Source organism: Pipistrellus hanaki, assembly GCF_964339955.1.
Source record: "Pipistrellus hanaki genome assembly, chromosome: 3".
Classification (NCBI taxonomy): Eukaryota; Metazoa; Chordata; class Mammalia; order Chiroptera; family Vespertilionidae; genus Pipistrellus; species Pipistrellus hanaki.
Window position 1 is genome coordinate 141,888,896 of NC_140505.1, and position 70,305 is coordinate 141,959,200.

At 50.5% G+C, this 70,305-nt stretch overlaps 5 protein-coding genes across 5 annotated transcripts in view; 3 read left to right on the forward strand and 2 right to left on the reverse strand.

Moving 5' to 3' along the window:
• Positions 1-3,703: 3,703 nt before the first annotated feature.
• Positions 3,704-10,125, forward strand: LOC311619277 (keratin, type II cuticular Hb5; the record flags this gene model as incomplete). Its single annotated transcript, XM_084877477.1, has 9 exons — positions 3,704-4,126; positions 5,821-6,029; positions 6,596-6,656; positions 6,801-6,896; positions 7,612-7,776; positions 8,041-8,166; positions 8,553-8,773; positions 9,505-9,536; positions 9,932-10,125. The coding sequence occupies 9 exons, from the start codon at positions 3,704-3,706 to the stop codon at positions 10,123-10,125; spliced, it is 1,527 nt and encodes a 508-aa protein (XP_084733603.1).
• A 6,451-nt stretch (positions 10,126-16,576) lies between these two features.
• LOC311619283 (keratin, type II cuticular Hb5-like) lies at positions 16,577-28,958 on the reverse strand (the record flags this gene model as incomplete). Its single annotated transcript, XM_084877483.1, has 9 exons — positions 16,577-16,728; positions 17,439-17,470; positions 18,627-18,847; positions 21,345-21,470; positions 21,710-21,874; positions 22,512-22,607; positions 23,555-23,615; positions 25,021-25,229; positions 28,536-28,958. The coding sequence occupies 9 exons, from the start codon at positions 28,956-28,958 to the stop codon at positions 16,577-16,579; spliced, it is 1,485 nt and encodes a 494-aa protein (XP_084733609.1).
• Positions 28,959-37,286: 8,328 nt separating this feature from the next.
• Positions 37,287-43,941, forward strand: LOC311619299 (keratin, type II cuticular Hb1-like; the record flags this gene model as incomplete). The annotated part of the gene is made up of 9 exons (XM_084877515.1): positions 37,287-37,685; positions 39,466-39,674; positions 40,688-40,748; positions 40,878-40,973; positions 41,591-41,755; positions 41,991-42,116; positions 42,394-42,614; positions 43,263-43,294; positions 43,772-43,941. The coding sequence occupies exons 1-9, from the start codon at positions 37,302-37,304 to the stop codon at positions 43,939-43,941; spliced, it is 1,464 nt and encodes a 487-aa protein (XP_084733641.1). The 5' UTR covers positions 37,287-37,301.
• Positions 43,942-49,110: 5,169 nt separating this feature from the next.
• On the reverse strand, positions 49,111-56,636 carry LOC311619284 (keratin, type II cuticular Hb6; the record flags this gene model as incomplete). Its single annotated transcript, XM_084877484.1, has 9 exons — positions 49,111-49,265; positions 49,403-49,434; positions 51,863-52,083; positions 52,341-52,466; positions 53,226-53,390; positions 53,601-53,696; positions 54,458-54,518; positions 55,261-55,469; positions 56,268-56,636. 9 exons carry the CDS (start codon positions 56,634-56,636, stop codon positions 49,111-49,113), a joined length of 1,434 nt encoding a protein of 477 aa, XP_084733610.1.
• Positions 56,637-66,571: 9,935 nt separating this feature from the next.
• The window catches only part of LOC311619272 (keratin, type II cuticular Hb1), a gene marked incomplete at both ends in the record, with an annotated part of 4,937 nt that continues 1,203 nt past the window's right edge, over positions 66,572-70,305 (forward strand). The window contains 6 exons of the mRNA XM_084877469.1: positions 66,572-66,940; positions 67,648-67,856; positions 68,593-68,653; positions 69,416-69,511; positions 69,724-69,888; positions 70,149-70,274. Of these exons, the coding sequence (XP_084733595.1) occupies positions 66,572-66,940; positions 67,648-67,856; positions 68,593-68,653; positions 69,416-69,511; positions 69,724-69,888; positions 70,149-70,274 (1,026 nt within the window). The remainder of the gene's footprint in view (positions 66,941-67,647; positions 67,857-68,592; positions 68,654-69,415; positions 69,512-69,723; positions 69,889-70,148; positions 70,275-70,305) is intronic.

Here is a 70,305-nt window from a genome sequence, read left to right on the forward strand (position 1 = left end):
AGAGGCAGCAAAAGGGAAGGGAAGATAGTGAGCCCCTAGAATGGGGAAGAGAAGCATTCCCCCAACAAGCATAGGTAACACGCAGGAGCAGGATGACTCACCTGAGGTGGGTCCAATGGGGATGGTAAGGCCTCTGGGGAAACCCCGGGAGATGGACCAGAGGAAGGAAGCAGCTTCAGAGGGAGTGGGGGAAGTTGCCTGGGGCTCCAGGGTGGGGTAAACAAGCTCTCTCATCCAATTAACTCTTGGAGGCTTCCTGGAAGAGGTAACTGCTTGGGAGCGTTTTAAATTACAGGAAGGACATTGGTTCTTGAGTGGGCATTCTCGACACTGGGTGTGACTTTCAAAGGTTTGGGGACGGGAGAGTACGAGACCAAAAGAGTGATGAAGGACAACACGCAGGACGAAAGGGCGTGGAAGGGCAGGATGATTGGAGTCACCCAGGAAGGGCAGGAAATGAGAAGGAGGCCAGAGAAGGGAGGTCCAGCTCTCCTCCCAGCATAGGACTGGGATCTGGTCCTCCTGAGCAGAGAGTGGGTGATGGCAGAGAGAGGCATGGAGCTGTGGGTTTTATATACTTCCCTTGGGTAGAACCATGAGGTAAAGGCCTATCTGCCATGGGTCCAGGGCAGCTGGGTCAGACTAGTCTGACCTGTGAGTTTCTCACTTGCCCTGAATGACCTGGCAACAGCCCAGCCCCTCCAATCCAAAGTGCCATCCAGACAGCCATCCTGGGAAGCCCTACCCCGGCCTGGCCTCAGCTGCCACCTGCAGTGACACGAACTTTACCTAGTGCCCATGAGCGCATCCCTGTGCCAGACTGGCCTGCCCTCACCCCAGACCTACCCAGGTGCCCATTGTTCTGAATAGTTCTGCTGGTCCTAGATGGGCAAACCTATTTCTGAAAGCAGTGGGGCTTCCCTGCTCTCCTGGATCCCCTAGCTCCCCTTTCCCATCCTCAGTATCCATGTCCAATTCAGGGTGGAGGTTTAGGAGGGATGTCTTTGGGGGGGGGGGGCGCGAAAAGGGGGCATAGGGAAGCAGCTGATACGTGAGCCACCCTATAGGAAAAAACCTTCACTCCCCCCCACCCCCAGGAAGCAGCAGAAATGGATCTGCTTCCGTCCTCTTCAATAAGCTGAAGGAAGCAGAGGCTCACAAGTGAGAGAAGATGGGGAGGTTTTATGGGCTCTTGAGGCTGCTGAGCAGAGGACTCACCCTTCCTCTCCCTCCCACACTCAGCCACCACCCTCCTCCCCACTTTCAAAGAGCCGAATCCCTCTTGGCCCACACTTCAGTTCCAGGTCCACACAACTGTCAGTCCATGAGCTCACTGTGCAAGGCACCAAAATACACCCTTGGACCCCGGACAGCTCAGCCCCCACTGAGGGGTGGAGGTGGGAAACCATCCCCTGTGCTCCTCAATATAGCTTCCTGTCTCCGCCCCCAGACTCCACCCCAAATGTTTATACTAATGAAATCAGGTTAAAGAAAACATGAAAGGAGCCTTGGAACCGTAAAGAAGTCATAAACACACAGAGGAGGTGAAGGCTATGGGTAGGGCAAGGAACAGGCCCAGTCTCTGCTGAGAGAGGGGTGCAGGAGGTTGGGGGTGGGGGGCTTCTGATAGGAAGCAAGAGTCCCTTTCATTTATGCAGAATATTCTGGTCCCCAAAGCACATTCGTGTGTTATTATCTACTTAAATCTTCCAACACCCTGAGAGGTAAGGAGGAATTCCACATTACAGCCAAAACACATGGAAGCTCAGAGAGCTTAAGAATTTCCTCAAAGCCACACAACTAGAAAGAGTCCAAATGTGAACCAGGTGGATGAGTCCAAGCAGCTTTCCCAGGGGTGACTCTGCTTTGAACATCACCTGGGACTGTCATGAGGCCACCTGCTCCCGCACCCGCTGCCCAAGGCTCTTCTGTCCTACTCAGAAGAACAGGTGTGGAATGTGGAGACAGAAACCAATCAGCCTGATCCCCATGAAGACCTGCGAAGGATCCAGCCGTACAGACGAGGGCAGACCTGGTACAGGACGCTGTGCATTGGAGGGAAGATTCGGGGAAAGGTGGCAGAGTGGCAGTGTCTGGTTCTGGGAGCTGTCGCCCTCAAAGGATTTTCATCAGCTTTCACATTAACTGCGGCTCCTAACACCTCGGATGTCTAGCTAACCTCCCTAGGAGCAGGGACCACATCCCCCAGGTCTGTGCTCACTAAACTTGAAAAGAATAGTAACCATGTTTCCAATAAGGGTCCCCCACACATACGGGAAGGCAGGGGAGTTAGAAGGAGACAGGATCCCAGAGCCCCCAGGAGCCAGAAATCAGTGCTTAGATAAGAAGAGCCACCGTCCCACCCAGCAGTCTCTAAATGTTCCTCTAGGGGGGTAACAGTTTTGAGTAACCTCCTCTGGCTGGTGGTCTTGGGAGAGACTCAAAGGGCCTGTTTCTTCTTAAATAGTCAAGGGAAGGTGCCCAGAGCACGTTCATAGCAGTCAGGTTACCCCGGGTTAGGGTTCTCCATCCCTAGCCAGGCAGGAGAAAGTGGCCAAAGGGGAGGCTCCCCATTACCCACAAGTGGCTGTTATTGAGGCCACTGAAAGTTACCTGGTTTGCAGGTTTGAAAGCTTTGAAGCAGAGTCTTCTGGGCTGGAATCCAGAAGGCTCTAAGAGACTGTGCTCCCCATCTTCAGGGAGCATGGTCAGAATGGCTCCTCTGTTCTGACCCACCTCCCAGGCAATGCTGCCGGGTGGGTTTAGGTTCACCTAACCCTGTGGTCGGCAAACGGCGGCTCACAGCCACATGCAGTTCTTTGGCCCCTTGAGTGTGGCTCTTCCACAAAATACCACGGCTTGGATGAGTCTATTTTGAAGAAGGGGCGTTAGAAGAAGTTTACGTTTAAAAAATTTGGCTCTCAAAAGAAATTTCAGAGATCAATCAAAGGACTTGTGTGCATACATATGAACCTAACCAGTGGTCGAGGACAATAGAGGGGTGGGGGTATAAGTGGGGTGGGGGGGGGGGGGGTTTGGAATGGGAGGTTGAGGACAAATATGTGATACTTTAATCAATAAAGAAATTTAAAAAAAAAGAAATTTCAATCATTGTACTGTTCATATTTGGCTCGGTTGACTAATGAGTTTGCCTAACCTATCAGCCCTCTGAAACTCAATGATTTTTGTGACAAGGGACACTTCGTGAGCCAGGAGGAAAGAGGTGATAGCATCTCGTGGTGTCACCCAATCTGGGCCCCTAGCACTCCCCCCTGAGACAGGGCCCCTGCCTATACCCCAAACAGCCACGGATACTGTTGTGGAGTTCACATCCGTCTCCGGGTGTGGGTTGAGGCCATCTCCCAGGGAGAGTATGAGAAAATTAATTGCTTAATGCATGTGAGCGAGCTTTGAAGATGAAAAGTGCAAACACACAGTGTTCCTAATAACATCTTCAACACTTTTACGCCGTCCCAGAGTCGCCGCTGAGCTCACCTTTAAGACGAGTCTTTGGGGAGTTGCTGGCAAACTCCCCAAGCCCATAAACAACATAAATGCCTTTTCACTACTTTTATGCCGCCAACCCTCGCTCTCCCCTCCAATAAAAGGACCAGGAAGGACCAGGGAGACCAGAGGAACCTGAGCAGCACACCCACAGCCCTGGAAGAGGCCCGCTGGCTCAGGCTCAGCTCAGACCCACACCATGTCCTGCCGCTCCTACCGGATCACACCGGGATGTGGGGTCACCAGGACCTTCAGCTCCTGCTCGGCTGTGGCGCCCAAAACCGGCAATCGCTGCTGCATCACCGCCATGCCTTATAAGGGGGTGTCCTGCTACCGGGGGCTGACCGGGGGCTTCGGTAGCCGCAGCCTCTCTCACCTGGGTGCCTGCGGGCCCCGCATGGCGGTAGGCGGCTTCCGCTCCGGCTCCTGCGGACGCAGCTTCGGATACCGCTCAGGCGGCGTGTGCGGGCCCAGCCCGCCCTGCATCACCACCGTGTCCGTCAATGAGAGCCTCCTCACGCCCCTCAACCTGGAGATCGACCCCGACGCGCAGTGCATCAAGCATGAGGAGAAGGAGCAGATCAAGTGTCTCAACAACAGGTTCGCTGCCTTCATCGACAAGGTCAGTGAGGCCCAGGATGGTCCAGAGGAGGCTCCAGCCCTGCCCTCCCATGGGAAGGTCCTGGTCTGTTGGGGATGCAGCATGGGAGCCAGGCATGAGACAGCCGAGGGAGGGAAATGCAACCGTTGTAGGCGGGGGGGGGGGGGGGGGGGGGGGGGGGGGGTTGATTTTCACTGTTTAATTCCAGCAGAGTGTATTGAGGGCCCAGAGCGGTCCAGAAATCAAGTCTGCGGTCTAATGTGCTTGTGTGCTTCCTGAGATAACACGGGAGTATCAGAGCTGCCCCTGACAAACTGGACTGGGTACTGGGTGTTCGGTGCTGAAAGAATGGGCACGAGTGGGGAGAACAAAAGGCATGTGGCTCACGGCCCAGGCAGCACAGGAAGCGGCTGGGCTATGGCAGGAAGCCCCGTGCCTCTCCCATCTTTGCTTTGCCTGTCTGCAGTCTGAGACCTCAGACAAATGGTAGTTGTGGGGATTTATGGGTTCAGGCATGAAAAATGTGGGCACATAGTGTTAGCTGTTAGGATCATTTTGCAAGGATGGTGGTGAGCAAGGAGGTGCGACCGCTATCCAAGCAGGCTCAGCAGCCTCTTTCACGGATGCCAGGCTGGGCCTATGGAAGGGAAGGAAGCAGGCTGATGAGAGGCAGCCCACTGGCACCATGTGATAAAGGCCACCCATAAAGGCCACCTCTGGGCCTCCCTTCGCACTGGCTCCTCCGGTGTCCATGATGCCTCACTCTGGTGGCGTACATAGACCCAGGCTCTGAGGTCTGGGATCCGGGGCTCTGGGGGTGACAGGGTGACCTCTGTTAACACTTTCTCTGTAGTGATCTAAGTTAATCCTCAAACTGACCCAATAGAGTATATTATCTTTACTTTTTCAATAACAAATTGAAGCTAAGAGAGTTTAGATGAGTTATTTAGATGCACTGTGGTGGGCAGGTGAAGTGGACTCAAAGGATGGCAGATCCTGGCTCCATCAATCAGTGTGTGGCAATAAGCTGGTGATTTCACACTAAGTACAGTTTCCCCATCTGTATGTGGATGGCAATAACATCTCCCCACCCCAAGGATTGTAAGGATTAAATTAAATAGATAGAGAAAGAGTAGATATAGATATAGATATAGATATAGATATAGATATAGATATGTAGATATAGATGATATAGATATAGATGCTATAGATATAGATGGATGTGTGTGTGAGTGTGTGCGTATCCTAGCACAGGCCCTGGTACTCATAGTAAATATTCAGTAAGTGTCTCATAAATTAATAAATGAATTATAATAATTGTTAATTATAGTGAATTTGGTAATAGTTAAGCTAGTGAAGCACTTACTATGTGTCAGGGATTAACTTGTTCAATTTTCACTACTTTAAGGAAAGTACTATCATCATATCTGTCTTAGAGATGAGAAAACCAAGCACCAAGAGGTTAGACAACTTTCCCACGTAGAGTGGCACACCTGGGGCTTGAACCAGACTTTTAGTGTCTAGCTTGAGTGCTTTCCCTCACACCCACTCAGCCTCCCTCGGAGGGAGCCAGGGCCCTGGAGTTGCAGACACTCAACCCCATGGCTCAGCACTTGGCTGGACCTGGCTGTTCAAGGAACATAGGGGCAGAGGGAGCTCTGTGGACCATGCACCCCCCAGACTCCCCACCATCTCTCTTTCCACACCCTGAACAGGTGCGCTTCCTGGAGCAGCAGAACAAGCTGCTGGAGACCAAGTGGCAGTACTACCAGAACCAGCGCTGCTGCGAGAGCAACCTGGAGCCGCTGTTCAATGGCTACATCGAGACGCTGAGGCGGGAGGCCGAGTGTGTGGAGGCCGACAGCGGGAGGCTGGCCTCAGAGCTCAACCACGTGCAGGAGGTGCTGGAGGGCTACAAGAAGAAGTGAGTCTAGCACAACCAGAGGGGACATAGGGGGAAGTTGAAGGCTTCGCCCACAACCTTCTAGAAGCCGCTTCTCTAAGATTCCTGCCATCAACAGGAGCTACCTAGATCCCCAGGGAATATCCAGGAGAGACCTAGATTTCTTTGGATTCTTTGGTTTCACCCTCACCGCTGGGAGGTCCTGTGGGTCTCAGAGCTGGTTTCAGAGGAGTGAGGGGAGGAATCCCAGTGGGATCTGCAGCTATCTTTGTTTCTGCCCCTCCCAGCTCACCTGTATGATGTGGGCTCTGTGCTCGCCCAGCCCAGGGCATTAACTCTCTCTGGATCTAGACTTGGGGAGTAGAGAGGGATTCCCTAATCTCATCCCACAAGCAGACCTGGGGTGGAACAAGCTAGGCTGGCACAGCGCTAGTTCCTGAGTAACACACACAAGAGACCATGAGGAGAACAAGATAACATTTGCGGGGAGTTCATCCCTTTTGACCCCCGGAAGAGCTCGCCTGGGAACTGGGCTGGTATCTTAAGCACCAACCCCTCAGCTCTGCCCCTCTGTCGCCCACACTCAGGTATGAAGAGGAGGTGGCTCTGAGAGCCACGGCAGAGAACGAGTTCGTGGTTCTAAAGAAGGTGAGGGGAACGGTAACCGGGCAGGCAGGGAGGGGCACCCAGCTGTGAAACCTCCACCGGGTGCGCGGTCACCACACTGAACTCAGAGGCACCTTCCTCCATTGGGCCTCCCACACACACCCTTCCTCCCCTCTCCACCGCCAGGACGTGGATTGCGCATACCTGCGGAAATCGGACCTGGAGGCGAATGTGGAGGCCCTGGTGGAGGAGTCCAGCTTCCTGAAGCGCCTCTATGACGAGGTGAGGGGGCCCCTGCCAACCAGCCAGGGCAGTGGAGGGAGATGTGGAGACTGGGGCGGGGATGGGGGGGAAGACAAAGGTATGTTGTGTGCATGTGTTTGCATGTGTGTGTGTGTGTGTGTTATATAAGCATGAAAAGAGCATGTACACACAAGCAAAAAGGGCATGTGTGTGGCTGTCACAGATATATGTATGTATGTGGAGTTGAGAGTCTGGCATACATGTTTGAGGACTGTGGATTGTGTGTAGCCAGGCCTCTCTATGTCTGAGCACTTCCGCATGTTGCAGTGTGTATTGTGTGCCTGTGTGGTCTGTGCCCATGTTAGTCTACACAAGGATATGAAAGCACATATGTGGGGGCAGGGATCAGGGTGGGTTTCTAGTTAGACAGGCATCTTAATTAATGGGAAAATCACTAGTCCTGGCATTAAAACCCCAATTCCCCTGGCGGTTGACTTTGAGTTAGGCCTTTTTCATATGCTGGGCCTCAGTTTTCCCACCCTTTAAATCACAGGCTGTCCCCAGCTGGCCTCTAGGGCCCCTTCCAGCTTTGCTGCTTTATGGCGTGACTGTGTGTGAATGAAAGCAGGTGGGAACATGGGGAGCAGCAGTCAGGTAGCTGTGTCCTTCCGGAGAGTGGGCAGTGCCCCCAGGGGCGGAGCACATGGCACAGACCAGGCAACAGAACCAAATGCATTGGCTGTTGATCCCCTAGGAGCTCCAGATTCTCCATGCCCACATCTCAGACACCTCGGTCATCGTGAAGATGGACAACAGCCGGGACCTGAACATGGACTGCGTCGTGGCTGAGATCAAGGCCCAGTACGATGACGTCGCCAGCCGCAGCCGAGCTGAGGCCGAGTCCTGGTACCGCAGCAAGGTGAGTGGCACAGGACACTTGCCTCCTAGACATGGCCGCGGGAGGATGTGAGGTATGTATTAGAAAAGGCTGCTTTTGTCTGGGGATTCTAATCCTAGGGATGATAACAGAGGCCAGACAGCTCTCAGGGTGAGGGGGCAGAGCAGGGCTGCCATGGGTGGTTGCACAGGCTCATCACTGAACAGCCTGCACTGACATCCACGGTGTCCTGAGTGGGGGGGATGTCTCATCCTGAGCCTCAGGGGCATCTCTGCTTTCCCTCAGTGCGAGGAGATGAAGGCCACGGTGATCCGTCACGGAGAGACCCTGCGCCGCACCAAGGAGGAGATCAACGAGCTGAACCGCATGATCCAGAGGCTGACCGCTGAGATTGAGAACGCCAAGTGCCAGGTACGGGTGTGGGGAGCACTCAAGTACCGAGCACAGGCAGACGGCAGCACCAAGCCCTTTGCCCTCTGGCCCCTGTGAAGCAGGCTTCACAGTGTGCACGTGACCCAGAGAGTGGGCAGGGGCTCTACCACATCACACACTTTAGCTGGGATGAGCTGTATCTCTGATGACCCTCTTCTTGGCCACCCTGTGACCACCCCCAAAGAGAGATGGTGAAAAGCTTACCCATCTCCTCCTTCATGTGTACATCCCATTAACTACCTGGTCGTAGGGAGTTAACCTGCCTTTTCTCTGGGACCTTCCACTCCCTACCCTAATCTATTAGCCTGGGAAAACTAAGCTGTGCCTTCTCTCTCATCCTTGTCTTCACTTCTCCTTCCCCGCAGCGGGCCAAGCTGGAGGCTGCCGTGGCAGAAGCAGAGCAACAGGGCGAAGCAGCCATCAGCGATGCCCGCTGCAAGCTGGCCGAGCTGGAGGCCGCCCTGCAGAAGGCCAAGCAGGACATGGCCTGCCTGCTCAAGGAGTACCAGGAGGTGATGAACTCCAAGCTGGGCCTGGACATCGAGATCGCCACCTACAGGCGCCTGCTGGAGGGCGAGGAGCACAGGTGGGGCTAAGAAAGACCTGTGGAGTATAAGGAGTTTCTGGGGGATTAAATTTCCTTAAGCCAAAGTGTGAGCTGCATTGCCACCCACCACTAGTACAGGTCAAGCTTCAGTAACAATTATCAAATGCCTATTATGTGCTCAGCATGTGCTAAGTGCTCACCATCTGATGAGGTAGGAATCGTTTTTCCCATCCAAAGATGAGGAGTAAGATTCAGTGTTTGGTGACTTTCTCTGGCCACACAGTTAATAAGTGCAGTAGCCAGGACCTGCACCCAAGTCATGTGCTTCTCAAATCCATGGTCCTTGAGCAGCTGCCCACAAGAGGCTGCAGGCAGGCTTGCCCATTTTAAGGACAATGCGTTCTATACGTATGCACACATACATGTGCGTAGTAGCTCTTCATTGACTACAAAGCCCTTTCCCATACACAGGTGCATGTGATTTGACTGCTTTCTGTTAGCCCAGTCATACTACCCAGCGTGGCTCTGGTCTCCCAAATAGAAAGCAATGGTAGAGTTCATAATCTCACCTACCTCTGCTGAAAATCAGACCTTGTCTCCGTGGTCAGAGAACAGTTAAAGAAAGTGAACCTTCAATACACTCTTGGGGGAGCACTTCCTGCTTCTGGGGGTAGGATTTGTACTCAGGATGGCCTTCTCTGTGCCCAAGCAAATGTCATCTCAATGAATCCAGCTCAGTGTCCAAAGTTAACCATTTTCTTTCTCTACAGGCTGTGTGAAGGTGTGGGCGCTGTGAATGTTTGTAAGTATCTGCTGGAAACCCCCTAGAAAATGGCTTTGTTGATGGGCAAAACTGAACCCTACAGACTAGCCCCATGAATTTGGAAAGTTCCTTTCATCCTTCCCTGGAGACTCACTGGGGACACGAAGGGTTGAGCGCCCTCCCTGGTGGAGAAGTGAACTGCAGGCCATGGAAATGGGGCCAAGCAGCTTTGCCCCTCTGGGTCCCCAGGGTCCCCTGGTCCTTCTTGCCCCAGTCCCCTAGAAGGGCTGAGAGGCTGAGAGGAGCTGGGCATGAGTTATTAACCACTTTGAGGAGGAGGAAGCGCCTGCCATGTGGAAGCCAATTGGGATCTGTCACGGGGTTGGTGAGATCCTGGCGGGCCCCTCACCCCAAGGTGTCCCCTCTTCCCACAGGCGTCAGCAGCTCCCGCGGCGGAGTCACCTGTGGGGGCCTCACGTGTGGCACCACCCCGGGGCGCCAGATTGTCTCAGGGCCCATGGCCACCGGGGGCAGCATCACGGTGATGGCGCCTGATTCCTGCGCCCCCTGCCAGCCACGCCCCTCCAGCTTCAGTTGCGGGAGCAGCCGGTCTGTCCGCTTTGCATAGAGTCTGGGACCACCTGCGTCCGTATGTGCACAGATGGTGTGTGAATGGAAATGTGTGCTTGCTTCAGGAATTTTCCACATGTTCCTACTGGGGGACAGACCCTGGGGCCGTCTCGCCACCTTCTCTTTTTAGGGAGTTGTTTCTTGGTTCTCCTCTTGGCTTCAGTTAGAGTCATCCCCAGCCTTTCACTGAGGTCCAATTTAACTCAGAAATGCCCGTGGCCAATTTGCACTGTTCACCAAGCTCTCTGAGACATTACCAGTCACCAGGGTGGCTGGACATCATGGGAACTTAGCCCTCCCCTGGAACAAGAAACAAGTCTAACCATCCTCAGGTCTCCAACTACATGAGAATCCGAGAGGAAGTTCCCCTTACCCCCCAACGTACCCCGCAGCGCCCTCTGCTGGTTGGGAAAGTTTCTGCAGGGAGCACCTGCCCTGTGGTTGTTTTTGTGTGTTATGCTAGTCTCTCTGACTGGACTGCCTTTCTGTTAACCTGTTCCAGCCAGACTCGTCACGTGATCTCCCATTGAGAGGCCCCTTAAGGGGAGGGAAATCCTTTTGACTTTAGACAGGTACTGCTATTGAATGCACTTTATACATTTCAAAGAAAACTCCACAGTTGCTCCAGATCTCCCTCTGCCCGTGCAGGAGGGGGTCTGTCCAACACGCAGCAGGTGGGATGTATAATAGAAGGTTAGGCCACTTCCTGGGTCCCTGGCTTGTTACGACTGTCTGTGGGTGGCTTGCCTTCTGGGTTATCTTGATCGGTGTTTCAATAAACGCTGCTGCGATGCAAGGATATGTGAGCTTATGAACACAGTGTGCATTCCGACTCTCAGTTCCCTCCTGCCCCATCTCCCGCTGGCCAAGCCTTTCCAGCCCCACCCCACCCATGCAGTGTTTTCCCAATTCCCTAGTGATTCTGCCTGTTTCTGTTCACTCCATAGCTTGATTCCAACTCAGTATTCCTCAGCCCACTCAGGCCTGGACCACAGCTCCAGCTCCCCTCATGACCTCTTTCTTCTTGATCATACCCCATGTACCCCCAGCAGCCAAAGTCCCATCCCAAACTCATCACTCTCACCCCCTCCCGCCTGGTTCAAACCAGTTCCCAGCCCATGTGTGGGCTCCTTATGCCAAGCACAGGCTCCCTCCATCTCCTCTTTTCCCACCTGCTCCTCAGCCCATCCAGTGCTGATCTTCCTAGATGAGGGTTCCACCTAATGGAGACTGGTCTACCCTCTGAGGCTACCAAGGACTGCGGGGACGGACCTGATGTGGTGGGGATCTCCCTTTTCCGCGTCCTGCACGGAAAGAGAGATGAATGAACCGGTTCTAAGTGGAGGTGGCCATGGATTGAGAAATATTAGAAACAAAGAGAGAAGACGCAAAGGAATAGATTTAAAGCTGGGAGCTGGGTAGGCTGCCATTCTGACTGCTGGAGAGATGACGTGACCCCTCTCAGCACATTTATTTTATACCCCCAATACCAGGAAGTAACACCAACTTATTTGTATTCTTAAGTAGGCCCTAGCATGCCTTGATTTACATATCCATTCCCACCCCTGCTGACACCTGGGCTAATATGAAGGCCAAGCTGAAAACATGTCAGCCATCTTGGGGAAACATGTTCCCAAGGCGTGGCTCTGCCTACACCTTGAGTTCAGCTGAAGATAATTAAGAAAAACTGCCCATGTGCCTTCCCAAGTGGCCCTCTACAAAGGACTGTCCCACATGGACACATAGGCCATCCCACACACCCCTCCCATTTGCCTTTGCTCATTGCTCTCTGTACTCTCCCTCCCCACCCTCCCTTTCACAAGCATACATCCCCCTCCCCCTGAGCCACAGTGTCCAAAACCCTGAGGATCTCTGGTTTTTGTCTTTGTGGCTTGGGGCCAGGGATGTCATTGGGTGTGCCTGGAGTCTGAGTCAAGCTGGAAGTTCCTTGAGGGCAGGAAGTGTCTCCTCCTGGCTCTGACATGCAACTAGTCCTAAGATGTGGCTCTGGGTCATTTCAGGCCTGAGGTGGATGGATACATGCAGGCATCTAGTAGAATAGGAGTTGTATACATCAAACCTCTTAGACTCACCTCCATTTATCTTTAGGAGGTGAGTCCAATACACTGTTCCACATAGATGTTCGCCTGCCAGCCCCCCTCTGCTGCCCCATCCCCAAGCCTTTCCTGGGAGAAGTTAAGTCATTCTTATGAATCCTCACTTCAGGCCCAAAGACTTGCAACTTCACAGGAGGCAGTGGCCTCTTCTGAGTGCTCAGCTGACACCTGTTCCCCTCCTTTCTCCCACCTGTCTGGGCCTGAAGGTTATAGTCATAGTCACAAGAAGCATTTCCATTTGGGGCACCTCATTCATCCACAGGAAAGGGTAAATCTCAGGGGCTGAGAAGTCCGGAAATCAAAATTTGAGCATTAACTCTGCCGTGTCTGAGGGACACTTTTGGCAAGAAGTGGGCTCCATGCTCTGGCATCAGCCTGCGGACGTGGGGACCCTTTCCTGCCCTGCCACCTCCTGTGGTCATGGAGTAAGTCTGGGCTTGGGGAAACCATGAGTCTGGGCCAAGCATAACTAAAATGCCAAATACACCCCCCCAAATATGGCATCATGCATTTAAAAAGTCGAACAGCCAGGAGCTTAGAGTATTAATAAGCTTTTAATAAGTTCCCATGCTTGGTGTGCTAAGACCAGTCCATCGATCAGTCAGCCAGAGGCACCGTTGTTTTGGAGATGGAGGTTCCCCCGCAGCCCTCCTTGCAGCCAACCACAAAATGCAGAGCCAACTCCTCTGGTTTAAGGATTCTGGGGCTCCCATAGCCTCTCCTGATAAAAGAGCTATTCCCCATGGAAAGCAAAAGGTGCAATTCAAGGGTAACTATGAACTAAAGTTTTATTAGAAAAAAAAACAAATTTAAAGGAGAGGCCCAGTGGTCTGGAATCAAGAGTTTAGGGAAGTCAGAAGAGCAGGCGGCCCAAATGATAAGGTTGGCCCATGTGGGTGATTCCAGCACTCTTTCCCGGGCTCCCCTTTCTTGTGAAACTCCACCGTCCAAGCTAAGACCTCCATCAGAGAAAATCAGACCTTCTGTCTGTTTTCTACTCTATTTCAACTATTCAGTTTCCCAAAAAAAAGTACACAGGATCCCCAAAGGATGAAGAAGTATGCAGTACAGTCCTTTCAAAAACTCGGGGAGGCTTGGGTTTTGGAGTCTTCTTTTCTCTCTGAGGCAGCCAGCACTCCTAGCCAAGTCTCAAGTCACCTCCACTTTGGACCATTGTCACCAACACCCACTCCCAACTGGCTCTGGCTCCCAGCCCAGTGCCTCCAACTGCCAGAGGCTAAAACCAACAGTAGTTAGCATATTAATGCAAAAAGACCCATGGGAAAGCCAATGGAGTTTGATATTCAGCATAACATTACCCTGCTGTGGGCTTAGTAGTTGAAGGCAATTCCCTAACCTGATAGTCCTTTTACTTTTTATCAAACTTTACCTTTGATATGCCTATATGCACTGCTAAGGGCAAATGTGTATTCAAGTAAATAAAAAGCAAAGGGCCAGAAGTCAGTGAGCTTCTCCTCTAGAGCTAGGTTTCCACCTGGCTCCCATGCCTTCTAAATTCATATTTCTTGTCTAGTGTTTTCATTTGTATGCAGCCCCTTCTTCAGATCCTGAACCCTAGTAGTGATGGATGTGGCATCCAACTGTCCCCTGCTTCCATAGTTGGGATCTCAGGAAGCACAGATTGGTGTCATTACTCACTGGAGCCAAGCATAGTGACAAACTGGAATTAACCACATGATCAAGGAAATCGCTCTTGAATGCACATGGACATAGGAAATGACCAGCTGGGAATTCCCAGTGTCACACCACGGCCACTCTCAGGAATGTGGACATTAAGAGGAGACAGAATTGAGTGTTCTATTCACTAAAAATTAGAACAATGAGGACACCAGCACCAAATTCTGCCCTCTTTGTGTGAGGGGACCTGCAGTGGGAGAGGGTTAGCCCACAACTGCCTCACACCACCCTCCTGCCTCCTGGAAATCCCCACCCATTTCTGCTTTGTTCAAAAACAAAGGGACACCACACACACACACACACACACACACACCACCACCACCACCACCACCACCACCACCACACAATATGACCGCTCTTGTTCCCTTAGTGTTATTGCACAATGGTGGTGAGAGGTGAGTAGCCAGAGGTTGAAGAGAAATGGAGGCAGCACTCAGAGGATTAAAAACTGGAGAAAACACCAGAGGCACACGTATGTATATACACATCCTGCATCAGCACCATCAAAAGAAAAGGCAACCCCTCCCCTATGCTTCCCCACAATCCTCCCTGGGGCAGCCCTTTGAACCTGGTTTTACCTCTTGGTGGGATCCAGACCATGATGTGTCCAGAATGCAGACCCTCTTGGTCCAGGAAGCAGAGACTAGGGGACCACTATCCTAAGAGAAATCTTGGTCCTCCCAAGTCCAAGAGGACCAATGTGCTCCCTGAGAACACATTCTGGAAACATCAAAAGAACTGCATTGCCAGGGAGAACAACTCAAAGGTTTTTCCATGTCTTGAGATCAAATACATATTCTTACGGCAAAATATCTTCTACACATTCAGGTCTTTGTTTTAATCTTGTTTTTTAATCCCAAATCAAATAAGCTGGGAGAAGTAGAATTTTTCCCATAAAACAAGTGAAATAAACTTGCCCATCAGAAACCCCTCTCTCCACCTCATCACATCTCGGAGGATACCATTGCATCAGAGGGGACTCTAAACAGACTTCCCCAGGTGGCACCTCTTGGGGACTGTCAGTTCAGGAATAGGTCAGAGACTGAGTTTACCAAATCAATGCCCCCTTCCAGGCCATTGGGGAAAATGCCCTCCAACCAGAGGTCTGAGTTTTAATTCTGGGTTCCCTTAATATAGGAGGCCTGTATTAAGCATCCCATAATAAGATCTGTCCAAGATTCTTAGAGAGCAGAGGCTATGGGGAGATGTTTCTACAAATGTTTCCAGGAGGTTCCTTTATGTCACTTTCCATCTCTTATCTCTGCAATGTGAGATTAGTGAGGCAGGATCCGTTAGAACCTCCTGTCCAGGAGCATTCTGACTTGCCAAGAGGTTAGCCTGGAGCAAAAATTAGGGTAAGACAATGGAAAGTCTTGGGGAATTTTGGCATTCTCTAGACCTCTGCTTGCATCCTGGCCTACCTGTGTGACCTTAGTAAAGCTATTTAACTTCTCTGGGCCCCAATTTTCTTATCTGTAAAATGAAAATACTAACACGGCTGCTATGGCAACGATTGAATTACATACATGAGATATTTAGCAGCTGCTGGGAACAAGCTCTCATCTCTCCGCATTTCTACCTTTGTCTCCACCATGCCCAGTCTGATGTCTTATACTGGCCGGCAGAAGAGAAATGCAGAGATGAACCTGACCCTGTGAGAATCTGGAGGAAAATCCCCTCTCCAGTCAGAGTGACCTGACCTCTATTCCCTCGGCCCACATAAACCAGCTGTTCTCAACTTTGGTTCTTACAGGAGTCACGTGGGGACATGTTTAATTCAGAGTTCTCGGCTCATCTCTACCCGCCCCCCAACCCCCTCAGACCCTGATATAGGTTGTGGTCCTAGGACCACATTTGAAGAAACATGAAAACAATCTGGAATGTGGGGAGGGGAGTAAAGTAAGAAGAAAGATATTAACATGTTTATTAGGAGAAAGTTTTTAGCCTTCCACATTTAATCACACACATTAAAAAACAGAAGGAACCATAACATGAATCACCCAAATACAATAAAATCCAAACCACCAACGATAAAAACCTCAGCCAATTAGCCTCAGCCTGTCTTTCCATTCGGACATAGGAATAGTTGGAGGATGCTCTAGGAACATATTGTACAATCTCTCAGATCAAGTGAGGGCCTCCTGGAGCCCCAGTTGCTCTCCCCCCATGGTCCCTCAACACCGAGGTGACATGCACAGTCCCTTATCAAGAACAAAGCCCAGAGGCTGCCCACACACTGCCATCCCTCTCCCTGGCTCCCTTTCCAGAGGGCCTGGTACATGATCAGTACTTAGGAAATGCCTGCTAACCTGAAGTTAGTTGGGGGGGAAAGTGACTAAGCAGTTTATATATATATATATTAAAAAAAAAAAAAAAAAAGCCTATAGGTCCCTTTCCTGGACCACCAGGAGGAAGGAATCAATGGAAGTGGTAATAATGCCAAACCCAGGATTTGCACTCAAAGTAAATCTCAACTCTGATAGGAAGGAAACTGGAGAGTTAGTCTGGGTTCCCAGCAAGGGCAAATTACCAAACTGATATTTGGGCCAGAGAGAAAAAAGATTTCCCCCTCCTGCTCCCCACCCTTGTCCCTATCAGACCTAGTCCGTCCAGAGTCCTAGCCTCCACCCCCGACTATGCAAACCGCACGGATCTGGCGCTGGAACATGCCCCTGCTGCAGCGCTGGGGCAGAGGGCGCTGCTGCTGAGGGCCACGCTCCCCAGGCCTTGAGGGAGGTTGGAACTGAGGTCTCCGCAGACCACACCGCCCTGGGAACGGCTCACACCTGTGAATGGAGACACCGGGTTAGAATTCTCTTATCCCAGACATGGCGTGACCCAACATTTTTTTTTTTTGGAACCAGCAATTAACTCTCTTCACACTCCAAGGGACCAACAACATGAATCTTAAACCCCCTGCCATTTGCTTCTTGAAGGAACTTGGTTAGCAAATTGGACACATAACTACTAGAATCAGACTAATGTTGAGATATGTTTATTCAATTTTTGAGCAAAATCTGATGGATTCCAGTGGAAGAATCATCTAGAAATATGGTTGTTGGGAAGATGAGGAGAACAGATAGACACCTAGACTAGGTTCTGTGTACACACTGAATTATTAAACAGAAAGATTTGAGAATTGCCTGCAGGGGCTGCCAAATGATCAGAATAGACATCTAGTGTTTCTTCTTATTAAAACATGTACCACTTGAAGAGTATTCTGTGTTAAATTGAAAGACTTATTTTTGTAGAACCAAACGGAGCAGGGGGGAAAGACTTAACATATTCATTAGCCTAGGCTCCATGGATGTTCCAGATGGACCCATGTAGGGTTTGAATATTTTGGACCATCACTTGGTCCAGATCCCAGAGACCTCAGCTACTACCACTTTTCCCTGTGCCCCACAGACAGAGGTTTGGTCACTATTTAGATGCAACCTAATTTTAAGACTATTGACACCCAAAAGAACCATGCCCACCCACAACCCCAACTTACATATGTTGACTGAGTTCATGCCTTCACACAGCCTGCAGGGGAGAGGAGAGAGTGGGCATTAGAACTAAGCTCCCTGCCCTTGTAGCAGACCTATTATCCATCCTAAAACAGGGGAGAGGAGATGAGGGACTGGGGGCATGCTGCCCACCCACTGCAGACAGCACCAGTGCTGGCACTGCTTTCTGGGATCCCTAAAGGACAGGTCTACTAAAAGGCCGATGGCCTCAATATGAAAAGTAGAATACACTAAACCACCTTTTAAAATCTTGTGTGTTGGGGACATCACATTATTCGTAACATGATTAAGTTATTAGTACCTAATACATTAATTATTATTATCATAATGAAAGTGTCACTGTGCAAATGCCAAGTGCTTCCCAGAATGCTGGTGAATGGGTTGTATTAACGGTGAAAGGAGATAGCTCTAGTGGCTTCACCCAAAGTCCCGAGGAAATGGACAGAAAAGTTTAGCTGCTGGGGTCAAGCACGGTGCAAATCCAGCAGCGTGGCCAGCTGCCTGGGGTACCACTCATGTCGGATTTCTAACACTAACCATGTTAATAAAGAGCCTCTATGTGGGCACAGCCCTGCCTGGCTACTCTGATAAAGATACTCTCATTCTAATAACCAGCACTACTTGTGCTTACTATGTTCCATTAGCTAACTTAATCCATGCAACAGCCTTAAGTGGTGGGTTTTATGATTACTTGTTTTACAGATGAGGCATGGGAATTCATAGCTAGTAAGTGTTAGGGCTGGGGTTTGAACCCAGGAGATCTGGCTCACAGCCTGTGATCTTAACCTTGTATACTCTACTCCCTCGTGCAGCCTGTTCCCCCCTCCAGTGGACCCAGCTAGGAGGCAGTAACGATGTGACCACCTCAAAGCTAGAGGCCCACGCACCATCCCAGGTGTAAAGCCACATTGCTCCCTCCCTTGCAGATCTCACCTGTCCCCAATTCTTGGTTCAAAGTCAGCACAGCCTGGTACCATTTTAGCTTCACCACTAAGTAGCTGTGGTCTTGGACCAGCCCTTTCCCCTCTTTGGGCCTCAGTTTCTCTATCTTAAAAATGGGGAAGTGTCTGGACCCCATGATCTCTAGAGTATTTCCCTGTTTGAGCAGCCTGGAGGATTGTGTCCAGCACTCTCCCAGCCTGAGATGTGAAGTGACCCGAGCCTGTCCTCACCGGCTCTCCTCGCCCTCCAGCAGTTTGCGATAAGTGGCGATCTCCACGTCCAGGCCCAGCTTGGAGTTCATCACCTCCTGGTACTCCTTGAGCAGGCAGGCCATGTCCTGCTTGGCCTTCTGCAGGGCGGCCTCAAGCTCGGCCAGCTTGCAGCGGGCATCGCTGATGGCCGCCTCGCCCTGCTGCTCCGCCTGGGCCACAGCGGCCTCCAGCTTGCGACGCTGGGGGGAGGAGAGGAGGGAAGGAATTTGAGAAGGGTGCAGGCTATGGGGATCCTGGTGGGTCTCCCACACCTTGGTCATCCTATTTCACCTCCATTCAAAATGGACAAATTTTTAATTAACCAAGAAGGGAAATAATATCCATTTTGGAGCTTGCTTTCTTTATTTTTGTACCACTTTATTGTAAAACTCAAATCCATGAAGAGCCATGAGAGGGAGGAATTGTTAGCACTGAAATAGGACTGACAATTAGTGATATTATCTTATACTTGTCTGCTGTCATTAGTTTACAAGGCACTTTCACAGTTGTTTCGTATTTGACCTTTAGTTTACTCTGTCAGCTTGTCAGAGTAGGCCTTGCTATTCCATTATACAGAAACTCACTGTGAGACTCAGAGAGGCTGTGACTTGCCCTAAGCTACCCAATTAGCGCCAACTCCAGGTTTTCAGAGACCACTGTGTGGATCTTCTTTGAGAAGAGCATGATGAACGAAGTTCCCATTTATTATACAATGCCCAGCACACTAACTGCAGCTTCTCCCTGGACCCCACCTAAGAAAGCAGAAGGGACTCCAACAACTCATCACTCAAAAAAAACAAAAAAAAATCAACCTAATAACCTGATTGTAAAAATGGGTTAAGGACCCGGATAGATATTTCTCCAAAGAAAACACAAATGGCCATCAGGTATATAGAAAACAAAACAAACAAACAAACAAAACCCCACTTATCATCATAAAAGTGCAAATCAAAATTATAATGAGGATCACCTCACACCTATCAGGATGGCTATTATTAACAAAACAAGGCAAGTGTTAGTGAGGATGTGGAGAAATTGCAACCCTTTGTGCACCGTTAGTGGGAATGCAAAATGGTGCAGCTGCTATGAAAATAGTATGGAGGTTCCTCAAGAAATTAAAAACAGAACTACCCTATGATCTAGCAATTCCACTTCTGGTTATCTACCCAAAAGAATTAAAATCAGGAGCTCAAAGAGATATTAGCACTCCTGTGTTCATCACAGCACTATCCACAATAGTCAAGATGTGAAGACAACCCACATGTCCATGGGGAGATGAACGGATAAAGAAAATAAGGTTTATACATAAAATGGGTACCATTCACCCTTTATAAAAAAGGAAATCCTGGAATATGCAGCAAAATGAATGAAACTTGAGGACATTTTGCTAAGTGTAACAAGTCAGGCACAGAAAGACAAACACTGCATGGTTCCACTTACTAGTATATTAAATATATAAAATAGTCAGATTTGGAATCAAAGAGTGAATGGTGGTTACCAGGGGCTGAGGAGGGGTGGGGGAATGAGGAGTCACTAATGCAGGATGAATAAGCTCTGGAGATCCACTGAACAGCATCCTACCTTAGTCAACAATAGTATGCTGTACACTTACACATTTGTTAAAAAGGGTCATTCTCATGCTATGTTCGTACCACAATAAAATAAATATTTTAAAAGCATATCAGAATGCAATAAATCTTCTCTAATTTCACTTCTGAAAAGTAAACCATTCCCATATTTTATTACCTCAGCTATTAAGAGTAACAAATTACTTGTGATACATCTTACACAGAGGATGAGAACAACCTACAGAAGGGTGAGGACTGAAACTGAGCCAGGGATATGAGGGAACTCAGCGTTATGATAGAGGTGATAGAACAAGCCCATGGGCAAAGAATAGATTGCATGATATAGTTTTTTTTTGCTATAGTGTATGTAGATGATTTAAATTATATACAAAAAAATAAAGTCCAGATGGATTAAAGGCCTAAATGTGAGAGGTAAAACTCTACAATGAGTAGAGGACAAAATGAAAGAGAATAAATCTATGACCTCAAACCTTTGTAAGTATAACCCACTAAGGTAAGAAGTGATGGATTTGGTCACACCCAAGTTAAAGATTTTTTTTAGTAAAGGATACCAGAACAAAGCAAACAGACAAGTGACAGATTGATAATAGATTAATTGCAGCTGGTGTAACTGATTAAAAGTTACAATCTAGACAGAATGAGTAAAAGAATAATGCAAATCACCAAGAAGACAGAAGGTTCAATAGAAAAATAGGTAATGATATGAATAGGCAATTCTTAGCAGGAGAAATACAAATGATTAGTAAGTGTATGAGGAGACATTCAGTGTCACTAGTTAATCAGAGAAGTGAACATTTAAATTCCAATTAGCAGGGATTGAGGGCTCAATCCCCAGTGGGAGGCGTGCAGGAGGCAGCCAATTAATGATTCTCTCCCATCATTGATGTTTCTATCTCTCTCCCTCTCCCTTCCTCTCTGAAATCAATAAAAATATTTTTAAAATAGATAGAACAACCCTCTTCCTACAATGTTTTGTGCACCGTGAGTCCTTCAGATGCAGGTGATTAAAATAAAGCCTCTCCAAAGATAGCAGGAGCCCCTCAAGGTAGAAGGAAAGCAGAAAGCAGATCAGAAACGACAGGTGTGCTGAGTCCTCAGTGTCCCCCACCTGCTGCTTGACATTCTCCACCTCTGCTGTCAGCCTCTGGATCATGCGGTTCAGGTCGTTGAGCTCATCCTTGGTTCTGCGGAGGTTCTCTCCCTGCTGGGTCACTGTGGCCTTCATCTCCTCACACTGCAGGTCAGGAGACAAACACGTGGAAACTACCCATCACTAGGTAGCTGGGGGGTGTGCTGAGAGGTCACTGATCCCACCCAGCCCAGACTAACTAGCCTAGTCTTCTGCAACAGCCCCAACTCCTTCCCAAGCTCTGAACCTGGAACCACAACTACAGCCCCTCTGAGTGCCTGGGTGCATTTCCCAGGGAAGCTCCAGAGTCATGGTGTGTGGGGCAGTCCAGTCCTCCAGTTTACCTTGCTTTGGTACCAGGACTCGGCCTCGGCCCGGCTGCGGCTGGCCACATCGTCATACTGAGCCTTAATCTCGGCCACAACTGAGTCCATGTTGAGTTCCCGACTGTTGTTCATCTTGACCACCACTGAAGTGTCAGAGATTTGTGACTGAAGGACATAGATTTCCTGTAGGAGACAATAGACAGGGCCCTCAGCTCCAAATCCTCTTCCCATTCCTGTCTCTGCAGGTTCAAAGGCACAGTCCCAAGTTGAAAATTTTATAAATAAATTAGAAAATTTCTGACAAGTCAGAAAAACATTAAGTATAATTTTTAGAGGAAAAGGCTGGAGTCTGAACCATAGCTTCAAGGCAATGCATAAGGTGGACTTCCATCAATGCTGGGATAAATAGGGGCAGATTTCTAAGATCAGGAATAAACTGAATGACTATCTCTGAAGCCTAAGCTCTCCAGATCAGTGGTAGCTTTATGTAAAAATCCAGCCAACCAGATAATGGCCAGAATTAGAATCCTAAGTTTCTATAATAATAATTATTATATATAGAGAGCTCTATTATCAAATATCTACTTCATGTTGAGCTGTGTGGGCAGGCAATGAATTATATAGTCTTTCTAATTATTTTAAAGGAAGGCCATCATCCATTGTCATTTTGAAAGGAGGTCTCAGTCACAAACGGAAAGGAGGTTGAGATCCTAGATGAGTAAGGAATGGACAACTTTCCCTAGAACCAAGGAACCAGGACAGGCCACATCCCAAGGAAACCCTCCTGTCTCTTCTCTCAATAGCTCTTCCAGAGACTCACCTCCTCATAGAGAGCCTGCAGGAAGTGCATCTCCTCCTTCAGCGCATCCACATTGGCCTCCAGGTCCGCCTTGCGCAGATAGGCACTGTCTATGTCCTGATGGAGAAGACAGGAGAGCCCTGGCACCACCTCCTGGCCCACCCCCTGCCCCTGCTCATCCAGCCTGCAATTACAAGTCACTTTCAGGGCCCTACTAGTGGGAACAGGCCCTTTGCTATCTGCCACTGCCTTTACCTCCCTTCACATAAACCATAAGAGACAGGAAGTGAAGAGAAGTCTGACCCCTACAGAGTTTTCATTTCCTCCAGAATTGGGGGTTTTGATTAAACAAATAGCCTAAGATCCTAACCTAAAACCACAGACTACTGCCACTGAGTCAAACTGGCCCTGGGAACATGACCCTGAGGTAGCCACAGAGCCATGGGTGCACCTCCCCAATAGGTCATCCTTGGCACCGAGGTCAGGCAATACCCAACCCCCAAATAGCTGACCTCCCTGCCTGAGACCAAGGTCACACCTCCATGGCAGATTTTTACCAGCCTTCTCTCTGTTCTGTGATTACTCACAGATAAGGTGGCTGCTGAGCACGTTATGTGTGAAACTACATACGTGTACACTTCAATTCACCAACTTAAAGTAAAAGGAAAATCATTAGCAGTTTTTCTTCTGTTATGTCATCATCTGCCATTGCCACAAAATGGCACATTGTCACAAAATCTCTAGCAAGCTGAGAACCCACCGAGAGGCAATGTCTACATGAGAGTGAAATGGGTTTAAAAGTGACCATTTCAGCTAATCAGGGAGTTTACAAAAAGTCAGACAGCAGTAGGATGAGGTTTTCTTTTTAAGAAGCCTGGTCAATACACTCTGGGTTCCTGCATGGGAGCCAAAAGACTTACTTCCAAAGCCAGACCAGCCTCCATTGGCCAGGGGACTTGAATGCCCACCACCCCAATGGATTGACATGACCTTGGCAAGATGCCCGGTCTCATAGATTCACCATCCAAGAGTTAGCTGCTTGACGTATGGAAATAGTCACTCACCTTCTTCAGCACCACAAACTCATTCTCAGCTGTGGCCCTGAGGACCACCTCTTCTTCATACCTGAGGGGAGAGAGCACGGCTGAGGGCTGTGGCCGGCTAGCGAACCCTAGGTTTTCAAGACTCCCTGCTTCTGCCCTTGACTTTCTGTGTGCCTTGGGAGAAGAGGCTAGCCTCTCTTTTATTTCCCAGCCAGAGAGAACCCACCAAAGGACACTAAACATGGAGTCCAAGTCTCTGGTTTCTGGCCCAAGCTTGGAAGTGAGGTCCCTGCAAATCCTCAGGCAAGCCATTTACTCTGCCTGCAACTTGGGTTCAATTGCCTGGTAGGTGGAAAGGCACTCAGTAAGTTTGTGAGATAAATGAATGACAGTTGCTCCAAAGAGCCCTACAATCCTAAAATTATACAAAACATAAAGCTCCATGAAGCCATTCCCATGACATTCTTTCTCTCCTCCCCCAACATCCAAGGACTTGAAAAACTGGAGGCAGTCTGCTCTGCCCAGACTGCTGGGGCATTTTCACAGTCCTCCTCCACCAGCCTGTGGTTCGTTCTTGCCCGTGAGGACTTATCCCTGGAGCAGCCCTGCCCCAGCCAACAAGAGAGACCAGAGTTCCCATAGCACGATTTTCACAGTTTTGTAATTACAGGCAATTAATGCTTCTATAAACTCTGAGCTCTGTGATCACTGGCCCACATACTCCTAGAGTAGGAGACAGACTTTGGCACCTGCAAACAGAACTGTGTCTGCATTTGCATCCCCCCAAGGGAAGTGGAGACCCAATGCTGGGTCCATCTGTTGGTAAAACCTGACCTTCCAAGGCCAGAATTCCAATTAGAATTACCACAGCTGATTATGTCAAAATCACCTTTCAGCGTGTTCGTGTCTACTAGATGAAGTGGGGCAAGATAAGTGATCCAGCGAGTAAAACTAGATAATGGCCAAACTAAACAAGTCAGGTTAAAATAAAAGATGTACCTGGACCTTTGAATTGTAGAGCCTTGCATAACAAAAGCCTAATGATTTATCTGCAGCCTAAATAAAAGAAGTACCCAATTTCATCAGATATCTTTAATGGCATTGGCCTGATCATTTTCAAGAATTCTCTTCCAGGATCTTTCATGACTACTGCTCCCATGTTCTGCTTTCCAGCCCTATTGACCATGGTCCTCCTGTTTCATTTGCTCTCTCTCTCCATCTCTGGGTCAGTCTGTGCCCTGGGCATATGCCCCATCCCTCCCAGCTGGGAGCACCCCTTCTCTCCAGATTGTTGCTAAGTCCCCAAGATAAGCTGCAGGAATTGGGAGCCCAGACAAGGTGGAGCGAACTGATGATGCAAACCACCTGATTGGTAGCCTGAAAGGACCGTGAACTTCAATTATGTCTGCCTCCAGGATAGTTGTATTGACCCAGCTTGGACCTACCCCACCTGGCCTATAACCACCCCCTAGCCCTGTCATGCTTACCTCTTCTTGTAGCCCTCCAGCACCTCCTGCACGTGGTTGAGCTCAGAGGCCAGCCTCCCACTGTCAGCCTGCACACATTCAGTCTCCCGCCTCAGCGTCTCCATGTAGCCACTGAACAGCGGCTCCAGGTTGCTCTCACAGCACTTGCGGTTCTGGTAGAACTGCCACTTGGTTTCCAGCAGCTTGTTCTGCTGCTCCAGGAAGCGCACCTGTCACCAAGGATGAAGAAAAGAGACTCAGTGGGCAGTCTAGGGAGGTTTCTGGTCTCCCGGAACTCTCTCTGCCTTTTGGGATAGCCCCTGACCTGTAGCAGCTGTGACCTTCCCCCAAAGATTAAATCATTTAGAAAGTCTAAAAGAACAGTTCACCATTGTTCCCCAAATAGCGTCCCCTCCCCCATCTCCCAGAAAAAGCTCACAATTTATTTGGGATTTGTTTATTCTGCACAGAATAAAATAGCATCTGATCCTGAAAAAAATTCCACAAACTACATGTAGTAGATAAAAAATGGCCCCTCAAAGATGGCCATGCCCTAACCCTAGAACCTATAAATAAGTTGCATTACCTGGTGAGAGGGGTCTTGCAGATGCAATTAAGATTACGAACCGAAGATCAGGAGATTATCCTAAATTATCCAGGTGACTCCCATAGTAGTTGCCTTTCAAAGTGGAAGAGAGAGGCAGAAGGATGAGAGAGATGCCCAGAAGAAGGAGGCAGCAGAGAGGGTTCAAACAGGAGAAGTGAGAAGCATGCGACCACTATCAACAGCTTTGAAGATGGAGAAAGGCTATGAGTCTAGGAAGACAGGCAGCCCCTAGAGACTGAGAATACCTGCCTGTCAATCAGCCAGCAAGGGAACAGGGACCTCAGTCCGACCTCCACATGGAACTCAGTTCTGCCAGAAACCTGGGTGTCCCTGGAAAAGGGCCTCCAGAAGGAAATGCAGTCCTCCTGATGGCTTGGTTTCAGGCTCATGAGATAAATGCATGTTGTGTTAAGATGCTAAATTTGTGGGCATTTTCATGGTAGTGATTTTTATTTTTTTAATACTTTATTGTTCAAAGTTATTACATATGTCTCCCTTTTCCCCCATTTGACCTCTTCCCGGCCATCCCCACTCCTCAGCACGTGCCCTTACCCCACTAGTGTCTGTGTCCACTGGTTATGCTAATGTATGCATACACGTCCTTTGGTTGATCGCTTACCTCCCCCTCCTCTTCCCCTGTCTTCCCTCTGAGGTTTGACAGTCGTTTGATACTTCTCTGTCTCTGGATCTATTTTTGTTCATCAGTTTATGTTGTTCATTATATTCCACAAATAAGTGATATCACATGATACTTATCTTTCTCTGGCTTATTTGCTTAGCATAATGTTCTCCAGTTCCATTCATGCTGTTACAAATGGTAATAATTCCTTCTTGTTTATAGCGGCATAGTATTCCAATGTGTAGATGTACCACTGTTTTTTAATCCACTCATCTGCTGATGGGCACTTAGGCTGTTTCCAAATCTTACCTATGGTGAATTGTGCCGCTATGAACATAGGGGTGCATATGTTCTTTCTGACTGGTGTTTCTGATTTATTGGGATACATTCCTAGAAGTAGAATCACTGGGTCAAATGGGAGCTCCATTGTTAATTTTTTGAGGAAGCTCCATACTGTTCTCCACAGTGGCTGCACCAGACTACATTCCCTGCACGAGGAATTCCTTTTTCTTATGGAAATGATGTTTAAATGCACTCACCATGACCCTCCCTCACTCTGACTCTGGAGTGCAGGAGCCAGGAGGGGGAACCCTGGACCAGAAGTTAGGAGATCTCTCGCTGCCAAACGAACCACCATGCCTCATTCTCTCTGAGCCTCAAGGTAAACTGAGGCAATGGGAACACCTCAGCAATATACACAGACCCTATCTGGCCCACAGGCATGTGTTATTTGGCTGCACAAAAATCTGATTAACTGCCAACATTTAATAATTGAGTGACTTCAGGCAAGTATTCGGATTTCCCTGACCTTGACGAACCGGATGCTTGGGCAATGCTGGGCCTGTGTTTGGAGTGAGAGGCAGCAGCTGCCCCTGTAGGTGGCATGTCTCTCAGCTTGGCTTCATTCCCCAGGCACCATGCAGCTGCCAGCCCTAAACTAGGTTCTCCTCTCAAGTCCGAAACTTCTGAGAGAACAAGCTGATGTGAAGCAACTCTCAATGGCCCATTTTTGTGGGAAAAGGAACCCAAACCCTGGGTCTCCACATGCAGGCCCAGGTCGTGAGGGCAGCTCTCTGGCCTGCCTGCTCTACAGGCTTAAATCCACCACAGCAATGAACTTGGCACAGCAGGAATGCATCCTGGAGGAAGAACGCTGGAAGGAGGTAAGACACTGTCAGCAACCCCAGGAGAGGGATTGACCCTTCCCAACAGAGAGCGGTATACTTGAGTTGATGCCCAAAAGGCCACATGCAAAGATCCCTTTCAAGTCTGCGTGTTCAGGGTCCTCACCAAGCAAATTAGGAAATGGTGCCCCTCCAGGCAGATGCAGCCCCTTTCAGGGCACACAGCCTGGTGAACAGAGCAAGAGCTGGATTTTAACCTCCCCTCCCCCATCTCGGTGGATGTCCCTATGCAGTGAACAACCTGCATGGTCCCAGGGTCAGCTTCTGTGTGCCGATGGGAAGGAAGAGTGGTTTGGACAGCCAGGAGCGTGTTAAGAACAGATGCACAGCACCTTCCCTTGCAGGTACGCCCATTTCTGATGGTGTTTGTCTGAGAGCAGAGTTCTCACCCATAGCAGCCGGTGTGCACCTTCCAATGCAGGCTGTGCACACCACTCCACCCTGGAAGGTGAGCCTTTCCTCCCTGGGACTCCAGGAGCTGTTCTCCCCCAAAGATCAGATTCCAGGCTCCCAGAGGGGGCATCACTGGGTCAAAGGAAACCGGAGCTGTGTATCCAGCCACAAGGAGAGCTCTGAAACTGCCACATTGGAAAAGTGCAATTCAACAGCCTCTCCTGGACCGCCCTGAAGTTTCTCAACTCACTGTCTTTCATCAATGGAAGTGCTGGGTCAGGGAGGGCACCTAGGGCAGAAGTCCTAGGAACTCCCAGCCTTCGAAGATGTCCCTACAGGAAAGGAGCTTCTGGCCCCTTCCTATCCTGGCCCCCTCTCCCTGCTGGGGATGGGTCAGACACCAACCTAAACAGAGTAGCTTACCCCATCCACCCCTCACTGTGTGATGGCCGAGATCCAGAGGATGGGGCCCCAGACACACATTCACTCTTGCTGAGCAGGGTAAGTAGCAGCAATATTCCTTCCTGTTCTGGCCAGTGGTTTCCCATCCATTGTTGGCAATTTTGACTCTCAACACAACCATTTGAAAACTGAGATCCTGATGCAGCCACATTCTCAAGGCTGCATGCTCATCAGTAGCAGGGCTGGGAGAATTTGAACCCAGCCAGTCATTGGGTTCCAAGTCCCTTGCCCCTGCCTAAGCCATTGCCCAGGGGACAACCCACAGACCCACCTTGTCGATGAAAGAAGCAAACTTGTTGTTAAGACACTTAATCTGCTCCTTCTCCTCATGCTTGATGCACTGCGCGTTGGGGTCGATCTCCAAGTTGAGGGGCGTGAGGAGGCTCTCGTTGATGGACACGGTGGTGATGCAGGGTGGGCTGGGCCCACAAAGGCCCCCTGCTCTGTAGCCGAAGTTTCCCCCACTGCGTAGGGGGCGCGCACAACTCACTGCGATCCGCGGGGACCCCACTGCACACAGACTCCGGCTGCCAAAGCCCCCGAGGCGCCTGTAGCCGGGGCCTCCAGGACTGCCTCCTCGGTAGGCCATGGCACTGGCACAGCTGTGAGCCCCGGGCTTGGGCATGATGGCAGAGCAGGAGCTAAAATTCCTGGCCCCGTAGCCAGAGCTGATGCGGTAGGACCGGCTCGCCATGCCTCTGCTCTGTGGGCAGTGCCAGGGGAAGAGGAGGGACTGAAGGACACCCGGTCTCACCCCCAGAGACCTGTGAGTGCTCCTGCCTTTTATAGGGCAGACGACAGGCCTCCCGACAGCATGAAAGGCAGGAGAAAGTTATTAATTCCATTTATGAGCGTGGGAATCACCCCCAGGGGCAAGCTGAGAAGGAAAGCTGAAACTTGCCACCTTTAATTCACGAGACCCTGAACCCCAATAAGCCTGTCTCTGGCCTGTTCCACCCCACAGGCCTAGACATATCTTTTCAACCCCAATTCCTCTCTAGCCCTGTGAGTAGGCCTCAGGTCATTATCCCACACAGGCAAGTGGAGGCTTGGGCCAGCACATTCCTGAGAATTGAAGGGTCCCATGTCCCATCAAGGTCCCACCGGCCGTATTTCCACGCAGATCCCACACCCCTCCTAAGGCTGCAAGGACTCCTGGCTCATCCTCCCAGGTGAGCACATACGGCGTGAGCCTCTTCAAGCCTTTTCCTGTTATTGCTCTGAACCGCATCCCATCTTATAGCAGAGTCATTGCTGTTGGTACTGCCCCTTCAATTCAGAAACCAAGTCTTATCTGCGCTTATCTCCAACATGGCAACCAGCACATATCAGGTCCTCAGGAAGCACTGCTTGAGTTGGATAGACTAGACGCAAGGGGGAGTGGCCAATAGCTGGAGAGGTTCTCCATCTAGTCTACAAATTTGGCCAGGTGCAGGAGCAGCCCGGAGGAGGTGCCTTCATTCAGGGCAAGTGCTAACGTCCCAGCAGAACAAGAACAAGGCACTAATGTAGATGCTGAGGAAAACCAAGCTGGGTTGGCGGAGTTTGCCCTTGAGGAAGTTGGGACTCAGGGGGAGACCAGACAGGAGCAGGAAAGATCCATGGCGAGAGGAAAAGGTGACTGACCAGGCAGAGGGCGTGCTCTTGGTTTCTCAGGCCACTCATGACAGTGGAGGGTCAGGAAGGAGGGAGACCTAGGCAGGTCCTAGAGGATGGGGAGAGTTGGCAGAGAGGCCCGAGGTAGGAGGTAGAACCAGAGAAATCAACCAGCTCTTGAGATCCCTTGCAAAGCCCAGGCCCTCCACTGGGGCTGCTCACCCCTGGCCTCCCATCTTCATCTTACAGGTGCCTCTTTGTCAGACACAGAAAAAGCAGGTGGAAATGCAGCCCAATGGGGAGAGCACTGCTTTGTGAAAGCTACAGTTATGCCAGAGGCCAGCTCCCCAGGCCCTTGAGTGAAGCACTCTTTGCAGAGAACCTCTGTGCACCAAGACAAGAACAAGAAAGAATCTTCCAGAATGCCCCTCTACAGGAAAAGGGCTTGGCGAGGGGAGCAAGGGGGGCGGGGGAGATCTCAGCTTGAATCTCCTGCTGTGCTCTGCTTCTGGAGGGAAGTTGGCAATTCCTAGCCAGACTCCTCAGCTAGAAAACCACAGAGGCTGGAGTGTGAGAGGCCCTGTCAACAGACATCACGGCTGCCAGAGAACCCTGTTCGGACCCTGCCAAGGCCGCGCTACCCAGCGTGCCTTTTTGGCAGCAAGCCTTTCCCAAGCACCTGGATGTATCTGGCAAGGATCTTATGGCCACACAAGCTGGTGCTCTGTGGCTTAGGGAAGCATGGTGGCCACTGAATACTCATTCTCCTACCTCGCTCTCTATCTTTAAGGAGCTCACAGTCTACTAACTGGTCAAGATGGAGAAATCAAACATCTATAGCAGCGATTTTCAACCAGTGTATGCAAGAATTTTAAAACATGCAATACCTGACATCTTTTCCCTTAAATTGTCAAATTAAAAAAAGGCCAACAGCCAATACAACAATAGCTGTCTGGTGTGAATGCCTTGTCTTGAACCATAAATATAAAGGTCATGTAATAGAGTTGCATCTTCTTAGTCACATCACATAAAGAGGTTGCATCTGATTGGTTAGTTCTTGGTACCAGAAATCCTTATATACAAGTATAGACATCTGATTTTTTTTAAAGACACTTTGGAGCAAAAAGGGTAGGTAATCACTATTGTGACCTTTTTTGTAAACCAATCAAAATTATACCTATTTTTGTCAGATAGGAGGGAAAAAATATGAACTTTTCGGTGTGCCGCAGACTTTTAGTAATTCATTTATGTGTGCCATGAGATGAGAAGTGTTGAAATCGCTGATCTGCAGTGTGATAATAGACACATACCCCACTCTGTTGAAAGGAAACAGGACCTGAGCCCAGCCTTGAGTTCCTGGCTGGATTCCACCTGTCCCCAACTGCCTCACTTAGCACCTGTGGGAAGGAAAGCTGAAACTTGCCACCTTTAGTTCCCAAACCCAGGGGATAGAGAGCATAAAGGTGTGGAGGCATGAGCAAGAGTGCCCCACTCGGGGTCAGAGCAGCGAGCGGAGCATGGCAGGAGCACAGGGTAGTTCCTGAAAAGTGAGGACAAGTGAGGTTGGAAGCATAGGCAGGGCCAAGACAGGAGCACTGTGTGCCCCTTCTAGGAGTATGGCCTTTGTCCCATCAGCAGTACAGGATTTCCTCTGATGGTTACATACAGAGGCAGGTGGGTTAGGATGGATGGAAGGATGGATGGATGGATAGGTAGATGACCAAATCAACTAAGTAGTGGGATGAAGAACAGATGTAGGGACATAATATAAGGCAGAAAGTCCAGTTAGCAAGCTATCACTTGAAATGACATGCGAAATGACATGGGCCTGAGCTAAGACAGTGTTGGAGAAATGGAAAGAAATGGAATCAGCCACGAGGTATGAGAAGGGCCTGTCAATTTACTAGATGTTGGGGACAGGAGAGGAGTCAAGATGATGATTCCCAGGCTGGCAGCTAGTCTGCCCAAGTTCTAAGAGAGCTACACGTTGGACCTGGCTACCTCTCCTCATGGTCACAGGCCCCAAAGATGGTCTGGGAGGAAAGCTGAGCTGGAAGCATCGCAGTCTGGCAAGTATCCAGCAGCATGGGGGGGGTGGGGGGAGGTGGGGGACACGGCGCATAAGATATGGCCAAACGTTGCAAGGCAGCACCAGTGCTAGGGGACTTTATGGGAATCAACCCTGGAACATCGGACTTGTGGTGCCACCACCCCACTTTAGAGCCTGCTGTCCCCACAGCAGCCACTTAGGCAGAGCCTGATTGACAGCACCTCCCCTGAGGCAGCTGGGGGTGAGAAATCTCAAAAAAAAAAAAAAAAAAAGGAGGTGGGAGTTTGTGATAAAAGACCACACCCCACTGAGCTGAGCGTTAAAACCAGAAACAGGCCAGCCAGCCGTGGGGAGGTGGCTTAAGGGTGGGGAGAGAGAAAAGGTTTGAGCAGAGCTCAGACCTGAAATTTTACAATGAGGCTAGGACTTCTTAAACTCTGGAATGAGATGATTCTAATAATCAAGAGTGATTGCAAATTATGGAATCCAGCCAGGAGCTAACTTGGCTGTGTAATAAACCACCCAACACTTAGCAGCTTTAAAAACCAACAGTTGTGAGGGAGTGTAGGGGAGGGTGGGGATAAAGGGGAGAGACCAACCAAAGGACTTGTGTATATACAATACATATGAGCCTAACCAGTGGTCATGGACAACAGCGGAGTGGGGACATGCGTGGGGAGGGGTGTGAGGTGGGAATGGGGGGATGAGGACAAATATGTGATACCTTAATCAATAAAGAAATTTTAAAAATATAATAAAACTAAAAAACAAACAAACAAACAAAAAAACAGTTGTGTAGTCTGGGCAGCACTCAGCAGGGCTAGCTCATTTTTCTCTCTCTAGGAGCTCCTGCTCTCTTAGGCAGCACTCAGCCATGCAGTGTCCAGAGCAGTGGCCACCGGTGCCCTCTGCTGCTCAGGCCACACAGGAGGGAGCATGACCGGCCTGAGCCTTCTCACTGCTTCTGGAGGGTCACTGCTGGCCAAGACAGCACCAGCAGGGAGGCCCTGAGGCCCAGCCCTGTGGGGAGTCCTGAAGGAGAGGACACTTGGTGTCTGTCTTGGGACAGAGGGGATGTGCACCCACTGGTGCTAAGTGAGGCAGCTGGGAACAGGTGCCCAAAGACATGGAGGACAGCCAGTGGACTGAAGTTACAGGGACTCGGCTTTGGGGTCTACTTAAGGAACATTTCCAGGACTGTCAACCTGGCCCATGAGACAGGAGGCAGCTAGCTGTCTGGAGGGTGCCGTGGGAGACAGTGCCCTTCAGAGTTCCCCAACTCCAGCAGCTCAGCAGCTTGCCAGAGAAGGAGGAACTTCAGGAAACAAACAGGAAGAAAACTTGGCCCCAAAATACTGATAATTACCCCTTTCCTGTCTTATTCCAGGAGCTCCTCCAGTTTCAGCACAACCACATGACTTGCAACCCATTTAACAGACCAAAACCCTAACTTTTGTAGCTCAGAGAAGTCCCTGGGGCTGTGTGAGTCACTGCTCTGCTGCAGAGGTGCCGTAGAAAAGACTCTCCTGGACTCCCACACTGTTTCCACCAGAGGGCACTCTAGCCTGGCTACAGAAGGCACCCAATGCCATCATGGGGAAAAGCCCTCTTCCTCCAGGAAGCCTTCCCAGGTTGATCAACACAAGTTGTGGCTTCCCTGTCTCTTCCTAGCCTGGATTTTTCTTTCTCCCAGCAGCTTCCTTTCAAATGCTCAGCAGCCCCAGGGTGTATCCTCCCTGGGGGGCCCGCAGCGACCACACGTTAACATAATAGATCTGTGTACCAGGCTTCCCTCCTCTGCTCCATCCCATGACTTGACAGTTTCGCCTCCCTAAAAATCTGCTTCCAAAGCACATCTACCCAGGCACCAAATGCTCAACAGAAGATGACTGCAGCACAGTCATCCAAATATGTGCTCATTACTGGGCAGTAAGTAGCAGTGCTTTCCATTTGTGTATGTTTTAATTAGATAAGTGGTATGGTTTTGACATTTTTTAACCCAACACTATGTTGTCTGTACCTACGTCGACTTTGCGGTGTTTAGCTTCCATAATATGCATTTATCATCTTTTATCTCTGTCCAATCTCAGTCATCTAGGTTGTCTCCAATTTCCTTCTGATAATGCCACAATGACTTGTCCTTGCAGAACTGCCCTCCGATGTGCGGCTGGACCTCTCTCGGGTTGCTGGGTCACTTCAGACATTGCATGGTGTCCCCACAGACATTTCACTTCTGCAGCCAGAGATTCTACCTCCAGGAGTTATCAAGGTGTTTTTTTTTAATAAGTTAATGGAGATGTACATGAACATATATTAATGAATGTTCATCACAGAGTTGTTTGTCGTAAATCCATTAGGAAGGGACTAAAAGTGAAAAGGCCTATGGATAGTAAGGCAAGAAGAAAGGACAAAAGTTGGAGCATCGGTGGATCAGATGCCAGGCAGGCACACAGACAGGAGGCCATCAGAAGAACAGTTATGAATAGCTCAAGTGGTGCTCACAATTCTAGGGAAGAAGGCAGGCTTCTGAGGACCAGAACAGCAGGGTGAGCAGTCGTTGGCCGACTAAAGGCCATCTCAGGTGGGCTGGGGGAAGGCTGACACAAGGCATAGGCCTTGGCAACTGAACCAGCCTGGGGCTCAGCCAGAGCCTTTACAGCCTATGGTGAGGAAGGGAACTCATCGCAGCCAGTTGCTGTCCCTTTGTCAGCTTCCTGTCTAAGTCAGTTTTCAAGGGCTTACCAGGTCTGTCATTGTCTTTGTTCTGGGCCATTTACAAATAAGTGCTTTAATTAAGGCTTTCTGAGGTGGCCGTGATTGCCTTGTAAAAGCTTCTGGGCTGCTTGTGCTCACACAGGGATGGCACCTCACAGCCCATGCACACTATCCCTTTGCAAGGCCCTGCCAGCTGCATGTAACCAAGACCAGTCACCTTGTTAGAAGTGAGAGGGTTGGAGGGGGTGCCTCCTACCACCAGGCACTCGATTACCACTTCCAACACCCAGTAAGTATTGGGTTGCCATTCATAGTTCACAGGTAACAAAACCAGAGAAATGTAAGTTGTCCCAGGTCCCAAAGCTAGTAAGTGGCAGCACTGGGCTCAAAACCCAGCTTTTTATCTCCATTGTCCATGCTTCCATCATCTCCAATCAGGACAGTGGCCTGGGCACACTCACGGTTCCCCCTGGAAACCAAGGAGGTGGATGTGTCTACACAGAGACCTTCAGTGAAGGGTACCACTCCATAATCCAGCTCACCGGATTGAGAAGTGAGTGGGGTCAGAGGATGGGGCACAATTGCCAATGCAGTGATGGAGAAATGTGTATGAAGAATTCACCACCTTGCATCCCCCAGCATTTTACCAAGACATAAACCCTTGGGCATGGATTAAGAACCTTCCAGGTGCTCACTAGTTCCAATGTGGATTGAGCCAAGTGGAGAGAAAGACTTGGTTCTTTCTTGAATGTCTCGCAGACATTTAATCCAGAAAAAGGCTTAACATGAAAGTACCCACAAGCCACATCTCCCACAGAAGTGCTCCAAAAACCCCACCAACCTTCAGCTGCAATCAGCCACCCCCAGGCCCCAGGCCTTGCCTCCTTCTATGTCTCTCACACCAGAAGCCCCTAGCCCAAAGCCCACACCCCACACCCACAGAGTTCCCACCCCAGAAACAAGAGTCTGTGCAAATCTATGCACAGGGCCCAAGAGGGAGACTGAGAGTGTCCTTCCTTTAAAATGCATGCAGAAGTTGCCCAGCTCCCTGACAGAATTCCATGGCACCATCACCCGTCCTCCCAGAACACAAGGGTCCTCCCTCACTCTGGGGTATAACAGGCCACTCGCCCTGAGAGGGATGAGGGAGGCCCTGGTGAGGCCCTGAGGGGATGCATGAAGGGCTATTTTTAGGCCAGACTGGGTCAGCGTTTGGTCACGGCTGGTCAGTAAACAGGCTCATTGGAGGAGTCATCCTTAGGTTCAAAGGCGGTCAAGACACGTGTGCTTGGAAGGGTTTATGGGCTTAGATATTTGGGTTCAGGGAACCTCCTGGCTTGGTGCCACTGTCCACCCATCACAGTCTAAGCCCAAACAGAAAGAAGGGAGTTTGGCTGAGGGACAGCCACATGAACCCTCACCCCCTCTCACCCAATGGGTCCTGTGAGGAGAGGAAGTGATGCCATTTTAGGACCCTGGTGACCTCCCCAACCCCATCACAGCACCTTTCACCCTTCCTGGAGAGTGTGTGCATACCAATCAGTATTCATTGCTCAACTTCTCTGCTGGGAACTCAAGGACTCTCACCCCCCACATCATACCCCAACTCAGCCTGCACCCCATATTTATGCCACCCTTTCCTACCTCCAAACACCTCAGGTCTCTGTTGGATTCCAGGAACCCAGCAAGTATCTCCTACATAGTTGGAACTCAATAAGAATTTACTGGATGAATGAGGAGTGACTGATTACACAGTCTAGTCTCCAAATCAGAACTGGACTCCTTTCTTGTCTCCTCCCAATCTTATCCCCATCCCAACCCAGTCTTCCTTAAAGCCACCTCCAAGAAGCCTTCCCTGATTACACCCTGTCACTCTAGGGTATTCCACACTCCCACTCCTAAACCTCTCCCACCAGCAATGATGCCCAGAACTCTGAAGAATGGCCCTGGTTTCCTTCTGAACTCTGACTCGGTATCTCCCATGACCCAGCTGTTGTCCATGGCTTCTTCTTCCTAGGAATACCTCCAAGTACAGAGGCCATGCTCCCTCCCAAACCTCTACCCCGATCCTCCTCCCTGACTGTGCTCTAGAAAGGAACAGATTAGGAGAGGCTCATATTGACACTGAAGAAAGGGGTATTTTTAGGGCAAGAGGGAAGGCTAAGAGCCTAGAACCAGAGGTTGTTTGGGACAATGCCCCTCCTTGGGACAGACCAGCTGCTCCACCTGAGGCCAGGTCAGAGGGCCAGAGCCCACAGCACAGCTGAGCCCCCTCCAGGAAAGGACTTGGGGAGCAGGCTCCCCCCAGGTCACTGCACCCACTCCCTGCATGGGAGCGTGGAATCCAACTGATGCTTCCAGCACCCCTTCTCCCTTCTCCACATACTCTTGGGCGGGGAGAGGCCCTGAGGAAGCTTGTAAAGGGCTTTGAAGATGAAACAGGCCTGTGGCTGGGGATTGTTGACACAGCTACACTGAGGAGGCAAGCGGGGCTGGCCCTTAAGAGCCCGGGATGATGCCAAGCCAATAAAACGCAGCTATTGTCTCTTTGCTGTCCCTTTTAATGCCAGCTGCCCCTGGTGCATAAAAGGGCCTGCCACAGCCCTGGGAGCACAGGCTTTTGGCTCCATTCCCTGCCGGCTTCTCTATTCTTCAGATAACCTCCCTATCTCCAGCATGACCTGTGGGTTCGGCTCCGGGGGCTGTGGATTTGGCCCCAGGAACTTCAGCTGCGCCTCGGCCTGCGGGCCCCGGCCCGGCCGCTGCTGCATCACCGCCGCCCCCTACCGCGGGGTCTCCTGCTACCGCGGCCTCACAGGGGGCTTTGGCAGCCAAAGCGTCTGCGGAGCCTTCCGCTCTGGCTCCTGCGGACGCAGCTTCGGATACCGCTCAGGTGGCGTGTGCGGACCCAGCCCGCCCTGCATCACCACCGTGTCCGTCAATGAGAGCCTCCTCACGCCCCTCAACCTGGAGATCGATCCCAACGCGCAGTGTGTCAAGCATGAGGAGAAGGAGCAGATCAAGTGTCTGAACAGCAGGTTCGCTGCCTTCATTGACAAGGTGGGTGTCCCTGGCCGGCCCTTCCCTGGACCTTCCGTCGCTAGGCTGGGTGCTGAAGAGGAGTCAGGGGCAGGAGGGATGTGGTCCAGATGAGCTGCTAGTCTGATGGAGGGCACAGACATGGACAGAGGGCTGTGTGTTGGGCAGTGACTCCTGATTTGATTCCAATGTTATTGTACACAACCTCAGTCCAGGCAGGCAGGGTGCCCACAGAGAAGGTGGGTGTCCTTTATCACACCCTTCCTAAACTCCATCCATGTGCAGGACTCAGGCTGGGCACTGAGGGGGAAGCCAGAGGCAGGCTTACCCAGAGAGGCTCCAAGTCCAAAGGGAGAGACAGTCATACCTCTAGGACACAGACAGAAAGACAAGAATAGGATCATGAGCTGCCAGTCTGATGCTCAGGACAAACTGAAAACACATGAGCAGAACTAGGGGCAGAAACTGGTAGGGCTGACAGGTAACATCTTGTGAGCAAAGTGCTGCCATGTGGGTGTTCAATGTGCTTGAAGCCAACTGGCCGTTTACATGGCGAGGAGATGCTCCCTGTGTCCAGGGCAAGGCTAGTGAGTGTGGTGCTGGAAGACTGCCCGGCAGGAATCTCATGGACCACACAGAGCTGTTTCCATACCAGTGGTTACTTAGACACTGGGCAGGGGCCACCTTGGTTTGTCCAAGCCACCATGCAATAGGCACAGCCCCCACTCTCCCAGGCCCTATAGGGAGGGAGGCACAGCGGAAACCATCTGCAGATGTCAGCGTCCGGCTCAAGTCTGAAGCTGTCTCCTCCACTGAATCGCACCCTGTGTGGCCGTGGTGCATGGGTCTGGGGGAGAAGTCTCCCATGAGGTAGCAGTTCTGGGGCCAAGGAGAGCACTCAGAGCCAACCTCGGAGAAGCCAGGTTAGAGAGATACTCACCAGGAAAGACTCCGAAAATCTGAAACTCCTAACAACATGAGAGACCAAGGATAACCTAAGAAAGAACTGACCAGGGATCTGGCAGTTATTAGACAAAGGGATGTAAATGGAGTGGTGGGTCAACCTCCTGGCAGGAAGATGGATGTGAGATTTTCCTTGGGCCAAACAGTCAATAATTACTATAGTGAGAGAAGCGTGTGCATGCACACACACACACACACACACACACACACACCGCAAGAAGGCAGCAGATCAGAGTTTGAGTTCTTCCTCTGCTGTTGTGAGATCTCAGGCAGGGGATCACTTGGGTCCCTCATCTGTAAAATGAGGGGGTTGGAGCACAGAGCATCCCAGGTGACTAATTGCACTGTTGTTGCAGGGGTTCAGTAATTGGCACCTATTTTATTTTTCAACTTTCATAGTCTGCCTTTCTAAAAGGGCTGAACTGCTCATGTGCACACTGACCATCACACCTGACTTGGTGTAGCAGCTGCCCAGTGTGTGGGTGCCTTCTGGTACGAGGGCTCGCTAAACCCTCCTAGTGAGGCGATCAGCCTGCAGAGGGGTTAAGAGCTGTGCCCAAGGACACATTATTAACAAGCAGCAGCAGAGTCTGGACTCAGCGTGGTTTGGCACTTTTCAGGTCACTAGGTAAATTGCATGAAAGACGTTAAAGTTAGCTCCCAAGGACTTCGAGGTGGTGAGCTGGTTAAGCCCTGGTGTGACTTTGAGAAACGACAAGCCCCCATCAGGGAGGACTCAGGGTCAGAGAGTTGGGGTCTGGGGGGCCTGGTGCTGGGACCTCCTCTTGCCCTGTGATCCTGCAAGAAGAGATTCTCAGGCTCTGCCTCTGGGCGGCAGGTGCGTTTCCTGGAGCAGCAGAACAAGCTGCTGGAGACCAAGTGGCAGTACTACCAGAACCGCAAGTGCTGCGAGAGCAACCTGGAGCCCCTGTTTGAGGGCTACGTCGAGACGCTGAGGCGGGAGGCCGAGTGTGTGGAGGCTGACAGCGGGAGGCTGGCCTCGGAGCTCAACCACGTGCAGGAGGTGCTGGAGGGCTACAAGAAGAAGTAAGTGCAGGAAGGGCTGGCTCAGGAAAGGGCTTGGAGGGAGCTCCCAGAACAAGAATGTGTCCTGGTCTGTGGCTAGGTCTCTGTCTGAGGACGGGGAAGAACCTGCACTCTGTCTTTCCTGGCCCCCCAGGGGGTGGAGCTCTCCAGAGCTTCCTGCCAGCAGCTCAGGGAAATGATGTTCTCTTCCTTCCTCCATCCACCAGACCTTGCTTTTAAGACCCCAGAAAATTTAACATTCCTGGACCCTTTGCACCTAGCCCTCAAAGCCATGGACGTTCTTCCTAGGTTTACTCCTTCACCCAACACTTTCTGAGCGCCTACCAGGAGCCAGACTAGGTTCAGATACCTTTCCCAGGGGCAACCAGGAGATACAGTTCTGTCCTTGTGGACTTACAGTCTGCTGGGAGGCAGGGTGGCACGGGCACAGACAGACCTTCAGTTACTGTCTGTGATACAAGCTATGACGGGTACACACGGGGGACTCTGAAGGAATCCGGTTTCGAGGGGTGGCCAGCTGTCTTCAGTGAGGCTCTTGCCGTGGACTTCCCATTCCACCACATCTCCTACCTCTGGCTCCAAGCCAGCCTGCCCACAGAGCAGGAGGAAGTAGTGGACTTGACTCCTCTTGGCTGAGCCCAGGAAGAGAATGGGAGGGGATCCCAAAGCCAGGGGCAAGAGGAAAGGTAAAAGGAAAGGTGAAAGGAGAAAAAAATCTATCTCCCTTGATAATTTACACACACACACACGCACACGCACACACAGCTTCCAGATCCTGCCCTCCCACCCCCACTGAGAGCCCAGAGGGGATGTGAGAATGGATGCTATAGTCCTCCAATGCATCCCAGCAGGCCTGGACCAGCAGCCTGATTTCTTCCTTGCGCCACCTCATTTCTTTTGGAGGCAGGGGCACAAGCCAGAGGAGATCTAGGAATCAGGCATGTTTGCAGGCCTGCTTCAAGGCCATGTTAAGAGCTGCTCAGACGGGGTCCTGTTCTCCTTGCCCACCTCAGGTATGAAGAAGAAGTTGCACTTCGGGCCACAGCGGAAAATGAGTTTGTGATTCTAAAGAAGGTGAGTGCCTGAAGCCAAGCCCCACCCTGAGTTCCCGGCCACCCTGTCCTCTCTGCCCTGCCACATGGCAGCCAACCCTCAGAGCATCCCGAGGAACCCTGACTTCATGGCCTCTTGTGCCCCACACAGGACGTGGACTGCGCCTACCTCCGCAAGTCAGACCTGGAGGCCAACGCGGAGGCCCTAACCGAGGAGATCGACTTCCTGCGGCGGCTGTATGAGGAGGTGAGGGACTCTCTCAGCCATGGTGGGCTCCCCAACCCCTGCCCAGACCCTACAGGCCAGCTGATGTGGAAACCCAGCTTGAAACTCTTGGGTTGGAGGGGAGCAGGGAAAAGGAGGAAAGGATACAGAGAAATGGAAAACCAAGAGGGACAGAAGTAGTAGAGGCAAGAGTGTGTAGTCTCTAGGACAAACAACGTGTCTTAGGAACCCAAAGCAGAGGCCACATGAGTCATCACACAGCCTCAATCCGTTCTCCAGATTTTCTCTGGCAGCCCATGGCCTTCCTCAGTGTGGTCAGTCCAGGGAAATGTGACGTGGCCCCTCCGCAGGGTCTGCCCCCAAGGAAGACCCACAGCATGCTGGATAGCAGGAAACTGCCTAAGTTCATATGGGCCTGAACAATTCCAGGAGCAGGCCTTTGAGAACTAGTCGTATTTTCTTCTAAGAGGGGTTTTTTATCTGTACAAATGTTATGTGATCTCATCAGGGAATTTCTCTCCAAACAAGAGACTTTGGCTCCAAATGGGCCAAAGAGATGATAGGCATCAGCCTCAGCAGGTGAGGAAAAGTTCAGATAACTTGGTTATTCTTCCTCTTCCCACACTCCCGCCCCACAGGAGATCCGTGTCCTCCACGCCCACATCTCAGACACCTCCGTCGTCGTCAAGATGGACAACAGCCGGGACCTGAACATGGACTGTGTCATTGCCGAGATCAAGGCTCAGTATGACGACATCGCCAGCCGCAGCCGGGCCGAGGCCGAGTCCTGGTACCGCAGCAAGGTGAGTGGCACAGGACACCTGCCTCCTAGACATGGCTGTGGGAGGGATGTGAGCTATATATTAGAAAAGGCTGCATTTGGAGATTCTGATCCTAGGGATGGTAACAGGCCAGACAGCTCTCAGGCTGAGGGGGCAGGGCTGCCATGGGTGGTTGCTCGGGCTGAGCTCGGTACAGCCTGCATTCTCATCTGTGAATGGGTGGCAGGTCCCCTCCTGAATCTCTGCTTCCCCCCAGTGTGAGGAGATGAAGGCCACGGTGATCCGTCACGGGGAGACCCTGCGCCGCACCAAGGAGGAGATCAATGAGCTGAACCGCATGATCCAGAGGCTGACCGCCGAGGTGGAGAATGCCAAGTGCCAGGTACGGGGCACGTGCACCCTAGACCACCAGAGAGGCTGGGGGGCTGGCCATGGCCTCACAGGCCATGTGTGTTCAATCTAAATCTCTCCATTCATTCTCTAGCCCATTTGCATAACCAGAATTATAAGTTGTGGTCACTTAGGGAGACCCAGATGATGAAGGCGAGAGACCTGTTCCTGGGATGTTCATAGCTGGCTGGGAGAGACTGGACACATCCAGGAAATTGACAGAGAGATACAGAAATCATACCCCATCTTGTTCTCTTCTGGGTCCCCAGAACACCAAGCTGGAGGCCGCAGTGACCCAATCGGAGGAGCAGGGTGAGACTGCCGTCAGCGATGCCCGCTGCAAGCTGGCCGAGCTGGAGGCCGCCCTGCAGAAGGCCAAGCAGGACATGGCCTGCCTGCTCAAGGAGTACCAGGAGGTGATGAACTCCAAGCTGGGCCTGGACATTGAGATCGCCACCTACAGGCGCCTGCTGGAGGGCGAGGAGCAGAGGTGAGGCTCCACCCAGTTGCCCCGTTGCCCCAAGAACTCTACATGCATAGATCTGCCCATCTTTGATTTCTCCATATCTCAGTCTCAGTCCCAAGGACTGGCCTCAAGCTAGATTGTGGGTTCTTTGGATCCTTGATTTCTAAGGACTGGAACTTGGTATACAGAGGAAAAACAAAAGCCAATGCCACTGTGACATCTAGAGTCCCAAACAGCACCCGGCCTTGCTAGGATTAGAACCTAGACACCCTTCCGATCAGTTCAGAAGATCATTGAGTTACTCTACCCTCAACATTTCCAAAATCCATTCCCTCCCTTGTTTCTGGAAGGTCACCTTGTCCTAAGGTGGAATTGCTGGCCATACCTGGCCCTGGCCTCCTGTCACTGCCCAAGAGAAAACCTTCTCCTTCCTAAAACTGAGCCCATGCACACAAGCCAGGGACGGTTGTTCAGGCTGTGTACTGCACAAAGGCAGCCGACTGGGAGTAAGTGAGAGCTGAATCCAGCCTGAACTCTGCTGGCCAAAGAGTGTGCCCTGGCATTGCTGCAGCTGCCAGAAAGGCACTCTTCCAAGTTTCACAAAGAAGGGGAAACCTGAGGACTCTTTCTGATCTCTTTTCTCTTCCCCTCTCTTCCCTTTTCCCCACTCAGGCTGTGCGAAGGCGTTGGATCTGTGAATGTCTGTGAGTATCACGAGTCCTAAAAAAGAAAATTCTTGGACAAAAAGAATTTCCTGGATGAACGTATAGACACTGGGGAGAGTTTTTCCAATACTTCCTTCAGTGAATAGGTGTAGGTTGGTCATGCAGCAGGCAACACTGAGCTTAGTTTACGGGAAGAACCTCACAGCATGAATGGGGTTGGGGAGGGAAAGAATAGTAATATGTCACTGCAGGAAGGGACCTTGGATATCGCTCAGTCTGACCCCACCCCTTGTATAGGTGTGGAAGTGCAGAAAGAGTAAGGGGCTTATCCAAGGTCACAGAGGACAACCAGAGCCAGAAAAACCCAGGCTCCTGGCTCCCAGGCTCAGGTTCCTTCCATGCCTTCAGAACTAGAACTGAGGGTCCTTTGAGTCCTTCCCTGGTGGGCTGGACAGATCACAGAGGCCAAAGGGAGGCGGCTGGTGGCGGCAGCTGACCCAGCCCTTGTTCTCACAGGTGTCAGCAGCTCTCGGGGCGGAGTCGTCTGTGGGGACCTCTGTGTGTCTGGCTCCAGACCAGTAGTAGGCAGCGCCTGCAGTGCCCCCTGTGGTGGGAACCTGGCTGTGCCCACCGGAATGTGCGCGCCCTGCTGCCAGCTCAACACCACCTGTGGAGGGAGGTGTTAGCTGCCCAAGAGAGAGCCAGAGAAGCCCTTACTGCCTGCCAGATGTGCCACTGCCCCCACCCCCCGCTGAGAACAGCGGCGCCTCGGTAGCTGTTCCCCATGTGTTCTGAGAATGCACCACAAGGCTTGTTCCCCTCAGCCTCTCCTCTGCTCATCTTGTCCTGCCAGAAAGGGCTGCTGCTTGGAATGGACCCTTCTCTTCCGCGTCTTCTCTGGCTCCTCCCAGGCAGGAGGGCTCTCCTTCTCTGGAAGGAGCTCTGCTGGACTGCCCCCATCCCCTCTCTGGCCCCTTGTCCTCTGTTTTTCCAATAAACTGGGGGACCTGCTTTCTGTGCTATGATGTCTTGCTTGCTCAGAGTGAGCCCATGGCCACCGGTTGATGAGCACCCGAGCCCAGTGAGATGACCTGAGGACTGGGGTCATTCTGGCCTGTCCTCAACCTGGATACCCACAGAACTACCTATCCCCAGTAGTTCCATCCTCCCCTGGCCAGGCGATGCTGACTGTGCTCACAGCACCTTCCCTAAGTCACACCTGTCAGAGGTAATCTGAGACTTGAGACTTAAGACTTGTTCCTCTGGCTAAAAGGAACCAGAGGAGGCCATAGAATATTCTGAAGGCAGGGTGTGTGTGTGTGTGTGTGTGTGTGTGTGTGTGTGTGTGTGTGTGTGTGTGGCTTTAATCCCCTTCCCCCACACACACCTCCACCAACACCACCACACACATGCACACAGCAGCAACCTCCGGAAGTGCCAACAGCCACCTCGGATGGCCACCCCGTATCAGTCTGGATCCCCATACCACCCATTCAAACTATGGAGATGAGACCCTTGACACCACCCCTCGCCAACCCAACTCAACCCCCTGCCATACACACCTCTTCAGCACCCAGGACAGCCTCCTAAAAAACTCTTAACTCCTGCCCCAGCTTCTTTGGCTCAGTAGATAGAGCCTTGGCCTGCAGACTGAAGGGTCCCAGGTTTGATTCTGGCCAAGGGCACATGCCCGGGTTGTGGGCTCCATCCCTAGTGTGGGGTGTGCAGAAGGCAGCTGATCAATGATTCCCTTTCATCATTGATGTTTCTCTCTCTTTCCCTCTCCCTTCCTCTCTGAAATCAATAAAAATATTTTTTTTAAAAAAACCTCTTACTCCTAAGAGGAGCTACTTCTCCTCCCCACCATTTACTTGCTTTCTTGACTATCCTCATCCCCAGATCCCTCAGAGTTTTAATACCAAGGCCAAGGTGGCTCCTCTGCCCCCCACATGGCCTGACTGCTTCTGTCCTCTACTCAGAAAGAGGCTGGGATCTCCAGGGGGAAGCTGCTGAGAAGCCCTAGCCCCGCTCTGGAAGAAGCAGGCATGGATTAGCCCTTCCTGCACCCAAACCCCACTCCTGTGGAGTGAATTTCCATCTCACTAGCCCTCTTCTTCCCTCTCTTTGCCCAGCCCTACCTCAGCCCTAGTGCTGACCAACCTTCCTTCAGGCCCTTACCTTTCTGACCATGTCTCCATGCTGTCTTAGGAGGACCCACCACCTTCTCTCCCTCCCTCCCTCCTGGAATCTCTAGGGCCCTCTTGACTCCTTGCCTGTCACCCTCTCTCCCTCCTAGAGTCTCAGGCCTTTTACTTCCTTGTTTGGCAGGCTCTGAGCTCCTCCCAAGCAGCTCTCCTTCAGCTACCACCATCATTGGTGTTATCCCCAGTTAAAATCATCTGACTGTGCTTCAGAGTCATGGGGACTTGCCTGCTGCCCTGACCTCACTCCTCAGCCTCAGACCCATGCCCCCCGTTTGTACAGGGAAGCTCCGCTTGGCAGTCCTAAAGACCCTTCCACTGAACAGACCTTTAAGCTGAACTCACTATTTCTCACCTTCTCCACCCGTCTTCTCCTACCGCCCCTGTCAAGATCCTCAACATAGTTACCCATATCTAAACCTATGATCTATGCCTATACCTTTGCTCTCAAAACTAACTCCCAAGTGCTTTCTTTCTCTACTTCCTAAGTATCCTTCTAATCCATTTCTTTCCTCTCTCACCCTGCTACTACTACCCATGGTTCAGACACCACCATCTTGGTTGAGTCCTTCTCTCCTTCCCTTCCAATCCACCTACACAGCAACCAGAGATTTTTACAAAACCCAAGTCTCACCTGCCAGGGGGTCTCCATTACCCTCAGGATGAAGTCTGGGCCTTTGAACATAGCACATCAGTACCTGGCTCTGACTTATGTCTCAGTGCCTCTCATCACTTCCCATTGACTGTACCTTCTTCCCCTGTTCTGGCTCAGGGGAAGTGAATACTGGACCAGAGTCTTTGAAAGAGTCTTTTTCGTCCTGACTTTCTTAGGCAATAGCTCTGAGTTCTGCTCTGGGATTGTAACACTGCCTTCCCAGGGACTTAGGGAGGACACCGTGATCACTACCAGCCTTGGGAGGTCATCCAGATGCCACCTGGGAGAGCCCAAGGAGGCTCCATGCCTCAGAAGCTGCACCTCCCTCCAGCCCCACCAGCTCAAGGGACCAGGCAAAACTAATGTTGCAGACTCTCCATCTGTTAGAGCCTCCATTCCTGAGTATCTGAGCCTCACTCATCTGCCACTTCTTCATCAAGGAAAGGTGTCGTTTCAAAGAGGCCTTGGTCTCAGGAGGAAAGTGATGCACATTTGGAAGATTATTAACCAGAGAAAGCTGGTTACCTCTTGAAGGAAATAATATAGAAGCTGAAGCCTACACGAAGACCAGGAGTTCATTTATTCAATAGGCAAATGATCACTCGGTGCTTAATATGGACCCAGGACTATTATACAAACTTGGCTCATATAAGTGAAGAAAATAGTCAAAGATGCCTATCCTCCGTGAAGCTTACATTTTACAGCAAAAAGTGTAAGGAGTTAGCCAGAAAGAATAGATGTGCCCTAGACGTGGGAGAATGAGTATGAAGAGGTGAGGCTGGAGCATGGAAACATCAGGGACTCTAATAAGTCTCTGAGGCTTCAGCAGGAGGCCAGAGACTGCTCACCAGTGCCCTCTAGAAGCTTAAAGTGAGCCTCTCATTTCTACACTCTTCTCCACTGCCCCTTCTATCCCATCCCCAACCCTATCCCACCAAATCTTTCTTCATCCAAGGTCATTCCTCACTCCTACTTCCTTCCAGGCACTTTTCCCATCATTTTGAAGAGGTAGATGGTATAGGCCAATCAGTGAAGCCTTCCACACTTCACAGAGAGACAACTGCCTCCTCTCTGGAATGTTCCTGCCGATTCCTAAGGTATATGAGCTATTTAGATGTCAGGTCCTCTGTTCTGACAGCTGAGTGAAGGCGAGTGGTGGTAGTGACAGCACGTAAAGTAACAGTCCTTCAGCATCTGCCCTTCCTTGATGTGCTTGCTCTTTTCATAGGCCAGTTGTCAACCCAAAATGTGAATAAACTAATTGAGTTTCAAAAGCCTGAAGAGGCCTGGCCACATGCTCCTGGTGATCAAACCAGGACATGAAGCTAAGAATCCAGATTTCTATCCCCTGTTTTTCTTTACTATCCCATTCTGCCTCCTGCTATTCAGAGCCTCGGAAATCTGTGCTGTTGTGATATCATAGTAATAGTAACAACAATAATAAATAGCAATTCTTGAGTATCAGTTGTGTGCCATGCTATACTCTAAATTTTTATTTATATTGTCTTGTTTATCCTCCTGTGATTATTATCTTTAGAAATGGCCCCAGGTCTCCTCTCTCGGTTTATGTCGCTCCTCATTTCACAGGTAGAGTCTATGTCCCCTCCCTAGGACTCTGGACTGACTTTATAATAGCTGCAACCAATAGACTGTGGTGAGGTTGACATTCTGGGGCTCTTTCTTGGATATGCTCTCTCAGGTGTAAGGGTAGGGGCTGCTCCTTATATCTGCAGCTCCTATACTTACAGAATTTACTCCCACAATTATAGAAAGGATAAATGGCTAAACCAACATTCAAACTTTTTTTTTTTAACAAAATGTTTTTAAATGCATAATCTCATTTAAGGAACCAGAAGGAACGTTAGGAATATGACCCAACCTCCTTCATTCTACAGACAAGGAAATGGAAGCTCGGAAGGTGGGAGCAATTTGCCCCAAGTCACACATTTGGGAAATAGCAGAGTCATGACTGTGTATTGGAAGCACAGTTCTCCTGATTCTCCCCACACTCTTGTCTCACATGCCTTCCTTCTGTTCTTACCTCCACATGTTTCCTCGTGGACTTCCCCCCTCCAGGAATGCCCCTGGCGCAAAATTCCCTTGTTGAGAACCCCTTGGGCACATTTGACCATACCTAGAGGCATTTTGGCACCAGGTGGGTGAAGGCCAGGGATACTGCTCAGCCTCCTTATGATGGACAGGACAGCCCCGCCGCACAGAACTCTCCAGCCCAAGATGTCAATAGGGTTAGCGTTGAGAAAGCTTGGTCTCGAGAAACCATGACTGCATAGATCCCTGCCTCCTTCAGTCCTCTCCTGCTTTCCTGAGGCTTGGGTTGCTCAAGCCAGAAGGGCAGCGTGCAATGCCATCATTTTCAACTGCTGAAAAAATACCTGAGAGGATGGAGAGGCCCTGAGGAACTCCCTGGCAGGAGGGCCCTGGCGGGTTTTCAACACTCTGAGGAACCAGGTTTGATTCGCTACAGTAAGTTTATTGGAAACACAGAGTGAAACAAGGACAAAATTGCTGGCAGTTGAGTCATTGGCTTTTTTAGAAGCTCCTGCAGGCAGCCCTCACAAAGTCATGGGAAAACCACCATCAGTGCTCCCTATCTCTGTTCTGCAGGTACAAGCACAGGGAGATTCTGGGCCTGCCCACTTCTCCAAGCTTGGGTGAAGGGGTCAAGCAGGACCAATGAATCCAGCAAAAATCAGAAAGCGGAAGAAAGAATGAATCCTCAGGAAAACAAACTGACTACTGAGAAAGGCAACAGAAAGAGACCAAGGTGCTGCCCCAGCTTCCCGGGCTCAGGGCGCTTGGGAGTGGCACATAGAGTGAGCGGGTAGGGAGGACATGCATCGTGGCACATCTGGTGACTGGTTCTTGCGGGGCCAGCTCTGGCGATGCGTGGGGCAGCGGGAGGGGCGATCCGGGTTCTCGAGGTCCAGGCTGGGCAGAGGTCCAGGCCGGTGATGTGCGTTGGCAGAGGCTGCAGCCTCCTAGCACCTGTTGCAGCCCGCGCTGCAGGAGTTGGCGGTGCCCACCACCACGTTGCCGCAGCAGGGGGCGTTACACACGCTGGTGGTGACAGCAGGGGCAGTACCGCGTGCGCAGAGATCGCCACAGACGACGCCACCGCGGGAGCTGCTGACGCCTGAATGAGAGGAGAACAGGCCCAGACTCTATCAGGCACTGCCACAGACAGGCAGCTTTGGGGCAACCGAAAACGCCCCCTCCCCAAAGGCCTTGGACAACCCCAGCGGGAGAAGAGTAAAGGCTTGATCTACTTACAGACATTCACGGAGCCGACGCCCTCACACAGCCTATTGGGAAAAGAAAAGAGAGAGGTCAGTGTCGTGGCAAAGCCGCCTGGCGGATGCAGCCAGCGTGGAAGGTGAGACCCATGGCCCTCCTTCTGGGGCTAATCCAGAAAGGGGGAGGGGAGCGGGAGGAGAAGGAGTGGGAGGGGCGCTTCACCAGCATGTGGCTCCTGGAGACAGATGCCTAGTGTGCCTGGCTCTCCACCCACTTTAGCTGAGCAACCTCTGATTTACCCTCCCTCAGCCTACCTCCTCATGGAGACCATCTACTCCTAGGTCTGTAGCGAGAATGAAATCAAATGATACATGTGAGTGCTTAATGCCTGCCACCCAGCCAGCACTTCAGAAATATTCACTGCTACCATTTCTATTGGTTCTAGTTGGCTTGTAAATGCATTTGAGGCCTAGCCGGTTTGGTTCAGTGATTGGAGCGTTGGCTCATGGGTGGTGGGGGTGGGGAGGGCTGTTTCCTGTCAAGGGTGCATACATCAGTTACAGCTTGATCTCTGGCCCCTGTCGAGGAGCATGTGTGGGACAACCAATCGATGTGTCTCTCCCTCCCTCCTTTGCTTCCACTCTCTCTTAAAAAAAAAAAAAAAAAAAAAAAAAAAAAAAAAAATCAATGGAAAAAATATCCTCAGGTGAGGATAAATAAATAAATAAGTAAATAAATGCATTTGAGGAGCAGCAGGTGTAACTTCTTAAATCTGGTCTGTTTGGTATCACTAATTCAGAAGGGCAGAAGTTTTTTGTTTTTGTTTTTGTTTTTTGTTTTGTTTTGCTCTTCTTGTTTTTAAAATATTTTTATTGTTTTCAGAGAGGAAGGGAGAGGGAGAAAGATAGAAACATCAATGATGAGAGTGATTCATTGATTGGCTACCTTCCTCACGCCCCCTTCTCGGAATCAAGCCTGCAACCAGGGCATGTGTCCTTGACCTGAATCAAACCTGGGAACCTTCAGCTGACACTCTATCCATGGAGACAAACCAGCTAGGGCAGAAGCAGAAGTTTTTATCTCTTCTCTTTTCCCCATTGCAGAACCAACAGTGCCTAAAACAATGCCTAGCTCAGTAAAGAACTGTTGCATTGCATGAATAAATGGGATTTTAGAACCCACTTGGAACAGGCTCAGAGACCATCTACACCAAATCCCTCACTTGACATATAGAGAAGCTGAGGCCCAGAGACAGAAAACAGCCAATGACAAAGGCAGGGCTATAATTTGGGCCATCTAACTCAGCCTGCTGTCTCTTGAAGGGAGATACATGGGAGTTCCTGTGAGAGCACAGTGGCAAAGGGCTGTCAAAATTAGCTTGAGGCGTAAGGAGAATTCACTGTCTAATCACCTATCCCCAGGTTTCCTAGGGAACATACATCAAAGCTTCTGCTTCACTCCCAGAAACCCATGTGGCAGAGAGGTGGACCACTCCCTTTCCAGGGCCTTGTCCACATGTCTCTCCAACTTCCAAACTTAGTCTTGGAAAACTCTTCCTCCCAGAATTCTTCATGAATGAAACACCCCAGGCCCAACAAGCCCTGGTGCCTCTGAGCTCTCCAATGCAATTCCTTGTGTACATTGTGAGTCTCCCCAAGTGATCAGCTACCAAATTTGTGTCCCCATTGCCCCAATACACAGGGTGCCCCTAGGTGCTCCCTCTGCATCCTCATACTCCCCTGTCATCTGCCCAGGGCCCCCTGGCTGTATACAAGAAGAAGAAAGCTCAGGGTGTGAGCACCTGACCAACCTGGGCAAGGACCTAAGGGCCACATTCTGGGAAGCTTCTCCTCATAACTGCCCTCCAGCCATCAGAAGGCTAAATGGCCAATGGGTCTGCTCTCACCCGCACCTGGTCCCCAAAGCAATCCAGAAGCAAAAATGTCCAGAATGTGACACAGCTGCCTCAAGGGACAGATCCTGCTGCCAAGTCCTACCTGCTGTGATGGAGGACCACTTAGGGATATTCACTACTGTTAGAATATCTAGTGTGAGTTAATAAAATCCCCTATTGACATTGCTCTCTGGGATAAATATTGTATGAACTCCCAGGGCTGAGGCCTTAGCTAGGCTTGAAAAGAGAGCTGGAATCCCGAGTGACATGTGCAGGGCCCAGGAGGGCAGAAGCACTATGAAGGGAAGTAAACCCCAAGCCCAGGCTGGGCTTCTCAGGAACAGCAATTGCAACAGCTAGACCTGACCTGACCTGACTGAGGAGCAGATTTGTAAAAGGAGTCAGTTCCAGATCAGCACCAGGTGGGAATGAGAAACTCAAATGGGACTAGAAGCATATCCAAAGAACTTATTCAAATTACCTGTCCAGCTGCATGTTCAGGATATTTGGAAACAAGAGAGGACTGATGCCACGCCTGTGAGGGACTGGGCCAGCTGAGAACCCAGGCAAGGCTGGGAGAGAAGATTGGTTATGATACCCACCTCTGCTCCTCGCCCTCCAGCAGGCGCCTGTAGGTGGCGATCTCGATGTCCAGGCCCAGCTTGGAGTTCATCACCTCCTGGTACTCCTTGAGCAGGCAGGCCATGTCCTGCTTGGCCTTCTGCAGGGCAGCCTCCAGCTCGGCCAGCTTGCAGCGGGCATCGCTGATGGCCGTCTCGCCCTGCTCCTCAGACTGCTTCACTGCCACCTCCAGCTTGGTGTTCTGGGGGCCAGAAGAGGACAAGGCAGGTTATGGACCCAAGTCTCTCTGTCAATTTTCTGCATGTGTCCACTCACTCACACCCAGCTGGGAACACTCCCAAAACAGGCCCCTCACCTCCATGGCCTGGGTCTCCCTGGTAATCACACCCAGGACGCTAGTCATGCAAATGGGGAATGAATGGTGGAGTCCCTATGGCCTATGGAAGCCAGGCCAGGCCCCCAGCCTCTCTGGTGGTCTAGGGTGCACATGCCCCGTACCTGGCACTTGGCGTTCTCCACCTCGGCGGTCAGCCTCTGGATCATGCGGTTCAGTTCGTTGATCTCCTCCTTGGTGCGGCGCAGGGTCTCCCCATGACGGATCACCGTGGCCTTCATCTCCTCGCACTGGGGGGAAGCAGAGATTCAGGAGGGGACCTGCCACCCATTAAGGTCACCACAGATGAGAGCTCAGGCTGTACCGAGCTCAGCCGGAGCAACCACCCATAGCAGCCCTGCCCCCTCAGCCTGAGAGCTGTCTGCCTCTGTTACCATCCCTAGAATCAGAATCTCCAGACCAAAGCAGTCTTTTCTAATATACCAGGAGCCCAGTGCACGAAATCATGCAGCGCCACCCACCCACCTGCAGCCCTGCCTTGACACCTGTAGCTGTCCACACAGAGCTCCAGCACGCCTGGCCCAGCCCCCAAACCCTCTGGCCTTCTCTGGCTGCTTCAAGCCCTGATCTCAGTCCCGCCAGTGGCATTGGGCTGGTCCTGCCTTCTCTGGGTGCCTCTCTGCTTTCACCCCATCTCCAGAACAACACAGCAGATCCACCCCGTCATGGCTCTGGAGGAGAGCATGGAAGCCTCCCATCTGCTGCACTGTGCTCCTTCCCCTGGCAGGTGGGCCACGGGACACTCAGATTGAGAATGCTGGGTGGTGAAGGACTGGTGAGGGGGGCACCCTCCTCAGCACGGGATGGTACCAACTCCTCTGGGCACCTGCCCGCTTCCACCCCTATCTCTGGAGCAACACCCCAGCTAATGACCAGGTCATTACCTGTTACAGAGTCCTACTCATTAGCATATTAGCTCTGTATTGGTATAGATACCTGACATCCCTCCCACAGCCATGCCTAGGAGGCAAGTGTCCTGTGCCACTCACCTTGCTGCGGTACCAGGACTCCGCCTCGGCCCGGCTGCGGCTGGCGATGTCGTCATACTGAGCCTTGATCTCGGCAATGACACAGTCCATGTTCAGGTCCCGGCTGTTGTCCATCTTGACAACGACGGAGGTGTCTGAGATGTGGGCGTGGAGGACACGGATCTCCTGTGGGTATGGGAGGAGGAAGGATCTTGTTTAAGCCACAGCCTCACCCACCATGGCATCTACCCAATCTTCTCAGCCCTCCCTGGTCTCCAGCCCCCACCCCTCATGGATGGCAGACTGATACCCAAATCCCTGTCCACCTTATGTTCCATGCCAAAGCTTGTCTTGGGGGCAGGCAGCCAGTTTCTTGCCTGGACCACAAGCCCTCACCTCCTCATACAGCCGCCGCAGGAAGTCAATCTCCTCGGTCAGGGCCTCTGCGTTGGCTTCCAGGTCAGACTTGCGGAGGTAGGCGCAGTCCACATCCTGGAAAGGTGGGCAGTCTTTGAGTTCAGAACTCTGGTGATTGTCAACCTAATGCCCTCTTCTCATCCATTCATGGAGGCCAGGTGACAGGGGAAGGATTCCCAGGGTTCCCATTCCCACCCATCTCCATACTTTCTGAACTTCCTGGGATGGACCTCACAACCTCCTCCCCTTCTGAGAACAAACCCCTTTCTGTCTTGAATAGCCACCATCCTTTCCCCCTCCCACCTGAGACAATTTACCTTCCCATTTCTCCTTTTTCACTCACCCTGTTCCAGGACCCTGCCCAGACTGACTCCCCACTCAGACATCTTGGCCCCTCCATCTCTCCCAACAGTCCTCTGAGTCTCCACCTGGCCACTCCTGGTTCTTGTTCCATCTTTCCCCACATTCTGCATCTCTGCCCCTGCTTTTATTCAGACATCCCACAGCTCTACACAGGACATTGTCCCTCAACAGACACTGAAGATGCCAGGCTTCTGTGGGACCCAAGCCACAGACCACACTTCCAAAGCCAAGCAGGACATCCAGAGTCAACCCGGCCATCCTCATGCCCCAGGACACAGTGGATATTCCAAGGGTATTGACCTTTGTCTAAGCTCTGGATGTGCCTTCCATGACCCTATCTCTGGGAATTCCCCATGTGATTTGACAAGGTCACTGCACCCCACACTGAGGTTGAGACCCTCAGGGTCTCCCCAGGAAGAGTCTGTCATTCTAGGATCCCTCATGTCTGTGCTCCCTAGTACTACATGACTCACCTTCTTCAGAACCACAAAATCATTCTCAGCTGTTGCTCTCAGAGAAACTTCCTCCTCATACCTGAGGCAGAAGAGGCAGAGAGAGAGAGAGGTCATGGAAGGGCAAGTCTACTATGAACCCCTCCCACTTCACAGGGGCCAATGTTAGGAACCTCCCACCACAGCTGGACCTCTGGCAGCCCTGTTAGGTCCTTGTGGCTGGATTTGGGATGTCTCCACCTTGAATTTAGGGGTCCCTGGGACTAATCTTCTGGAACCTCATAGCTGCTCTGAGGTCACCTCAGGAGGCAAATAAGGTCTCGGCACCAGCCCCATGCTTGCAGAAGCCAGCATCCCCTCTAGCGCTCAACACCCAGCCACCCCTCAGCTGGGTGCATCCTTGCCCAGGTGTGGGTCTATGAGCTCAGAGGCCATCAGCACTCAGAGCCCTGAGCTGTGGGACACCCAGAGCCCAGGACCTGTAGTATTCATTTCCTATCTGTGGGCCAGGTGCTATAGGTGGGAGGTCAGGAGGAGAAGGCCTGGAAGATGCCAGAAGCCTTCTCCCCACAGAGCACAGGCAATAGCTGCTGGGTGGTCAGACTCTAAGAAAAGAAGGCTAAAGCAGGGGAGAGATGTCCTGGGGGAATCACAGCCCTCCTCTCAGACAGGCATCCAGGCAACAATTGCACAGGTGAAAAGGTCCTACTGCATCCTGCCACCCTGGCCTGCTCACCCTGCTTGGAAATTCTTCTCCCATCTAATCCAATGGCCTTTAACCCAAGTCCTCCCCTGTGTCCCACGTAAAACCCAGTCACACTCACTTCTTCTTGTAGCCCTCCATCACCTCCTGCACGTGGTTGAGCTCAGAGGCCAGCCTCCCGCTGTCAGCCTCCACACACTCGGCCTCCCGCCTCAGCGTCTCAATGTAGCCCTCAAACAGGGGCTCCAGGTTGCTCTCACAGCACTTGCGGTTCTGATAGTACTGCCACTTGGTCTCCAGAACCTTGTTCTGCTGCTCCAGGAAGCGCACCTGCCATTCAGGATGGAGAAGAAGGGTCAAATGGCTCTTGGTGCCCCAAAGCCCATTTGGAGTGTTGCTTTAAGGTAAACTTCCAAATCTGAAGTTTAGCAGAAATTAGAGGTGGACAGTGGTAGACAAATCAACTACGGGAATTCCTGATTATGATCTATATCTGAATTTTCCAACTTGGGGGTGGGAGCAACAGGCTGGGAAAGATCAATCCCTTCTCAGGTGAACTGAGTTATCCCTACCTGATGAGTCCAAGTAGCATGTAGTCAGTCTCCAGGTGAGGGGCTCACCCCCTCACCTTGAAGCTAGAAGAGGTGCCCTCTTAGGCAGAGTTCCAACGTTCAGATCAGAGGCTGGGATGTGTGGTGACAGGTATCACGAGGTGATGTCACTAGCCATCTAGAGGAGAGTTCTGCTACCCTTCCCCCTGGCCCCCTTCACTGGATGGCCAATCCACTTTATGCCTCAGAGAGAGCACAGTCCTCAGGTGGGGCCTGAGACCTCTGTAACTTCAGAAGCAGTTGCCATTTTCCTCTTCCATTTCCTGAACTCTAGTTGTGCCTCCGAACAGCCAGGTCATAAGCTCTCTTCCATAAGTTCTGCCTATTCGAACTCCCAGCTGCATCTTCTGGGTCTTGTGTGCATGCCTGTTCTTGTGTGTGTGTGTGTCTGCCCCTCTCATCAGAATGGGGAGCTCAGGCCGTCAGAGCTCTTCCTGCCCCTGACTCCCCTCTCGGTGCCCAGACTGAGTCCTGCACATGGGTGGAGTTTAGGAAGGGTGTGTTCAAGGACACCCACCTTGTCGATGAAGGCAGCGAACCTACTGTTAAGACACTTGATCTGCTCCTTCTCCTCATGCTTGACACACTGCGCGTTGGGGTCGATCTCCAGGTTGAGGGGCGTGAGGAGGCTCTCATTGACGGACACGGTGGTGATGCAGGGCGGGCTGGGTCCGCACACGCCGCCTGAGCGGTATCCGAAGCTGCGTCCGCAGGAGCCAGAGCGGAAGGCTCCGCAGACGCTTTGGCTGCCAAAGCCCCTGGAGAGGCCGCGGTAGCAGGAGACCCCGCGGTAGGGGGCGGCGGTGATGCAGCAGCGGCCTGGCCGGGGCCCACAGGCAGAGGCACAACTGAAGGTGCCTCCAGCACAGTAAGATCCACAAGTCATGGTGTTTCTTTGGGACACAGAAGGCTCTGAAGAGGGAGAGGTCCTAGTGGAGGGTATAGTGGACAAGGTGTTTACACCTCTGACATCTTTGGGCCTTTTATATATGTGGGGAGCCTGGTGCGTCCATGGATGAGGAGCAATTAGCCGTCTTTTATGGGCTTGGGTTGCTTAGCTGCTGTGTTCTCCCTTAATGCACTTAATTGGGTTCCAAATGCGGCCAGATGTTTATGGCCTTTTGTCCTAAACTGCACAATTTTTGTCATCAAAGAGTCAGCTCACATCTGCCACGCCCACCCCGACCTCCCTCTACACAGCTGTGGAGACTCAGGAACTGGAAGATGAGGGAGCAGTGACTCAGGTTGGAGGGGGGGGGAGGGGGAGGCGGGGCTGCTGCTCCTCCAGTACCTTGCCACCTGATGATGTCAACGCCGCTGTCCGTGGTGCTGGTCGGACCTGCCCTAAACCACTGGGAGAGTGTGAGATCCACAGGTGATGTGGAACTTGGGATGAGCTTGGGATGTGATTTCCCTCACACGGATGACCTGTTCTGCATTGCCAAAGCTCCACAGTTGCACAATCTCTCAATTATCCCTATATGTATCCAACACTCCCACACTGTTCCTAAATCCCTCACATCTATCAACATATTCCACCCAGTAAACACACCACACACACACACACACACACACACACACACACACACTATGCACTCACATGCTGGCCTTCCCACCCACAATATGACACACACTCACATGGTCGTGTGCACTCTCACCTACCCTCTACCCCCCTTACACACTGACCAGACCCTAAGCCAATTTATTAGACCTTCTTGGCCAGCCCATGCTGAAGGAAACATCCCCTCCCTCAGAGTCTTGCATGAGTCCTAAGGGGACACACACTCGCTCTCTGGCCTCAGGAATGTCCAACCATTTCCAACAAACTCCCAAGCAAGGATAATGTGCTTGGATTTCACCTGGAGCCTCTGTGTTTCCTCCAGGGCTCAGAAAGTCTAAGGTGGACACAATTGTTATGCATCTACATGGCATTTGGCTCAGATCTAATTATATCTAGATAGAGCCATATGAGGAGAGCATCCAGAACCCTGTCATTCCCCCTGAGTCTGTGCCACTTTCCATGTTATGCCAACCTTGCCACCTCATTCCCTTTACAGAAATTTGTCAGCAACCTTGGAAGAGGTCACAACAAATCCATATTGGTGTGTGCTTCCCATCCAGTGTGGCTAGTGTGGGCATTCAACGCTAAAGGGTTGGGCAGGAACCAAGGCCCTGCCATAATGATCTCTGTGTGATCTGGGCTAGGCACTCCACTCCTCTGGGAAATGGAGTAAGCCTTTTCCATCCTAGTGCTGCCTTCAGGAATTACAGGGATGTGCACATGTTTCCTAACCTCCAGAGCACAATGCAGATGTTCTTTATTGTAATCATTAAGAAGCAGGCGGTACCCTGGCTCTTGTGGCTCAGTTGGTTGGAACATCATCCTATACACCAAGAGGTGGTGTGTTGATCTCTCTCTCTCTCTCTCTCTCTCTCTCTCTCTCTCTCTCTCTCCCCCTCTCTCTCTCTCTCTCTCTCTTTCTCTCTCTCAAAAAAAATTTTTTTAAGCAGTAGGCTCTGGGGCAGCATTTTTCTCAGAGTTCTATTGTAACTCACTCATGGAAGCAACCATAATTTTAATTAAATTAGAACAAAATCAAGTAGAATGAGATAAATTAAATTAGAAAAAATCAGAGTGCATCATATATATTAAGAATAACATTTCATGACCTTTTTGTTTCAATTGTATGTGGTGTCTATATATGTATGTATTTTGTCACTATGTAAAATCGTTTCTTAATATGATTGAAACTAAAAAATTTAAATACCTGGCATATTATTGTAGTTAAGAACACAGGTCCAGGTTCCAAAATGCCTATTTTCAAAATCCAGCTCTGTGACTTTCCATGATTACTTAACCTCTCTGTACCTCATTTTATGATTTGCTAAATGGGGATAATAAAATCCACCTCATAAAGTTGTAAGGATTAAAAGAATTAATCCATGTAAAACACTTAGAACAGAGCCTGACACACTCTAAGAATGTAGTCATATTAGTAGAGCTGCTGCTGCTGCAGTAGTTTTAGTGACAGGTTTGATGGGGAAGTAGAGATATATGTTATTGATGTTATTGTTGCTGCTGCTACCATGGATATATCAACAGTTTGATGTAATATACCTGCTCACATTCCTAAACCACATATGTAAAATTCTCTCTAATGTTGACTATATTAAAGAACTACTAGAAGGATTAAATTAAATAATGCAGAGACAATGTTTAACCCAATACCTGGCACACAGTAAGTGCTCTGTAAATTCTATCTACTGTTACTCTACCATGCAGATCAATCCCAGGGGCAGGAAGACCTTTGGCCATGGTTACTTTCTTTACCCTGGAAAAGAACCCCAAATCAAATGCCCCTCCTTCAATTCCCCCTATAGCACAGCTGCCCCAGGGAAGGCTCTACGACAATCTCTCTTATTAGGCAAAGGGAATATGTCACCAATCCTTGGGCAACCACACTACTTAATGAAAGAGAATCTTGGACAAACCAAAAAGTCTGTTATTTGTGAATAACTCATAAAAGTGTATTTATTTGGCCTTAATAGATCACTAAAAATCCTCATGATTTCTAATAATAATATAATAATGCAAGCCATAAATCAATGGCATGCTCACACATCTTGCATTCTACCTAAAACTGAAACCTCCTGATTGGGCAGTAGCCCAGGGGATACCATGGTTTCAAGGGTGAGAGATATGACATTGATGATCTGTACAAGTGTAATGGAATGCCAAAGAAAGCAAGAGAAGTTACGATTTCACTGCAGCTGCACAGTTGGAAGTTGGTGTTTAGAAAGAACATCCCAGAAGGAGGGCAGGTAGTCATGGTTTCCCCAAGGAGCTTCCATTATATCTCCCATTTGGGGATCCTATATAATCAAAAGGTAATATGCAAATTGACCATCACACCTTTGCACAAGATGGCTGCCCCTTATGAGGTCACAAGATGGCCACCACAAGATGGCCAGCAGGAGAGGACAGTTGGGGGGCGCCAGGCCTACAGGGGAGCAGTTAGGCATCGATCAGGCTGGCAGGGAAGTGGTTAGAGGGTAATCAGGCTGGCAGACAGGCAAGCAGTTGGGAACCAGCAGTCCCGAATTGTGAGAGGAATGTCCAACTGCCAACAGTTGGACATCCCCTGAGGGGTCCCAGATTGGAGAGGGTGTAGGCTGGGCTAAGGGACATCCCCTACCCCACCACCAATGCATGAATTTCATGCACCGGGCCTCTAGTACTTTATATAAAAGAGAACACTCATTATTCTGGAGCGGTCACCTTGCTTGTGGAGATAGGATGAGCCATAAGACCTTCAGATATGGAAATCAGAACCTCCCCTTTTAGCCCAAATTGATCTTTTTTCAGGGTATGCCAGGAAAGAAAGGGCAAATTGGGTGGTTTTAATGTTAGGACATTTTTGTCAGTTCATTCTGTTCCTGTGGAGGATGTTAAGGCCAATCCCCAAAGATGGATTATGGGTTTGACAAGATAACATCTTGTTGGGGGATTTGATGATTCAGTGACTGATATGTCTCTGCCATAGCCTGGACCTTACCTTAATTTTGGAGGGAAGAATGCACTAAGAGAATGAAGGATACATGGATTCTGGAGCTCCCCTTCCGACAGGGAAGACAGACTCTAATTTATGAGAAAGGCCAGAAGTCTGAAGAGGGCTGCTTCTTAGATGTACCATCAGATGCTCAGGACACTGACAGTGTCCATTCTAGGGCAATGTGGAATGCAGCTGGTCTGATGGGAACGGCAAGAATGTTTTCCTGGAAAGAGTGAGAACAGGCTTCCGTAAAGAGGCAGGCAAGATAGGTTTACATGGAGGTATTTCAGAGAGGGGGCAGACAGTTGAGACACCTGAGGGCCCTTGCAGGAATGAATCATGAAATGCTGTGATGGTGAAGAGCCAGCTGAGACAGAGACCTAGGAAGTAGGGCCAGTGTCGTCTCTGGGATTCTGCTCTGTGGCTGCAGGCTGGGAGGCAACCTGTGGGCTCTGCATTTGAGGATACCAAAGTATCGCACACTAGGCCTGTAGGTATCCAAGAGGCCATGTCTTCTATAACCTTGCAGCTCATACTTTCTGTTCACAGAACGAAGGTTCAGGCCAGGTTCCAGAGAGAGAAATTGAGGAGTGCAGGGGTGGGTGTTTACACAGCACCCGAGCTGTTAATGAGAGAATTGACCTCAGGCGGTTGGGTTGGTGAGTTGAGGAGAGCCCCAAGTCAGAGCCCTGCCTCCTCAGCCAAGAGATCTGGGACAGTGGCCAATTATCCATGAGAGAACAGGGGACCAAAGTGGAATCCTAAAGGAAATGAAGCTTGACTCAGAAGTTCTGCCCTTGGTGAGGTCTGTCCATTAACCAGGCTAAGCCCCTGAACATTCCCCAGCCCATGTCCCTGCCCTGTGAAGACTCAATGTTATAAAGCTGGAGCTGAGGTTGCCCACCACTTTAGGTAGACCTACACCTTGCCCTCAGTGCTGTGCCCTTCCCCCATCAACCTCCTCTTTCTCTGCTCTTCCAAACTTAGAATGTTCCCTCTCCATTTCTCCTGGGTTTTTCCCCATTGTACCTGTACTGTTATCCATTTCCCTCTTCTCTCTCTCTTCCCAAATCTCCCTTCCTTCCCATCCTCCCCATCCCCCAGCCAGTCTTTGTTCTTTGTTCTAGTGGCCCTGGAGAGTAAAGTTAAAACCAAGCATTTCCTCCCTCTTTTTTTCCTAAAAATCTACTTCTCTTTCCTTCCCCAACCTTACCACACTACCCTAAGCCCTTCAGGATTCATGCTCTCATTGACTGGTTTTCCTTACCACTCTAATTGTCACTCAGGGTAAGACTTTGCCTCATCCCTCCTTCAAGCCCCAGTCAGGAACGTCTCCCTATCCCACCCCCTGCACCAGGAATGACCGCCCTCTGGTCTGCTTCATCTGCTCCCCAAGCCATCCTACCAGAAAGCTTTATACAATTAACCACCAAGCTTTGATGGCTCCATTACTCAGCACTTAACAAACAGCTGGTATTCATTTTATTCATTCAACAAATATTTATTGAGCACCTACTATGTGTCAAGCTCTTGGAATAATATCCAGGAACCAAATATTTGTACCCCTTGGTGTGCTCCAGGGTTTGCATGTTTGTTCATCATATGTATCCAGCTTTTGTCTTGAAGTGGAAACTCACCAGGAACAAAGATGAGCACTCCTCCATCCTCTGTCCTAAACCCTGAGAACACTCTGAAAGGCCCAGAAGAGGGCAACTGGAGGGAGGGGATTAGTGAGTGTGTGTGTGTGTGTGTGTGTGTGTGTGTTAATGTGTTATATATAAACACCATCTTCTGTATGATACTTTTAATAATGGTGGACAGTGGGTTGGTGGGAGTTCAATGAGATAAACTCATCCATCCATTGGGATCAAACACACCAGGCTCTGAGTGCCAGCTCTGCCACTAACCACACAGCCCGAGCCAGTCTCTTAACCTCCCTAGGCCTCTGTGCACTTCTCTGAAAAATTAGAATAATAACTACTGCTTCAGGGGGACAATTGTGAAAATTAAATGCATGATGGGCTCTCAGTGTAGTATCTATTGTAGTATGAAGCAAGATGAACAACAAAAGATGCTATTTTCTTTTTATCTTGAAAGGATATTCATAAAATAGTTTTTATACCAAGTATATACTACTTGCATAGTTTTAAAAAAATAATCAATGCTCTAGAAAGATTCTTGCACGATCGTGCCAGAAGACATGAGAATGTTCATGGCAGCTCTGGAATCAACCATGAGGCCATCGGGGTAGAAAGATGAGTAAACTGAGTACAATCCACAGTGAAATGAACACTATAAAGCTACAGGAAGCAACATTGAACAAAAGAAATCAGATACAAAAGAATATACACAATAGGATCCCATTTATATGACATTTAAAACCTGGAAAAGTAAGTAATATAAGGTTTAGCACTAAGACTGTAAAGAAACACAAAGGAATGATTTGACACAAAATCCCACAGAGGAACCATCCCTAGGCCAGGAAGGAAGGGTACGATCAGTGAGGCTCATAGGGAACTCGGAAGTTGCATGTCTGTTCTCGTTCTCCCAGTAAGTGCTAAGCACGCCATCTATGCATTCTTTTGTGTGGGTGTGTGACAGATTTCACAATAAAAAACCATTTTAACTTTCATAAAGCTCACATTGCCAGAGCCAAGGCCATAGAATGGTTTTGCCAACCCTCCCGCCACTCCAATAAAACTTTTTCACTCAAAGAAAGCATACGGGTTAAATGTCTTTTAAGGTCCTCAAAAATTAGCCACAACTAGTAATGCCTGAAGTTTTATGAAATGGTGTCACGTTTGATTTTTTTTTCTATCTGGTTTTAAATTCCTTCTTGCTTTTTTTTAAATTGCTTTGCCAGGGCCAGCCATTAGTAATTAGCCCATGTTTATGCATGTTGTTTTTATAGGGAATTATACTGGTAGAAAAGGTAAAGTGACTGTGCAATGCACTTTGACTCACTGTGCTTCTCCTCAGGACACCCGGCCAGCTAGCTTGCTCGGAGCACCACTGCTCAACTGTGGGCAGTGCCCAGGATTGCGGATAAAGTGCTGGCCAGCTCTCCAAACACATAAAATGACAGCAGGTGCCACACCCTCCTCTGGGATGACCAGATGGCTGACACAGTTGTGACCCCATGTCATTCCTGGCACAAGGTCCCACTCCCGAATGTTTTGCATGGACACCTGGAGCCCTTCGCCTGACAACCCCTATTCTCTTCTTTTCTCCTTCTTCCTTCTCTTTTTCCCATTAATGCCTTCCCCTCCTCCCCCCCTCCCTGCCCTGTTCCTTTCCCCTAAGCTACTTTGCCTACCTTTGCCCCAAAGGCACAGCAGCCATAGGGAGCTGCCAGCCAAGTCACTTCACTTCTCTTTTCTTCCCTTCTACTTATACAAGTCTCTGTACTTTATGAGTTAATTTTTTTAGACCTGCTTTATTGGAGTGGGGTGCTTCATGAATAAGTAGAATACACTTCAATCTATTGAGGTTACTTACAATACACTGTAAGTACTGGTATAGGAATAACTAGAACTGTCACTTTCCATCCCCTCCCTTCCATTACCAGGCAAAGGATCCTGCAGATCCAACCCATAGCCCCAGCCTCACATTGCCCTGTTGCCATACTCACACCCCATTGCCCCCTCCTGTTTGTTTGTTTTTTATTGTTGTTGTGTTAATCCTCATCCAAGGATAAATTTCCACTGATTTTTAAAGAGAGTGTAAGAGAGAGGAAGAGACAGAGAGAAAAATTGATGTGAGAGAAACACATTGATTGGTTGCCTCTTGTACAAGCCCTGACCAGGGCCTGGATGAGAGAAAAGCCTGCCACTGAGGTATGCGCCCTTGACCAAAATCGGACCCAGAACCCTTTAGTCCACAGGCTGGTGCTCTATTCACTGAGCCACCCAGCTAGGGCATCCCCTCCTGTTTTTAACCATTCTAATCCCCTCTGACTGCCCATCATCCTTAGGCTTTCTTTCCAACTCTAACTCCACAGATATCCCCTCCTAAACAACTCTCTATACTCTCGGTTTTCCAGGGATTAGGCAATCCAGGGGTTGTCATATCTTGTAGATGAGAAGACATAGTATCTCCTGAGATGCACTACTTACAAGCCAAAAACTGGGCAAGTTATTTAGCTTCTCTCAACCTCAATTTTCCCATCTGAAAAATGGAGATAATGGTGCATACTTCATATGGTTGTGAGAATTAGAGTTCATTTATAGCATCCTATCTAATAAAAGAGTAATGTGCAGATTGACACCAACACACAAGATGGCCACCACAAGATGGCTAGCAGGGAAGGGCAGTTGGAAGGGTCCAGACCTGTAAGGGAGGGCAGTTGTGGGTGATCGGGCAAGCAAGGGAGGGCAGTTGGGAAGCACCAGGCCTGCAAGGGAGGGCAGTTGGGGGTTATCAACCCTGCAGGGGAGGACAGTTAGGGATGATCAGGAAGGCAGAGGAGGGAAGTTGGGGGCAAACAGGCTGGCAGGAGAGCAGTTAGACATCAATCAGGCTGGCATGGGAGCAGTTAGGGTGATCAGGCTAGTAGGCTTAAGTGGTTAGGGGCAATCAGGAAGGTAGGCAGGCGAGCAGTTGGGAGCCAGCAGTCCTGAATTGTGAGAAGGATGTCCAACTGCTTGTTTAGATGTCCAATCCCTCACCTCCCCATGCACGAATTTCGTGCACTGGACCTCTAGTGTAATAATAATAGGTGACTACTTTTTATAATCCTCTTATCAAAATATGTTTCCTTACAGAGTACTTTCTAACTGTAAAGGGGGAAATGTATTCAAGTGATCTGATTTAACATCATGAATGATAGAACAACCTGACACTTTGTGCTTCATAGTTACATAGCACCATTTATGAAGTATTCTGCCCAAATATGTTTCAATTAAGCCCAAACAAGTCTCTAGACCAGTGCTATCTAACAGACGCTAGTGTGATGGTGGGAATGTTTTATATCTGTACTGTCCAATAAGGTAGCCACTAGTCCTGTGTGACATGTGGCTAGTACAACTGAGAAACTCAATTTTGAATTTAATTTAATGTCAACTAATTTAAATAGCCATATGTCCCATTGGCTACCATACCAAACAGCCAAGCTGTAGAGTTAACTTCCAGTTGATAGACATGCATTAAATCACATAAAATCTGTTTTTAAAAATTTGGAAGGCAATTAGGAAAATTGAATGTAGAATGGATAATGATTTTTGGAATTATTCCTCATTTTCTTGCCATGCAACTGTCAAATAATTGGGCCAATGTGAAAAGAAATATGGCACAAAGTTAACATCTATCTAATCTTAGAATATAGGTGAAACACCTCAGGATGTTTGTCATATAGTCTCTCAACATTTCTTCTTCTTTTTTTTAATATATTTTATTGAGTTTTTACAGAGAGGAAGAGAGAGGAATAGAAAGCTAGAAACATCGATGAGAGAGAAACATCGATCAGCTGCCTCTTGCACACCTCCTACTGGAGATGTGCCTGCAACCAACGTACATGCCCTTGACCGGAATCGAACCTGGGAACTTTCAGTCCGCAGACCGACACTCTTTCCACTGAGCCAAACCAGTTTTGGCAACATTTCTATATGTTTGGAAATTTGAATAATAAAAGCTGAAAAGGACATCATACGAATCTCTAATAATGCAGTAGCTGCTGCCGTGGAAGAAAAGACCAGAAGTGTTTCAGTACCCCACTGAATGCCCTGGGTGGGGGGGAACATCCACATTCGTGTTTCAGTGGCACCTTGTCCCCTCCTGGAATGGACACTTACACCTCCGTCTTTCCTGTGCCTCCTCCCTACTCACTCTCCAACACACACAGGCCCTTCTAGCTTCTCCCAGCATCTGTCCTCCCTTCTCCTCCCCTTCCCCTGGGAGTTCCTGCCATCCTTCCCCTCCCCTGCCCTGCCCTGCCCTTCTCTCCCCAGCACACTCAGATGAGTGCATGCCCAGCAGGCCAGGCACTTTGAAGATGAAACATGCTGAGTCTCCCTAAGGCCCGGAGATTGGCATCCTTTATGCAGAAGAGGGTGCGGGCCACTCCACCATTAAAGCACATTCTGGAGAGGGGTGAACCCAGCTAACCGCCCAAGCCCATAAAGCATAAATTGCCCCAACTCCATCTGCATAGCCAAGCCCCTTCCCATTGGGCCATAAATAGGACTGAGGCACCTGGAGGAGCACATTGGAGTTTCCACCAAGACTCCAGACCTCACATCCTCTATTCCACCGCCCAACCTCCAGAAGCACCATGACGTGTGGATCAGGATTCTGCGGCCAGTCCTTCAGCTGCGCCTCCGCCTGCGGGCCCCGGCCCGGCCGCTGCTGCATCACCGCCGCCCCCTACCGCGGGGTCTCCTGCTACCGCGGCCTCACAGGGGGCTTTGGCAGCCAAAGCGTCTGCGGAGCCTTCCGCTCTGGCTCCTGCGGACGCAGCTTTGGATACCGCTCAGGTGGCGTGTGCGGACCCAGCCCGCCCTGCATCACCACCGTGTCCGTCAATGAGAGCCTCCTCACGCCCCTCAACCTGGAGATCGATCCCAACGCGCAGTGTGTCAAGCATGAGGAGAAGGAGCAGATCAAGTGTCTCAACAGCAGGTTCGCTGCCTTCATCGACAAGGTGGGTGACCTTGACCTGCCCTTTTCTGGACCTTCAGTGGCTGGGCTGGGCGCTGAAAGGAGTCATGGCGGAGGGATGTGGTCCAGGTGAGCTCTCAGTCTGACAGAGGAGATGGACCACATCCAGGGCACAGACAGACACAGAGAAATGGAGAGATGCATATAGAGGAGCAGAGACTCCTGGTTTGATAACACTGTTATTACATGTATACAACCTCTGTCCAGGCAGGCAGGGAATCCAAGGGCAAGGCTTGGAACTGTGTCAGAGGAAGGAAGCCCTACATGCACACAAGACACAAGAAACGTGCATAAGAAGTAGGAGCTGGGCCACAGGGACCTCCTTGTGAAAGGTGTCCTTGATCACACCTTTCCTAAAATCTCCTCATGCTCACGACTCAGACTAGCCACGGAACAGGAACTCAAGAGCAATACACTCAGCTCCTGACTACATGCCACCTAGACTCATCAGAACCGAAAACTATTCACCTCAGAGCAGGAGCTGACCTTTCCCATAGCCTGGGTCCCAACCCTAAAATGGAAAATCCAGATATAGGTAATAGTTAAAACAAAAGTTGCCTTGTCTCTCAATGTTCAACTGTATCTAAGCTCTGCTGAACTCCAACTTTGTGGGTTTACATAAAGCAGGGCTCCAAATTGGTTTGGGGGTATCAAGAGCCATCTCACAGCTTCTCCCGCCCCGAATGGCAGGTGCGCTTCCTGGAGCAGCAGAACAAGCTGCTGGAGACCAAGTGGCAGTACTACCAGAACCGCAAGTGCTGCGAGAGCAACCTGGAGCCCCTGTTTGAGGGCTACGTCGAGACACTGAGGCGGGAGGCCGAGTGTGTGGAGGCTGACAGCGGGAGGCTGGCCTCTGAGCTCAACCACGTGCAGGAGGTGATGGAGGGCTACAAGAAGAAGTGAGTGTGACTGGGTTTGACATTGGACACAGGGGAGGACTTAGGTTAAAGGCCATTGGATTAGACAGGAGAAGAATTTCCAAGCAGAGTGAGCAGCCATGCAGGCCAGGGTGGTAGGATGTAGTAGGACCTTTTCACCTGTGCAATTGTTGCCTGCATGCCTGTCCCCCAGAACATCGCTCCCCTGCTTTAGCCTTCTTTTCTTAGAGTCTGACCACCCAGCAGCTGTTGCCTGTGCTCTGTGGGGAGAAGGCTTCTGGCATCTTCCAGGCCTTCTCCTCCTGACCTCCCACCTATAGCACATGCCCAGTGATTGGATATGAGCCCTACATGTCCTGGGCTCTGGGTGTCCCACAGCTCAGGGCTCTGAGTGCTGATGGCCTCTGGACTGATAGACCCACACCTGGGTGAGGATGCACCCTCAGCTGAGGGGTGGCTGGGCTGCTGTGCCCCAGAGGGGATGCTGGTCACTGCCAGCATGGGCTGGTGCTGAGGCCTTATTTGTCTCCTGAGGTGACCTCAGAGCAGCTATGAGGTCCCAGAAGATTAGTCCCAGGGACCCCTAAATTCAAGGTGGAGACATTCCAAATCCAACCACGAGGACCTAACAGGGCTGCCAGAGGGTCCGGCTGTGATGGGAGGTCCCTAACATTGGCCCCTGCCCTGGTGAGAAGTGGGAGGGGTTCATGGAAGATTTGCCCTTCCATGACCTCCCTCTCTGCCTCTTCTGCCTCAGGTATGAGGAGGAAGTTTCTCTGAGAGCAACAGCTGAGAATGATTTTGTGGCTCTGAAGAAGGTGAGTCATATGGTATTGGGGAGCACAGACATGAGGGATCCTGGAATGACAAACTCTTCCTGGGGAGACCCTGAAGGTCTCAACTTCAGTGTGGGGTGCAGTGACCTTGTCAAATCACCTGGGGAATTCCCAGAGATAGGGTCATGGAAGGCACATCCAGAGCTTAGACAATGGTCAATACCCTTGGAATATCCACTGTGTCCTGGGGCATGAGGATGGCCGGGTTGACTCTGGATGTCCCGCTTGGCTTTGGAAGTGTGGTCTGGGGCTTGGGTCCCATAGAGCCTGGCATCTTCAGTCTCCATTGAGGGACAATTTCCTGTCTAGAGGGGTGGGATGTCTGAATAAAAGGATGGCAGAGACCCAGAATGTGAGGAAAGATCGAACAAGAACCAGGAGTGTCCAGGTGGAGTCTGGGAGGATTGTTGGGAGAGATGGAGGGGCCAAGATGTCTGAGTGAGGAGTCAGTCTGGGAAGGGTCCTGTAACAGAATGAATAAAAAAGGAGAAATGGGAGGTTAAGCTGCCTCAGGTGGGAGTGGGAAAGGATGATGACTAATCTCCAAGACAGAAAGGGTTTGTTCTCAGAAGGGGAGAAGGTTGTGAGGCCCATCCCAGGAAGTTCAGAAAGTATGGAGATGGGATGGGAATGGGAACCCTGGGAATCCTTCCCCCGCCACCCAGCCTCCATGAATGGATTAGAAGAGGGCATTGGAGTGACAATCACCAGGGTTCTGAGCTGAATGACTGCCCACCTTTCCAGGAGGTGGACTGCGCCTACCTCCGCAAGTCAGACCTGGAGGCCAACGCAGAGGCCCTGACCGAGGAGATTGACTTCCTGCGGCGGCTGTATGAGGAGGTGAGGGCTTGTGGTCCAGGCAAGAAACTGGCCGCCCGCCTGGAGGATGAGCTTTGGCCTGGAACATAAGGTGGACAGGGATTTGGATATCAGTCTGCCATCCATGAGGGGGTGAGGACTGGAGACCAGGGAGGGCTGAGAAGATTGAGTAGATGCCAAGATTGGGTGAGGCTGTGGCATTCACATTATCCTTCTTCCTCCCATACCCACAGGAGATCCGTGTCCTCCATGCCCACATCTCAGACACCTCAGTTGTCGTCAAGATGGACAACAGCCGGGACCTGAACATGGACTGTGTCATTGCCGAGATCAAGGCTCAGTATGACGACATCGCCAGCCGCAGCCGGGCCGAGGCGGAGTCCTGGTACCGCAGCAAGGTGAGTGGCACAGGACACCTGCCTCCTAGACATGGCTGTGGGAGGGATGTGAGCTATTAATATATATTAGAAAAGGCTGCTTTTGTCTGGAGATTCTGACCCTACAGATGGTAACAGAAGCCAGACAGCTCTCAGGGTGAGGGGGCAGGGCAGGGCTGCCATGGGTGGTTGCTCGGGCTGAGCACTGTACAGCCTGCACTCTTATTTGTGATGACCTGAATGGGTGGCAGGTCCCGTCCTGAATCTCTGCTTTCCCCCAGTGCGAGGAGATGAAGGCCACCGTGATCCGTCATGGGGAGACCCTGCGCCGCACCAAGGAGGAGATCAACGAGCTGAACCGCATGATCCAGAGGCTGACCGCCGAGGTGGAGAACGCCAAGTGCCAGGTACAGAGCATGTGCACCCTAGACCACCAGA